Raw genomic sequence first — 72089 nt, forward strand, 5'->3', positions numbered from 1 at the left:
ACAGATGTCTCAAGTTTAGGGAATGTGTAATTGTCATGATGACCGCAGGAATGTCCACCAGAGCTGTTGCCAGAGAACTCAATATTTATATCTCTACCATAAGGCACCTCTAACGTCCTTTTAGAGAATTTTTTTTGGGGGGGCTGATTTGCTTATAGCCCCTGCCCATTCATTTGAAATTGCTGTGTTTAGATTTTGGTTCAGTATAATACGACTTGTATCGTATGTTACAAATGACAATTTGTATGTTATTTTACGCATTGCTATTCATACAATATGTTACGAATTCCAATTTGTTGTTGCTAAAGTTAGCTAGGTTAGGGGTGAGGGCTTTAAGGTAGAGTTAAATGGGTTTAGGGGAAAGGTTAGTTAACATGCTAAGTAGTTGCATGCTAAGCTAACATGCTAAGTAATAGCTAAAAAGTAGTAAGTAGTTGCTAATTAGCTAAAATGCTAAAGTCCTCCGTGATGAGATTCAAACACGCAGCCTTTGGCTAGACGTTTGAGTTACACGCCCACCCTTCCACATAGCAGAAGTAAGGCTTCTCTGCTACGTGTAAATGGTGGTGTGTTTTTAAGCTGCCCAGTTGAAACTCTCCCCACAGACAGAGTCAGACCAGGCTGAGAGGGAAGCAGTACCACCCTGTCAATTGGCAGACTAGTGTTTGTTTTCAAAATGAGAAGCCTCACAGAGGGTATTCAACACTAAGGGCAAATCTTTACAGTCGAAGCTAACAAAACAAAACACACTAAAACTGACAAGGTGCACACTGATCAGTAAAGAGAGGCTAACATTCTATAACGCTTCCTTTCCTCTGTACAGTTCTCTCACAGTGAGAAACAATAGGATTACAGTGTTCTACGCTTTCTTCATTTGATCCAATTCAACTTTAAAACGTATTTTATGAGATGAGAATTAAGTGATGGAGTGACTTTATTCTTAGCTGGTCAGAGAACCAATGAGGCTTTTTTCCTTAACTTGTTCGGTCTAGGGGGCAGTATTCGGAAGTTTGGATGAATGAGGTGCCCAAAGTAAACTGCCTGTTACTCAGGCCCAGAAGCAAGGATATGCATATAATTGGATTGGATAGAAAACATTCTAAAGTTTCTAAAACTGTTAAAATAATGTCTGTGAGTATAACAGAACTGATATGGCAGGCAAAAACCCTAGGAAAACCCTAGGATTTTTTTTTTATGTGAGTGGTTTTCCATTGACAGCCAATCGTCTATGTAATGGGTTAGGGCCCAGATTGCAGTTCCTATGGCTTCCACTGTCAAGTCTATAGACATGGTTTCAGGCTTGTTTTCTGAAAAATGAAGAAGAATGAGATCTTTCTGTCAGGGGACTGGGAAGTCATGCAGTACTGGTTTACGCGCGTGACTATGCGCGCTCTTTGTTCTTTTTCCTTTCTATTGAAAACACTTTTGTCCAGTTGAAATATTAGCGATTATTTAGATAATTGACACCCTGAGGATTAGTTATAAACATCGTTTGACATGTTTTGACGAACTTTACCGCTACTATTAGCATGTATTCGTCTGAGATTTTTTTATATAAAGAGGGACTTTATCGAACAAAACGACCATTTATTGTGTAGCTGGGAGTCTTGTGATTGCAACCAGATGAAGATCTTCAAAGGTAAGTGATTAATTTTATCGCTATTTCTGACTTTCGTGACTCCTCTACTTGGTTGGAAAATGTTTATATGCTTTTGTAAGCAGGGCGCTGTCCTCAGATAGTCGCATGGTATGCTTTCGCCGTAAAGCCTTTTTGAAATCTGACAAAGCGACTGGATTAACAAGAAGTTAATCTTTAAGCCGATATATAACACTTGTATTTTCATGAAAGTTTATTATGACTATTTCTGACATTTGTATTTCGCGCTCTGCAATTTCACCGGATGTTGGCCAGATGGGACGCTAGGGTCCCACTTAGAGCAGAGAGGTTAATGTATACGTTGGTGTGTTTTTAAGTTGCTCTGGTGAGAGAAACCCTTCCCACACTCAGAGCAGAAGTAAGGCTTCTCTCCTGTGTGTGTTCTCTGATGAAGTATTAGCTCAGTTGATGTTTTAAAACATTTTCCACAGTCAGAGCAGAAGTAAGGCTTCTCTCCTGTGTGTGTTCTCTGGTGAAGTTTTAGCTCAGTTGATGTTTTGAAGCATTTTACACAGTCAGAACAGGAGTAAGGCTTTTCTCCTGTATGAGTCCTCTGATGAACGTTTAGCTCAGTTGATGTTTTGAAACATTTTACACAATCAGAGCAGAAGTAAGGCTTCTCTCCCGTATGTATACGGTGTGTTTTTAAGGTATCTAATCGAGAGAACCTCTTCCCACAGTCAGAGCAGAAGTAAGGCTTCTCTCCTGTGTGTGTTTTCTGATGATGTTTTAGCACCGTTGACGTTTTGAAGCATTTTACACAGTCAGAACAGGAGTAAGGCTTTTCTCTTGTATGTGTTCTCTGATGAACTTTTAGCCCAGTTGATGTTTTGAAGCACTTTCCACAGTCAGAGCAGGAGTATGGAATCTCTCCTGTATGTATACGTTCATGTGATTTTAAGTTATCCGATCGGGAGAAACTTTTTCCACATTCAGAGCAGGAGTAACGCTTCCCTCCTGTATGTATTTGTTGGTGTGCTTTTAAGTTGGTCTTTTGAGAGAATCTCGCCCCACAGTCAGGGCAGTAGTAAGGCTTCTCTCCTGTGTGTATACGTTCATGTGATTTTAAGGTATCCAATCGGGAGAACCTCTTCCCACAGTCAGAGCAGTAGTAAGGCTTCTCAGCCTGTGTGTATACGGACATGTGATTTTAAGGTATCCAATCGGGAGAAACTCTTCCCACAGTCAGAACAGGAGTAAGGCTTCTCTCCTGTGTGTGTTTTTAGGTGTATTTTTAGCTTTGATAGAAATGGGAAAATCTCTTCACAATGCGGGCAGTTGTGAGACCTCTTAGCTCCATGATCTTTCTGCTGTTGTTCTCTGGATGTAGAGAATGTCTCAACATGATATTCTGTGTGAACAACAGAAGAACCGTCAGTTGGTGTGAAATACATGTCAATGAAATGTATTTTATGAAGCCCTTTTTACATCAGTAGTTGTCACAAAGTGCTTAACCTCTCTAGGGTCGGCGGGACGAAATCGTCCCACCTACATAACAGCCAGTGGAATCCTGTGGCGTGTTATTCAAATACCTTAGAAATGCTATTACTTCAATTTTTCAAACATATGACTATTTTACACCATTTTAAAGACAAGACTCTCGTTAATCTAACCACACTGTCCGATTTCAAAAAGGCTTTACAACGAAAGCAAAACATTAGATTATGTCAGCAGAGTACCCAGCCAGAAATAATCAGACACCCATTTTTCAAGCTAGCATATAATGTCACATAAATCCAAACCACAGCTAAATGCAGCACTAACCTTTGATGATCTTCATCAGATGACACACCTAGGACATTATGTTATACAATACATGCATGTTTTGTTCAATCAAGTTCATATTTATATCAAAAACCAGCTTTTTACATTAGCATGTGACGTTCAGAACTAGCATACCCACCCGCAAACTTCCGGTGAATTTACAAAATATTTACTAAATTACTCACGATAAACGTTCACAAAAAGCATAACAATTATTTTAAGAATTATAGATACAGAACTCCTCTATGCACTCGATATGTCCGATTTTAAAATAGCTTTTCGGTGAAAGCACATTTTGCAATATTCTCAGTAGATAGCCCGGCATCACAGGGCTAGCTATTTAGACACCCAGCAAGTTTAGCACTCGCCAAAGTCAGATTTACTATAAGAAAAATGTTATTACCTTTGGTGTTCTTCGTCAGAATGCACTCCCAGGACTTCTACTTCAATAACAAATGTTGGTTTGGTTCAAAATAATCCATAGTTATATCCAAACAGCGGTGTTTTGTTCGTGCGTTCAAGACACTATCCGAATGGTAAAGAAGGGTGACGAGCACGACGCATTTCGTGACAAAAAATTCTAAATATTCCATTACCGTACTTCGAAGCATGTCAACCGCTGTTTAAAATCAATTTTTATGCCATTTTTCTCGTAAAAAAGTGATAATATTCCGACCGGGAATCTGCGTTTAGGTAAAAAGACGAAAGAAAATAAAGCATGGGGTCGACTCGTGCACGCGCCTAAGCCCATTGTCCTCTGATCGGCCACTTGCCAAAAGCGCAAATGTGTTTCAGCCTGGGGCTGCCTCGATATCATTCAGCTTTTTCCCGGGTTCTGAGAGCCTATGGGAGCCGTAGGAAGTGTCACGTTACAGCAAAGATCCTCAGTCTTCAATAAAAAGAGCCAAGATGAACAAGAACTTGTCAGACAGGCCACTTCCTGTTCAGAATCTTCTCAGGTTTTTGCCTGCCATATGAGTTCTGTTATACTCACAGACACGATTCAAACAGTTTTAGAAACTTTAGGGTGTTTTCTATCCAAAGCCAATAATTATATGCATATTCTAGTTTCTGGGCAGTAGTAATAACCAGATTAAATCGGGTACGTTTTTTATCCGGCCGTGTAAATACTGCCCCCTACCCCCAACAGGTTAACAGAAACCCAGCCTAAAATCCCCAAAGATCAAGCAATGCAGATGTAGAAGCACAGTGGCCACAAAAAAACCCTAGAAAGCAGTAACCTAGGAAGAAACCTAGAGAGGAACCAGGCTCAGAGCGGTGACCAGTCCTCTTCTGGCCATACCGGGTGACATGTAGCCTAGTGGTTAGAGCAACCGAAAGGTTGCAAGATCGAATCCCCGAGCTGACAAGGTAAACATCTGTCATTCTTCCCCTGAATAAGGCAGTTAACCCAGTGCTCCTAGGCCGTCATTGAAAATAAGAATTTGTTCTTAACTGACTTGCCGAGTTAACCTGTTTGGGCGCATGTCCAAACGCTTGCGGGACACCTACGACAACATCCGGTGATATTACAGAGCGCGAAATTCAAAATACAAAAATCGTAATATTAAACATTCATGAAAATACAACTGTCTTACATCATTTAAAACCTTGTTAATCCAACTGCGTTGTCAGATTTCAAAAAGGCTTTACGGAGAAAGCATGCCATTCGATTATCTGAGGACAGCGCCCCACGTCAATATACTTTTTCAACCAGCACAGGCGTCACAAAATCACATACAGCAATTAAATAAATCACTTACCTTTGAAGATCTTCCTCTGATTGCAATCCCAAGGGTCCCAGCTACACAACGAATAGTCATTTGTTTTCGATAATGTCCTTCAATATATCCCAAAAATGTCAGTTTAGTTGGCGCACTTGATTCCGTAATTCACTCGTTCAACATGCACACAAACGAATCCAAAAAGTTACCGGTAAAGTTCGTCCAAACAAGTCAAATGATGTTTCTAATTAATCCTCAGGAATTCTAATATATAATAATATAATAAAGAAACAATAATATTTAAGATGGCGAATAGTGTGTTCAATAGCGAAGATAAATAACGAAGAGCGCACTCTCGTTGATGCGCGCAACATGACTACTTTTCTAAATGGGGGACACCTTGGAAAACCTACAAATACTTGTTAATTTTTCAAAAAACGAGCCAGAAACCCTTTCTAAAGACTGTTGACATCTAGTGGAAGCCACAGGAACTGCAATCTGGGTACTATCTATTTGTGTATCCCATAGGCAAGCACTGAAAAAACCTGTGACCTCAAAAAAGAATAATTCCGGATGGATTTTCCTCAGTTATTCACCTGCCATATCAGTTCTGTTACACTCACAGACATTATTTTAACAGTTTTAGAAAGTTCAGAGTGTTTTCTATCCAGCTATCAAGTATATGCATATCCTAGCTTCTGGGCAGTTTACAGGCAGTTTACTTGGGCATGTCAGTCATCCGAAATTCCGGACAATAACCAGAAGTTAAATAAAGGTTAAAAAAATTAAAGTAAATAAATACACTACCATTAGTGGTGAAATAAATGAATAAATTCTAAAGATTGGGGTCACTTACAAATGTCCTTGTTCGTGAAAGAAAAGCAATTTTTTTTGTCCATTCAAATAATGTCAAATTGATCAGAAATACAGTGTAAACATTGTTAATGTTGTAAATGACAATTGTAGCTGGAAACGGCTGAAGATCTCGTACAATGCTGTGTACTACTCCCTTCACAGAACAGCGCAAACTGGCTCTAACCAGAATAGTGTCAAGAAGGCCAGCATCCCGGAGTCGCCTCTTCACTGTTGACATTGAGACTGGTGTTTTGCGGGTACTATTTAATGAAGCTGCCAGTTGAGGACTTGTGAGACGACTGTTTCTCAAACTAGACAATATAATGTACTTGTCCTCTTGCCCAGTTGTGCACCGGGGCCTCCCACTCCTCTTTCTATTCTGGTTAAAGCCAGTTTGCACTGTTCTGTGAAGGGAGTAGTACACAGCGTTGTACGAGATCTTCAGTTTCTTCGCAATTTCTCACATGGAATAGACTTCATTTCTCAGAACAAGAATAGACTGATGAGTTTCAGAAGAAAGGTCTTTGTTTCTGGCCATTTTGAGCCAGTAATCGAACCAACAAATGACCCAGATACTCAACTAGTCTAAAGAAGGACAGTTTTATTGCATCTTTAATCAGAACCACAGATCTCAGCTGTGCTAACAAAATTGCAAAAGGGTTTTGTAATGATCAATTAACCTGTTAAAATGATAAACTTGGATTAGCTAACACAACATGCCATTGGATCACAGGAGTGATGGTTGCTGATAATGGGCTTCTGCACACCTATGTAGATATTCCATTTAAAAAAATCATCAGTTTCCAGTTACAATAGTCATTTACAACATTAACAACGTCTACACTGTCTACACTATGGACAAAAAAAATGTACTTTTCTTTCAAAAACAAGGACATTTCTAAGTGACCCTAAATTTTTCAACGGTGGTGTATGTATTAATTTCAGTAGGCTGTATGGGAATAAAACTATTCTAAAACTGGGTAGGAGTCAAAAACTACAAAGAGGCAAAGGTCGTGAAAATGATGAGCTATATCATCCTCCACTCACTATCACAAGGGTTAGAAACTACACAGACTAATTTCATAGAACTTCAAAACACTGTCAGTTTGTCTACTCCACTTCCTTAGTCTACACTCTGAGCACTCCAGATAACCCAGTGAATAAAACAAATGCTGGCAATACTGGTGTCATCCATACAAGTCTCAGTAGAATGAAAGAAGATCTACAATGCATTCGAAAAGTATTCAGACCCCTTGATCTTTTCTACGTTTTGTTACATTACAGCCTTATTCTAAAATTGATTAAATAGTTTTGTTTTCTTCTCATCAATCTACAAACAATACCCCATAATGGCATCACAATACCCCATAATGACATCACAATACCCCATAATGACAAGGGCAAAAACAGGTTCTTAGAATTAACTGAAATAATACATTTACGTAAGTATTGACCCTTTACACAATAGTTAGTTGAAACACCTTTGGCAGCGATTATAGCCTTGAGTCTTGTTGGGTATGAAGTTATAAGCTTGGCACACTTGTATTTGGGGAGTTTCTCCCATTCTTCTCTGCAGATCCTCTCAAGCTCTGCCAGGTTGGATGGGGAGCGTCTCTGCAAAGCTATTTTCAGGTCTATCCAGAGATGTTTGATCGGGTTCAAGTCCGGGCTCTGGCTGGGTCACTCAATGACATTCAGAGACTTGTACCGAAGCCACTTTACGTAGTCTTGGCTGTGTGCTTAGGGTCGGTGTCCTGTTGGAAGGTGAACCTTCACCCCAGTCGGAGGTCCCTAAAATTTCTAAACCTGTTTTCGCTTTGTCATTATGGGGTAGTGTGTGTAGATTGACGAGGAAAAACATGTCATCAATTTTAGAATAAGGCTGTAACGTACCAAAACGGGAAAAATGGGAAGGGGTCTGACAGTTCCCTCAGAAAGTATTCAGACCCCTTGATTTTTTCCACATTTTGTTATGTTACAGCCTTATTCTAAAATTAAATAAATAAATATCCTCAGCAATCTACACACAATACCCCATAATGACAAAGCAAAAACAGGTTTAGAAATGTTTGCTAATTTATAAAAAAAAAATTTAAAACAGAGAAACAAGAGACTCAAAATTGAGTTCAGATGTATCCTGTTTCCATTGACCATCCTTGAGATGTTTCTACAACTTGATATATAAAAAATATTAAATATACACTACTGTTCAAAAGTTTAGGGTCACTTAGAAATGTCCTTGTTTTTGAAAGAAAATAACATTTTTTGTCCATTAAAATAACATCAAATTGATCAGAAATACAGTGTAGACATTGTTAATGTTGTAAATGACTATTGTAGCTGGAAATGGCAGATTTTTTATGGAATATCTACTGAGGAGAACAGAGGCCCATTATCAGCAACCATCACTCCTGTGATCCAATGGCATGTTGTGTTAGCTAATCCAAGTTCATCATTTTAAAAGGCTAATTGATCATTAGAAAACCATTTTGCAATTATGTTAGCACAGCTGAAAACTGGGGTGCTCATTAAAGAAGCAATAAAACTGGCCTTTGCAACTCTGCCTAGAAGGCCAGCATCCCGGAGTAGTCTCTTCACTTTTGACGTTGAGACTGGTGTTAAGTGACCCCAAACTTTTGAATTGAGCTCAGGTGCATCCTGTTTCCATTGATCATCCTTGAGATGTTTCTACAACTTCATATATAAAAATATTAAATATCTTTGTATCAGATATAAATCATCAGGATGTGGTAGTCTACTGGTTATGTTCAACACTTCTCCAATCATTGTTGAGATCTGATATTCTGTGCAGCGCAAAACGAGACGTAGGCCTATATCACATTTCTCAAATCCTTTACAGGCTAAATTCCAGCCGAACATGGAGAGAACAGTAATGTCTAACTACACTGAAAAATATATAAATGCAACATGTAAAGTGTTGGCCCCATGTTTCATGAGCTGGAATAAAAAAAATCTCTGAAGTTTTCCTACACACACAAAAAGCTTATTTCTCTCAAATGTTGTGCACAAATATGTTTACAATCCCTGTTAGTGAGCATTTCTCCTTTGCCAAGATAATCCATTAACAGTGGGCAGAACGACAGATTTTTACCTTGTCAGCTCAGGGATTCGATCCAGCAACCTTTCGGTTACTGGCCCAACGCTCTAACCACTAGGCTACCTGCCGCCCATTATATGAACTATAACTCAAAAAAAGTTGAAATTGTTGCATGTTACAAAAGGAAGTAAATAGCCCTATTAGACTGAAAGATAATGGAATTTCATCAAACTTATGAGCTCCCAAGTAGCGCAGCGGTCTGAGGCCCTGCATCTCAGTGCTAGAGGCGTCACTACAGACACCCTGGTTAGATTCCAGGCTGTATCACAACTGGTTGGGAGTCCCATAAGGCGGCAAACAATTGGCCAAGTGTTGTCCGGGTTTGGCCGGTGTAGGCCATCATTGTAAAAAATAATTTGTTCTTATTAACTGAGTTGCCTAGTTATATAAAGGTTAATAATAATAATAATTGTTAGGCTCTCCATGAGCATTAGCTGCTACTTCATTCAATCCTGTTTTAAAAAGTCTCCCTGTGTGACATTCCTTGAGACCAACCAGAAATGTTTCCTTGGCCAAATATTCCCAGATTTTCATAAAAACAGCCAAACATGTTCTCTCGTTACCAAATGTTGCGCAAGGCAAAAGAGTAGGCCAGGTGAGCATCAATCGCTAGTTCGGTGCCGCAGACTGCAGGGCTGTAGTGTTGCAGGAGCAATGAGCCGCCACAATGGTGTTTGTTTAGTAAATGTCTTAGACGATCACCTAATGATTAATTAGTAGTCCACATAACCAAATATCATAGCATAACATTACTGTTACAACAAAAACAACACCTCATTTCTTACGAGATTTTAGGATGGTTTGCTGAATCGTCCCAAACTCAACAGCGCCATTAGGCAGAATGTGCTTTGATTAAAACAAAATACAGGAAGTCTATATAATTTAACACCATCTGCTCTAATTTGCTAACCAAACAGTAATTCAAAAAGATTTAAATGCATATTCCCATGAAATTGATTGAGATCAAACGATTGGCCTGCAGACGCAGCTTGGTCATTTCATTGGTAAAACATTAAGAATTATAATTCAATATTGACAGTGATGATGTCATGGCCTATTTTGAAATGAGGTATGCCTAACTTGGTGATTGAGGGTATTAAACATTGTCAACGTTCTTGAGACAATGTGTGGGCATAGGCAGGCGTTACAAGTTTAAAAAAATGTTGCTTCGCTGTGAAGTCTTGAGTTGTTCAGGGATGTGTGATGTCAGAATTACAGAATTCAACCTAGCAATAGACTGGGTCATAACTTATGGAGGTCTAATTTATGAAGATAACTTATAGATAGAACCAGCTCTTACCATGATTAACAGTTGTCCTAATCTTCTCCTCCTCTTCTTCATCTTTAATGTTGACATTCAGCTGCAGTGTTTGACTGCAGTCTTCCAGCTTCACTGATGCCATCTCTGGATCCTGCAGTACAAACTGGGCTCCACTGTCACAATCAGGACCCAGTGACTGAAGGTTTCTACTCAGTGTGGAAGGAGAGTGGAAGGCTGGGTTTGTCCTCACTGTTGATGTTACCGGCCTCAGACTTAATCCGAGTCAGCCTGTAGTAATAAAGACAAACGGAGACAAAAGATATTTCCTTGACAGTTCTGGCACTTTATTTTGTAAGAATATTCCATTTTTTCTTGATCAGGTAGCTAATCCTTGACAAAACATTAATTCACATTAGACACAAAGTACACATTTTAAATTTCACAACATAAGTGCACTTAATCTATAGTAGATTTCCTAAAATCACATAAATGCATAAATGACTCAAAAACCATTTAGTACAAGGTTTGCAGTATGTTGTAGGCAGTACTATGTAAAAAAATGTATGAAAAACCTTGTCTTCACTGTATTATTTCACTCACAAAAAACTATTGTATTTCCCATTCACACCATAGTAAGAATTATCAGGGTTAGTAGAGTGGCAAGTCAAATTCAAGGACTTAGTAAGTACTTTTTCAAGCACTAATATTTATTTACTTGAAGCCCCGTGAGAAAAACCTGAATTACAGATAAATATAGAAACAACTGAATGTGTCTGAATATTAGTACACATGTAAAGAATTGATAATCATTACATTCACCTTAAAAACTGTAGTGCAACTGAAATGTTCTCTCTCTGATGAGGCACTACCTGCACTGAAGTCCGTTGATGCAGACCTCCTATGGTATCATGGAGGTCCGCAAACAAACGTTTAAGGTCCATGTCTGTCTAATTCTGTACTAACAAAATAAACCAAGAAATCCCTATTAACTTCTACCATACACCCCCCTTCCCCAAGAACCCTCCCACACCCCTAATAAACTTTATCAATAGATCCCTTTCTGTGTTTGCAAACATTGGGGTTTATATCATGCTGAGACAATCCACCCTTAGGTTATCCAGCTTATCAAAAACCATGCCAACAGTAACATCTGTTACCACCAACAACTCTGCTGAAGTTTACAAGATAACTTTAAACCTGGTATTTCTGCTATATACAATCCAAGTTGTTGATAACCTTACCAATGAAAGCTATGAAGTACATTTTATTCAATATTAAAGTATCCTTTGTCACAGCGCAATTATGGGCACAAGAATTCTGAACAGGCCTCGAAACCATGTCAGGACTAGTAGGAAGACCAGTTCTGACAGAAGGTCCTCTTACTACAGGACCAAACATGGAAGCTCCATCAGTCTGACAGTAGGTCCTCTGACTACAGGACCAACCATGGAAGCTCCATCAGTCTGACAGTAGGTCCTCTTACTACAGGACCAGCCATGGAAGCTCCATCAGTCTGACAGTAGGTCCTCTTACTACAGTACCAACCATGGAAGCTCCATCAGTCTGACAGTATGTCCTCTTACTACGGGACCAACCATGGAAGCTCCATCGGTCTGACAGTAGGTCCTCTTACTATGGGACCAACCATGGAAGCTCCATCAGTCTGACAGTAGGTCCTCTTACTATGGGACCAACCATGGAAGCTCCATCAGTCTGACAGTAGGTCTTCTTACTACGGGACCAACCATGGAAGCTCCATCAGTCTGACAGTAGGTCCTCTTACTACAGTACCAACCATGGAAGCTCCATCAGTCTGACAGTATGTCCTCTTACTACGGGACCAACCATGGAAGCTCCATCGGTCTGACAGTAGGTCCTCTTACTATGGGACCAACCATGGAAGCTCCATCAGTCTGACAGTAGGTCCTCTTACTATGGGACCAACCATGGAAGCTCCATCAGTCTGACAGTAGGTCTTCTTACTACGGGACCAACCATGGAAGCTCCATCAGTCTGACAGTAGGTCCTCTTACTACAGTACCAACCATGGAAGCTCCATCAGTCTGACAGTAGGTCCTCTTACTACGGGACCAACCATGGAAGCTCCATCGGTCTGACAGTAGGTCCTCTTACTATGGGACCAACCATGGAAGCTCCATCAGTCTGACAGTAGGTCCTCTTACTATGGGACCAACCATGGAAGCTCCATCAGTCTGACAGTAGGTCTTCTTACTACGGGACCAACCATGGAAGCTCCATCAGTCTGACAGTAGGTCCTCTTACTATGGGACCAACCATGGAAGCTTCATCAGTCTGACAGTAGATCTTCTTACTACGGGACCAACCATGGAAGCTCCATCAGTCTGACAGTAGGTCCTCTTACTACAGGACCAACCATGGAAGCTCCATCAGTCTGACAGTAGGTCCTCTTACTACGGGAATGATAAGAGAATCATCTAATAAAGGTAAATGAATCAATAAACGATGATGAATTATTAGTCATACAGCATGGTTAATGAATAATCAATGTAATGATCAATGTAGGGATCGATTGGTCTGATTAGTTCCAGAAAGTCCAGGAACCACTGGAGATGGAAAGAAATGTGTGTATGCAATTAGTATAGAGAGCTACAGAAACAGATGGTAAAGGGAGTAAAACTTCAAAGAGTTCCTAACCTTGAAGGAAAGGAACAGGCTGAGCTAGAATGTGTTAAACAGCGTCAGAAGTCAAAGGGGGTTGCAGGTCACCAACAGATTGTGTGTAAATGCATGTGCGTAAGTAAGCAAGAACTATAAAATGACTGTTTTGTTATCCTGACCTCAGAACGTTCTCTGAATAAAGCTACAGAAACCTTTTGCAGAAAGCTGAGTCCTTGCCTAATTATTTTAACCCATTGTCTTACAAACCTTGGGCATTAGTCAAGGCGAATTGATTATTGATTATTATCATCAAGATATAAAATTCCTTTAACCTCTCTAGGGTCGGCGGGACGAAATCGTCCCACCTACATAACAGCCAGTGGAATCCTGTGGCGCGTTATTCAAGTACCTTAGAAATGCTATTACTTTTGACTATTTTACACCATTTTAAAGACAAGACTCTCGTTAATCTAACCACACTGTCCGATTTCAAAAAGGCTTTACAACGAAAGCAAAACATTAGATTATGTCAGCAGAGTACCCAGCCAGAAATAATCAGACACCCATTTTTCAAGCTAGCATATAATGTCACATAAATCCAAACCACAGCTAAATGCAGCACTAACCTTTGATGATTTTCATCAGATGACACACCTAGGACATTATGTTATACAATACATGCATGTTTTGTTCAATCAAGTTCATATTTATATCAAAAACCAGCTTTTTACATTAGCATGTGACGTTCAGAACTAGCATACCCCCCGCAAACTTCCGGTGAATTTACTAAAAATGTACTAAATTACTCACGATAAACGTTCACAAAAAGCATAACAATTATTTTAAGAATTATAGGTACAGAACGCCTCTATGCACTCGATATGTCCGACTTTAAAATAGCTTTTCGGTGAAAGCACATTTTGCAATATTCTCAGTAGATAGCCCGGCATCACAGGGCTAGCTATTTAGACACCCAGCAAGTTTAGCACTCACCAAAGTCAGATTTACTATAAGAAAAATGTTATTACCTTTGGTGTTCTTCGTCAGAATGCACTCCCAGGACTTCTACTTCAATAACAAATGTTTGTTTGGTTCAAAATAATCCATAGTTATATCCAAACAGCGGCGTTTTGTTCGTGCGTTCAAGACACTATCCGAATGGTAAAGAAGGGTGACGAGCACGACGCATTTCGTGACAAAACATTTCTAAATATTCCATTACCGTACTTCGAAGCATGTCAACCGCTGTTTAAAATCAATTTTTATGCTATTTTTCTCGTAAAAAAGCGATAATATTCCGACCGGGAATCTGCGTTTAGGTAAAAAGACGAAAGAAAATAAAGCATGGGGTTGACTCGTGCACGCGCCTAACCCCATTGTCCTCTGATCGGCCACTTGCCAAAAGCGCAAATGCGTTTCAGCCTGGGGCTGCCTCGATATCATTCAGCTTTTTCCCGCCTTCTGAGAGCCTATGGGAGCCGTAGGAAGTGTGACGTTACAGCAAAGATCCTCAGTCTTCAATAAAAAGAGCCAAGATGAACAAGAACTTGTCAGACAGGCCACTTCCTGTTCAGAATCTTCTCAGGTTTTTGCCTGCCATATGAGTTCTGTTATACTCACAGACACGATTCAAACAGTTTTAGAAACTTTAGGGTGTTTTCTATCCAAAGCCAATAATTATATGCATATTCTAGTTTCTGGGCAGTAGTAATAACCAGATTAAATCGGGTACGTTTTTTATCCGGCTGTGTAAATACTGCCCCCTACCCCCAACAGGATACCAGCACAGTCTTGTCGTTTTCTACCCGGAACTTCCTGTTCCCCACAACGACAATACAACAGCGTCATCTTCTTCTCTGGTATACTGACATTTACACAAATATAACGTGTCTGCCGCCACCTACTGAACGGTTAGTAAACTGTAGAAAGAAATACATGTCCATTGTGGATAAAGGGAGAGGGGACAACGACATCAAAACAAAATACAAAAATAGATAAATAACACCTCACTACACAGTCCTATTCAAATCAAATCCCTACACAGTCTCATGAGCCTCGTCGGGAGGAACATCTTCAGTCACAGTCCTATTCAAATCACATCCCTACACAGTCTCATGGGCCTCGTAGGGAGGAACATCTTCAGTCACAGTCCTATTCAAATCACATCCCTACACAGTCTCATGGGCCTCGTAGGGAGGAACATCTTCAGTCACAGTCCTATTCAAATCACATCCCTACAGTCTCATGGGCCTCGTAGGGAGGAACATCTTCAGTCACAGTCCTATTCAAATCACATCCCTACACAGTCTCATGGCCTCGTAGGGAAGAACATCTTCAGTCACAGTCCTATTCAAATCACATCCCTACACAGTCTCATGGCCTCGTAGGGTAGAACATCTTCAGTCAGTATTCCCTGCAATCAGTGGTGTAAAGTACTTAAGTATATTTTTGACAACTTGTACTTTAACTCCACTACATTGCTAAAGAAAATATTGTACTTTCTACTCCATACATTTACCTGACACCCAAAAGTACTCGTTACATTTTGAATGATTAGCGGGACAGGAAAATTGTTCCATTCACGCATCCCTACTGGTCATCCATACTGCATCTGATCTGGCGGACTCACTAAACACAAATGCTTTGTTTGTAAATTATGGATGTGATCTTAAATGTAATCTGGAGTGCCAGAGTGCGCTTGGGCGTTCGTAAATTCAGAGCGTTGTCAGATTGTCAGTTCGTATCGGTCTCGGAGCGTTCAGAACCACACTGGATGCTATGGCGGAGGAGTAGGGTTGATTCAAGCTTTCTGACCTCACAACGGCAGTCAAGCATCCAAGCTAACTGGTTAACATTGGCTAGTTTGCTAGCTACTTCCAGTACAAATGAGAGAACTCTGACCATTTTACTCGCCTTAGCAGAGCTGGTTAGGTTGTGTTAATGTTATCCAGAGCATTGGTGACTTCAACTGTGCTACAGGCAACAATTTAATTACGCGATTTTTTTGCCTACGTTTACTGACACCGGCTGTATTCAAGGATGTGGAGCGTTCGTTTTTCATCAATTATTCTTCCCTCTGGCAGCCTCAGACCAGAGTGCTCTGAAATCAGAGTATATAGTCAGAGCGAATTTAGGAACGCACCCTGAGAGTTGGTGTGAGCTCCTGACTATCCGTACATTTAAACACAAGAAAATTGTGCCGTCTGGTTTGCTTAATATAATGAAGTTGAAATGATTTGTACTTTTACTTTTGCTACTTAAGTATATTTTAACAATTACATTTACGTTTGATACATGTTAAACTAAATACTTTTAGACTTTTACTCAAGTAGTATTTTACTGGGTGGCTTTCACTTTTACCTTGATAGGAAAGGACTCAAGTATCTTTACTTTTACTCAAGTATGACAATTGGGTACTTTTTCCACCACTGCCTGCAATGCTTCCAATGTTAATTCCTGAACTCCCAAAAACCTTTCAGCTGCACGTACAATTAATCTTTACCATCGGTATCATTCAACTGGTAAATGACATTATGAATCTCAACCGGCTGCGGGACATCCACTGCCATAGCTTCCTCAGCACCAATCGCTCTTTCAACTATTTCCTGCGCCCCCCAGTAGGATAACTGCTGTACAGTTTGTTGATGTGGATGTTCCCTGATATAATAAAAAATTATACATGCCATTGGTCAGTTCCGGTGTTATGAAACTGATGGAGACTATTATTTAACTAGGCACATAGCATACATAACAGGTTAGGATTATTAAAGTGGCAGGTTAGGATAATTAAAGTGGTAGGTTAGGATAATTAACGTGGCAGGTTAGGATAATTAAAGTGGTAGGTTAGGATAATTAACGTGGCAGGTAGGAGACTGAGGTTAAGGTTAGGAGGGTTAGGGATTTGTTTACCATGCAGGTTTGGATAACTAACGTGGCAGGTTATGATAACTAACGTGGCAGGTAGGAGACTGAGATTAAGGTTAGGAAAATGGTTAGGGTTAGGCTTAGCTACAATGCTACAGTTGTCAACAACTGTTGTCCCCAACGCAAAAGAAAAGGCCACGGACCAATGGGGAGCATCAATTAGTGTAAACTTGATATCATGAAACACCCGATATCAGAGAACGCCCCTAATTGCGGTCTGCAATTACACCCTTTTCGGATCAAGGGGCCAGGCTTCCAGTCTATAAGCATGCTTTCCACTGTGCTCAGAGGGCATTTTCGGTACTTCAGTTCAGCTGAAGCACGGCCCAATTCCCATTGACGGCCCCATAGCGAAGTCACATTTGTTTTTAAATAAGACAATTTACTCATCAACTTTGTAAACAAAACATCCATTGAATTATTAAAGTAATTGCCTTAGTATGATTTTTTCCCATCACTCACAGCCAGAGGCGGAAATCCCGGGGGACACGGGGGGGACACGACCCCCCCATCCTGGGAAAAATATGATTTGTCCCCCCCAATATATCACTGAAACATAACTATGTAATTTAAATAATATTAATAATACGCAATGAAAGCAAGTGTGCTGATTATAGACACTTAATAGCGCGTTTATAAGTTTCAAAAGATTGCGACCCCCCCACCCTTTGCCTCACAATGGTTTGATCCACTGCCAGTTCCTTTGTTGGCAAGGTAACAGAGGGGTGGTATCCACTGTCTGAAAGGCACTCAATGAACGTAACTGACGTGAGGTTAATCCAGTCAATCACGCACACACACTAGTTGAATATGCAGAGCTAGCGCGCAAATATTAATTATTAAGCTAGCTAGTACCTATTCCATTTATGTGGCGTCGTCAAAGATGGAATCTTTGCTATCGTCAATTTATTCCAAGATCAGCATGCAGATGATGTAAGTTAGTGCTTCAAAGTCCCTGTGATAAGGTCAGCGATAAACTGAAGTCCAAACTGAACAGAACTACACTCTCTTCTACCATTGTCTTAAATATATTTAATGGTCTCGTTGCAAAAGCTAAATTGTCGCAAGGGAACTTTTATTTATTTATTTATTTTATTTCACCTTTATTTAACCCGGGTAGCAAAGATTATAGCAAACACCACTGAAACGGAATTGGTGCTCGCTAGCTTTGCAAATTCAGCTATTGTTGGAAGCCAGCCAATATGAAAAAAACTATTAAAATTACAAAAGGTTGCAGCATATGTTGTGTAAATGGTGAACTCATACAGCTGTCAACTCTTGTCATTTTAATCCGTTTCACATTTGCTAGCTACCTTTTAGATCGAAGCCCAAATAGAATGATAAAAGATAAGATGATAGAAGCCCATCTCCTACTGTAAATAACCTACACACTGTGTGTGTGTGTAGCCAGCCAGCCAGGTAGAAAAATGGCAGAAAAATAAAAGACGGACATCAGAGTATTTTTCAGTACACCAAAACGCAAAGTAAGAACCCTAGTAGCCTAATATCTCAAAGACTAGTTGATAAAATGTTCATAAGAAAGAAATGAAATTCTAATGGAAATGTTTCACAATGATGTCATTAGGCAGAGCAGGCAACAGATGGCACACAGACAGCAGAGTTGGGGACAGATATGCAGGGACAGACTGGCAGAGACAGGGAGTCTCAGGTAAGTTTGTTGAGTCTTTGTTTGGCAACATTATGAAAGGTTCTCAATTTTTTTGACTTGTAAAATAGGAACATAATTGGAAAATGCCATGGATACCCCCACTCTCAACTTAAACTGGTGACTGAACTAAGATTTGTTAAAGGCAATGGTATTGCTGTTGTGATTAGTTGTGTAGTTTTGGGTACCGGTAGTTAGGAGTACGGCAAACACCTTATTTCTTTGGTTCCTCAATATTTACATTTACATTTAAGTCATTTAGCAGACGCTCTTATCCAGAGCGACTTACAAATTGGTGCATTCACCTTATGATATCTAGTGGAACAACCACTTTACAATAGTGCATCAAATCTTTTAAGGGGGGGGGGGGGTTAGAAGGATTACTTTATCCTATCCTAGGTATTCCTTAAAGAGGTGGGGTTTCAGGTGTCTCCGGAAGGTGGTGACTGACTCCGCTGTCCTGGCGTCGTGAGGGAGCTTGTTCCACCATTGGGGTGCCAGAGCAGCGAACAGTTTTGACTGGGCTGAGCGGGAACTGTGCTTCCTCAGAGGTAGGGGGGCCAGCAGGCCAGAGGTGGATGAACGCAGTGCCCTTGTTTGGGTGTAGGGCCTGATCAGAGCCTGAAGGTATGGAGGTGCCGTTCCCTTCACAGCTCCGTAGGCAATCACCATGGTCTTGTAGCGGATGCGAGCTTCAACTGGAAGCCAGTGGAGAAAGCGGAGGAGCGGGGTGACGTGAGAGAACTTGGGAAGGTTGAACACCAGACGGGCTGCGGCGTTCTGAATGAGTTGTAGGGGTTTAATGGCACAGGCAGGGAGCCCAGCCAACAGCGAGTTGCAGTAATCCAGACGGGAGATGACAAGTGCCTGGATTAGGACCTGCGCCGCTTCCTGTGTGAGGCAGGGTCGTACTCTGCGAATGTTGTAGAGCATGAACCTACAGGATCGGGTCACCGCCTTGATGTTAGTGGAGAATGACAGGGTGTTGTCCAGGATCACGCCAAGGTTCTTAGCACTCTGGGAGGAGGACACAAGGGAGTTGTCAACCGTGATGGCGAGATCATGGAACGGGCAGTCCTTCCCCGGGAGGAAGAGCAGCTCCGTCTTGCCGAGGTTTAGCTTGAGCTGGTGATCTGTCATCCACACTGATATGTCTGACAGACATGCAGAGATGCGATTCGCCGCCTGGTTATCAGAAGGGGGAAAGGAGAAGATTAATTGTGTGTCGTCTGCATAGCAATGATAGGAGAGACCATGTGAAGATATGACAGAGCCAAGTGACTTGGTGTATAGCGAGAATAGGAGAGGGCCTTGAACAGAGCCCTGGGGGACACCAGTGGTGAGAGCGCATGGTGCGGAGACAGATTCTCGCCACGCCACCTGGTAGGAGCGACCTGTCAGGTAGGACGCAATCCAAGCGTGGGCCGCGCCGGAGATGCCCAACTCGGAGAGGGTGGAGAGGAGGATCTGATGGTTCACAGTATCAAAGGCAGCAGATAGGTCTAGAAGGATGAGAGCAGAGGAGAGAGAGTTAGCTTTAGCAGTGCGGAGAGCCTCCGTGACACAGAGAAGAGCAGTCTCAGTTGAATGCCCAGTCTTGAAACCTGACTGATTAGGATCAAGAAGGTCATTCTGAATATACATATATACAATATACATTTACCATATTACAATGTAGGCTATGTGTTACAGCACTACTTTTGGTGTCCCCCTCAGGAATTGCTCTTGAGAAAATTTCATGTAATTGTCCCCTCCAAAGTTGATATCAGATTTTTGCCCCTGCTCACAGCCAAAGTCAACCATTTTAGATTCATGCTGTGAGGTGGGTGAGTTTATGCCACATGCAGATGCAGAAGGGAAAGCGCACCTCTTGACCTGCATGTGCATAATGTAGGTAAAGGTGCAGCCTCGTCTCATAGACTAGAGGTAGCATAGTAAATATAAATCCGGGACTCAAAATAGTGTGATATGTTACGCTAACATCAAGTCGGTGACCCGATCCTGTAGGTTCATGCTCTACAACATTCGCAGAGTACGACCCTGCCTCACACAGGAAGCGGCGCAGGTCCTAATCCAGGCACTTGTCATCTCCCGTCTGGATTACTGCAACTCGCTGTTGGCGGGGCTCCCTGCCTGTGCCATCAAACCCCTACAACTCATCCAGAACACCGCAGCCCGTCTGGTGTTCAACCTTCCCAAGTTCTCTCACGTCACCCCGCTCCTCCGCACACTCCACTGGCTTCCAGTTGAAGCTCGCATCTGCTACAAGACCATGGTGCTTGCCTACAGAGCTGTGAGGGGAACGGCACCTCCGTACCTTCAGGCTCTGATCAGTCCCTACACCCAAAGAAGGGCACTGCGTTCATCCACCTCCGGCCTGCTCGCTTCCCTACCTCTGCGGAAGCACAGTTCCCGCTCAGCCCAGTCAAAACTGTTCGCTGCTCTGGCACCCCAATGGTGGAACAAGCTCCCTCACGACGCCAGGACAGCGGAGTCAATCACCACCTTCCGGAGACACCTGAAACCCCACCTCTTTAAGGAATACCTGGGATAGGATTAAGTAATCCTTCTAACCCCCCCCCCCCCCCCAAAAAAAAATATAGATGTACTATTGTAAAGTGGTTGTTCCACTGGATATCATAAGGTGAATGCACCAATTTGTAAGTCGCTCTGGATAAGAGCGTCTGCTAAATGACGTAAATGTAAATGTTACGGTTTTATGGTTACATAAAACAGATGGTTACTTAATAAATGGAATATGGTGGTGCTGTACTGTAACAGTGAGCTGAGCCAGTTGAAAGTAAAATAACATGGCTGACTTACTTAAACAAATGTGCTTTCTACTGACAATTGAGATGTACAACCTATGGCATAAGGGGACGACAAGCGGATAAGAGGCAATCCGTAATTTCGATTAAGACATTAATGAGTGAGCTAGGACGGACGTTGTCAATATAACTGTTTGTTCAGCACTTTTCAAATGTACAGCGACAGAATTCAGAACATGGGCCCGTACGCCAAGTCAGAACCATAGGATAAATAAAAGGGCACATAAGCAGACAATGAAAATTCTTACAATATTCAATGAATACATTTCTCAAAAAGAGGTTATAGGCTACATGTGAACCACAAAGTCAGAACAGTAGTCAAAATTAAGAGGTGAAAATAGACCAAATGATTAGGGTGAGGCACATGGCTACTAACATCTTACTACACAACATACACTGAGTATTACTTTCTTAGCTACAGTATACATATCTCCCTGGCATACTACATCATTTATGCGTAAAGCATACAAGACATTTTTGGACTCACCTTGTTGTGCTGTACTCACTTGAACAGGAAGGTGGAGCAGTGGTCCTTCGTGGTAATATTTTGCCATCAAACTTTGTCATCAGTCTGGCATTCTCTGGATTTATGATGCTTTCAAGACAACTGGGAACTCTAGTGATTGCTTTGCAATAGTTGCAGTTAGCAACTGGTTCCTTCCAAACCACTCATTGTTGAATTTGCAATTTCCAACTTGTTGTGTAATGTTTATGTCAAATGGCCGATGAGCACCGATACATTTTATCTATAATTTCTCATTATTTCTCTTCATATGACAAAGATTAAAAACGATTTCCCAGTATAGTCGACTTGATTAATGATGATGACCGCCATATATATATGCTAAATAATAATAATAATAATGTGACACTTGTCCTACTAACACTGACTAATTGAGGAGAAATGTATTTACTGTGATATGTGGTTGTCTCACCTGGCTATGTTAAGATGAATGTACTTAATGTGCTGGTGACATCACAGGGTCAGAGAGAACTCCTGACTGTAATCATACAAAAACACTACAGGCACTCAGCCCATAAGAACCATTCATACAATCAGATCTAATATGAAGAACTGAATACAACCATAAGAACCATTCATACTGTCAGATCTAATATGAAGAACTGAATACAACCATAAGAACCATTCATACTGTCAGATCTAATATGAAGAACTGAATACAACCATAAGAACCATTCATACTGTCAGATCTAATATGAAGAACTGAATACAACCATAAGAACCATTCATACTGTCAGATCTAATATGAAGAACTGAATACAACCATAAGAACCATTCATACTGTCAGATCTAATATGAAGAACTGAATACAACCATAAGAACCATTCATACTGTCAGATCTAATATGAAGAACTGAATACAACCATAAGAACCATTCATACTGTCAGATCTAATATGAAGAACTGAATACAACCATAAGAACCATTCATACTGTCAGATCTAATATGAAGAACTGAATACAACCATAAGAACCATTCATACTGTCAGATCTAATATGAAGAACTGAATAAAACCATAAGAACCATTCATACTGTCAGATCTAATATGAAGAACTGAATACAACCATAAGAACCATTCATACTGTCAGATCTAATATGAAGAACTGAATACAACCATAAGAACCATTCATACTGTCAGATCTAATATGAAGAACTGAATACAACCATAAGAACCATTCATACTGTCAGATCTAATATGAAGAACTGAATACAACCATAAGAACCATTCATACTGTCAGATCTAATATGAAGAACTGAATACAACCATAAGAACCATTCATACTGTCAGATCTAATATGAAGAACTGAATACAACCATAAGAACCATTCATACTGTCAGATCTAATATGAAGAACTGAATACAACCATAAGAACCATTCATACTGTCAGATCTAATATGAAGAACTGAATACAACCATAAGAACCATTCATACTGTCAGATCTAATATGAAGAACTGAATACAACCATAAGAACCATTCATGCTGTCAGATCTAATATGAAGAACTGAATACTAAAGAGAAGAGGTTGACCAGTACATATTCATGTAACTTTATTTTTCATTGGCAGATCAATAAAGTTTGCTTCAATGCAGTTATCCAAACACATTCATGATCAGTAACTAAAATAACTAATCTAGTTTTAAAGACAATTAATAAATACATGTATTCATTGCATAAGCTGTGTATCATTAAATAAAGTAAAATAATCCCCCCAAACTAGTGGTGAAAAGTGATCATCATACCATCTCTATCTGATACATGTTAGGGGTGGAAGGTAGCCTAGTGGTTAGAGCGTTGGGCCAGTAACCAAGAGGTTACTAAATCGAATCCCTGAGCTGACAAGGTAAAAATCTGTCGTTTTGCCTCTGGACAAGGCAGTTAATCCACTGTTCCTTGGCCATCATTGTAAATAAGAATTTGTTCTTAACTGACTTGCCTCATTAAATAAAGGTTCAATAAAAAAATGTGTCTACTAGCTCATTCCCACAGAACACTGCAGACGGACAACCTGGTCTCAGAGAAAAACGTATTATATATTACAAACACATCCGTGCCACTCCATTTAGTATGTCAGGTTTCATTACATTGGCCTACCAATATAAACTGAACTAAAAAATAAACAAAACATGCAAAGTGTTGGTTTCATGAGCTGAAATAAAAGATTCCAGAAATGTTCCATATGCACAAAAAGCTTATTTCTCTCAAATGTTGTGCACAAGTTTGTTTATATCCCTGTTAGTGAGCATTTCAGCCTTTGTCAATATAATCCATCCACCTGACAGGTGTGGCGAATCAAGAAGCTGATAAAACAGCATGATCATTACATAGGTGCACCTTGTGCTGGGGACAATAGAAGGCCACACAACACAATGTCACAGATGTCTCAAGTTTAGGGAATGTGTAATTGTCATGATGACTGCAGGAATGTCCACCAGAGCTGTTGCCAGAGAATTCAATATTTATCTCTACCATAAGCCACCTCCAATGTCTTTTTAGAGAATTTGGCAGTACATCCAACCGGCCTCACAACTGCAGATCACATGTAACCATGGCAGCCCAGGACCTCTTCACCTGCAAGATTGTCTGAGGAGGGGGGGGGGGGCTGAGTAGTATTTATGTCTGTAATATAGACCTTTTGTGGGGAAAAACTCATTCTGATTGGCTGGGCCTGTCTCCCAAGTGGGCCTATGCCCTCCCAAGTCCCACCCATTGCTGAGCCCCTGCATGTGAAATCCATAGATTTGGGCCTCATTTATTTATTTCAATTGATCGATTTCCTTATACGAACTGTAAATCTTTGAAATTGTTGCGTTTAGATTGTTGTTCAATATAATATGACTTGTAGGATGTATGGTATGTTATGAATTACAATTCGTATATTATTTTACGCATTGCTATTTATACAATATGTTACCAACTCGTATAATGTATGATATGTTACGAAATCCAAGTTGTTGTTGCTAACATTAGCTAGGTTAGGGGTGAGGGGTTTAAGGTAGAGTTAAATGGGTTTAGGGGAAAGGTTAGCTAACATGCTAAGTAGTTGCATGCTAAGCTAACATGCTAAGTAATAGCTAAAAAGTAGTAAGTAGTTGCAAAGTTGCTAATTAGCTAAAATCCTCCTTGATGAGATTCAAGCACACAACCTTTGGCTAGACGTTTGAGTTACACGCCCACCCTTCTACAGAGCAGGAGTAAGGTGTGTTTTACGTTGGTGTGTTAAGTTGCTCTGGTGAGAGAAACTCACCCCACAGTCAGAGCAGAGGTAAGGCTTCTCTCATGCGTGTGTTCTCTGATGAACTTTTAGCTCAGTTGATGTTTTGAAGCATTTTACACAGTCAGAGCAGGAGTATGGCTTCTCTCCTGTATGTATGTTCATGTGATTTTAAGTGGGAAAGTTGAGTGAAACTAATTCCACAGTCAGGGCAGAAGAAAGGCTACTCTCCTGTGTGTGTTCTCTGATTAACTTTTAGCTCTGTTGATGTTTTAAAACATTTTCCACATTCAGAGCAGGCATAAGGCTTCTCTCCTGTGCGTGTTCTCTGATGAATTCTTAGCTCATTTGATGTTTTAAAACATTTTCCACATTCAGAGCAGGCATAAGGCTTCTCTCCTGTGTGTGTTCTCTGATGAACTTTTAGCTCAGTTGATGTTTTGAAATCTTTTACACAGTCAGAGCAGGAGTAAGGCTTCTCTCCTGTATGTATAAGTTTATGTGTTTTTAAGGTATACAATTGGGAGAAACTCTTCCCACAGTCAGAGCAGACGTAAGGCTTCTCTCCTGTGTGTGTTCTCTGGTGAACTTTTAGATCAGTTGACGTTGTGAAGCATTTTCCACAGTCAGAGCAGGAGTAAGGCTTCTCTCCTGTATGTATAAGTTTGTGTGTTTTTAAGGTATACAATTGGGAGAAACTCTTCCCACAGTCAGAGCAGACGTAAGGCTTCTCTCCTGTGTGTGTTCTCTGATGAACTTTTAGCTCATTTGATGTTTTAAAACGTTTTCCACAGTCAGAGCAGTAATAAGGCTTCTCTCCTGTGTGTGTTCTCTGATGTACTTTTAGCTCAGTTGATGTTTTGAAGCTTTTTACACAGTCAGAGCAGGAATAAGGCTTCTCTCCTGTGTGTGTTCTCTGGTGAACTTTTAGATCAGTTGACGTTGTGAAGCATTTTCCACAGTCAGAGCAGACATAAGGCTTCTCTCCTGTGTGTGTTCTCTGATGAACTTTTAGCTCATTTGATGTTTTAAAACATTTTCCACAGTCAAAGCAGAAATAAGGCTTCTCTCCTGTGTGTGTTCTCTGATGAACTTTTAGATCAGTTGATGTTGTGAAGCATTTTCCACAGTCAGAGCAAGAGTAAGGCTTCTCTCCTGTGTGTATACGTTGGTGGGTTGTTAAGGTACCCAGATGAGAGAAACTCACCCCACAGTCAGCACAGACGAAAGGCTTCTCTCCTGTATGTATACGTTCATGTGTTTTTAACGTATGCAATTGGGAGAAACTCTTCCCACAGTCAGAGCAGGAGTATGGCTTCTCTCCTGTATGTATACGTTCATGTGATTTTAAGTTACCCAATTGGGAGAAACGGTTTCCACAGTCAAAGCAAGAGTAAGGCTTCTCTCCTGTATGTATTTGTTGGTGTGATTTTAAGTTGGTCTTTTGAGAGAAACTCTCCCCACAGTCAGAGCAGAAGTAAGGCTTCTCTCCTGTGTGTGTTCTCTGATGAACTTTTAGATCAGTTGATGTTGTGAAGCATTTTCCACAGTCAGAGCAGACATAAGGCTTCTCTCCTGTGTGTGTTCTCTGATGAACTTTTAGCTCATTTGATGTTTTAAAACATTTTCCACAGTCAGAGCAGTAATAAGGCTTCTCTCCTGTATGTATGCGTTCATGTGTTTTTAAGTGGGAAAGTTGAGAGAAACTAGTTCCACAGTCAGAGCAGAAGAAAGGCTTCTCTCCTGTGTGTGTTCTCTGATGAACTTTTAGCTGAGTTGATGTTATAAAACGTTTTCCACAGTCAGAGCAGTAATAAGGCTTCTCTCCTGTGTGTCTTCTCTGATGAAGTTTTAGCACCGTTGATGTCTTGAAGCTTTTTCCACAGTCAGAACAGGAGTAAGGCTTTTCTCCTGTGTGTATTTTTAGGTGTATTTTTAGCTTTGATAGAAATGGGAAAATCTCTTCACAATGTGGGCAGTGATGAGACCTCTTAGCTCTGTGATCTTCCTGCTGTTGCTCTCTGGATGTAGAGAATGTCTCAACATGGTGTCCTGTGTGAACATCAGAAGAACCAGTCAGTTGAGCCCTTTTAACATCAGTAGTTTTCAAAGTGCTTAACAGAAACCCAGCCTAAAATCTCCAAAGAGCAAGCAATGCAGATGTAGAAGCACAGTGGCCACAAAAAAATTCCCTAGAAAGCAGGAACCTAGGAAGAAACCTAGAGAGGAACCAGGCTCAGAGCGGTGACCAGTCCTCTTCTGGCCATAACGGGTGACAGGTAGCCTAGTGTTTAGAGCAACCGAAAGGTTGCAAGATCGAATCCCCGAGCTGACAAGGTAAAAATCTGTCATTCTTCCCCTGAACAAGGCAGTTAACCCACTGTTCCTAGGCCGTCATTGAAAATAAGAATTTGTTCTTATTTGCCTAGTTAACCTGTTTGGGCGCATGTCCAAATGCTAGCGGGACACGGACGACAACATCCGGTGGAATTACAGAGCGCGAAATTCAAAATACAAAAATCGTAATATTAAATATTCATGAAAATACAAGTGTCTTACATCATTTAAAACCTTGTTAATCCAACTGTGTTGTCAGATTTCCAAAAGGCTTTACGGAGAAAGCATACTATGCGATTATCTGAGGACAGCGCCTCACGTCAATATACTTTTTCAACCGGCACAGGCGTCACAAAATCACAGACAGCAATTAAATAAATCACTTACCTTTGAAGATCTTCCTCTGTTTGCAATCCAAAGGGTCCCAGCTACACAATGAATGTTTTTTTCGTTCGATAAAGTCCTTCTTTATATCCCAAAAATGGCAGTTTAGTTGGCTTGATTCAGTAATTCACTCGTTCAACATGCACACAAACGAATCCAAAAAGTTGCCAGTAAAGTTTGTCCAAACAAGTCAAACGATGTTTCTAATTAATCCTCAGGTATTCTAATATATAAATAAACAATAATATTTAAGACGGAGAATAGTGTGTTCAATAGCGAAGATAAATAATGTAGAGCGCGCTCTCGTTGATACACGCAACATGACTACTTTTCTAATGGGGGACACCTTGGAAAAACTACAAATAGTTATTCATTTTTCAAAAAACAAGCCTGAAACCCTTTCTAAAGACTGTTGACATCTAGTGGAAGCCACAGGAACTGCAATCTGGGTCCAATCTATTTGTAAATGCCATAGGCAAGCATTGAAAAAACCTGTGACCTCAAAAAATAAAAATTCCGGATGGATTTTCCTCGAGGTTTTCGCCTGCCATATCAGTTCTGTTATACTCACAGACATTAGAAACTTCAGAGTGATTTCTATCCAATGCTATCAAGTATATCACGGGTGATAGTTAAAAAACTCATCACTGTATCCTATATCAACGTGGGTTGGGCCTCTCTATCTGTGAGGCGAGAGCAACATGCTCTCTTGTTTATTTATAAAGCACTTCTTTTAAAACTACCTCCATATATATCATCATTAATTTCCACTAGATATACTAATTTTAAAACCAGATCACAGATGTGGATTACATTAGAGACTCCTGCGGTCTCCACAGAGTTGGGTAGGACTGCCTTTAGTTCCTTTGCACCTTATTTATGGAACAAACTGCAGATCCAACTTAAGTTAGACACTCTGGTGTCCCTTGCCCATTTAAAAAATGTTATGGAACATCAATATGATGTTGTCTGTGATTGTTTCTGTTGAATTGTGTCTTTGTTTTGCATGTTTGAAATGTTCTTGTCTGTATGCCTAAAACTGTACATGTCAACATGTTTACACAGGGCACAGCCGTAAAAGAGATCCAGGTCTCAGTCTGTTTTCCCTGTTAAAATAAAGATTAAAAAAAAAATATATATATATATATATTTTTATATATATATATATGCATATCCTAGCTTCTGGGCCTGACATACAGGCAGTTTACTTTGGGCACATCAGTCATCCGAAATTCCGGACAATAACCAGACAATAAGGAAGTTAAATAAAAGGTTAAAAAATATATATAAAAAACACTACCATTAGTGCTGAAATAAATAAATTCAAAAGTTTGGGGTCACTTGCAAATGTCCTTGTTTTTGAAAGAAAATAAAAATTTTGTCCATTCAAATAATGTCAAATTGATCAGAAATACAGTGTAGACATTGTTAATGTTGTAAATGACTATTGTAGCTGGAAACTGCTGAAGATCTCGCTACTCCCTTCACAGAACAGAGCAAACTGGCTACAATCGTAGACCACGTGTAACAACGTCAGCCCAGGACCTGAGGTGGGTCTGGCTGCCGAGTGGGTGGGCCTATGCCTTCCAAGGCCCACCCATGGCTGCATCCCTGCCCAGTCATGTGAAATCTACAGGTTTGGGCCTAATTCATTTCAATTGACTGATGTCCTTATTATACATATATTTATTACATTTAACCTTTATTTAACTAGGCAAGTCAGTTAAGAACAATTCTTATTTACAATGAAGGCCTTCCGGGTAACAGTGGGTTAACTGCCTTGATCAGGGGCAGAACGACAGATTTTTACCTTGTCAGCTCAGGGATTCGATCCAGCAACCTTTCGGTTACTGGCCCAACGCTCTAACCACTAGGCTACTTAATGTTTCCTTGGGCAAATATTCCCAGATTTTCATAAAAACAGCCAAACACGTTCTCTCGTTTCTGCGTCACCAAATGTTGCACGAGGCAAAAGAGTAGGCCAGGTGAGCATCAATCACTAGTTCGGTGCAGCAGACTGCAGGGGTGTAGTGCTGCAGGAGCGATGCGCCGCCACAATGGTGTTTGTTTAGTAAAGCTAGATCAATGTCTTGGACGATCACCTAATGATTAATTAGTAGTCCACATAACCAAATATTATAGCATAACATTACTGTTACAACAAAAACAACACCTCATTTCTTACGAGATTTTAGAATGGTTTGCTGAATCGTCCCAAACTCAACAGCGCGCGCCATTAGGCAGAATGTGCTTTGATTAAAAGAAAATACAGGAAGTCTATATAATTTAATACCATCTTCTCTAATTTGCTAACCAAACAGTAATTCAAGAAGATGTAAATGCATATTCCCATGAAATTGATTGAGATCAAACGATTGGCATGCAGACGCAGCTTGGTCATTTCACTGGTAAAACATTAAGAATTATAATTCAATATTGACAGTGATGATGTCATGGCCTATTTTGAAATGAGGTATGCCTAACTTGGTGATCGAGGGTATTAAACATTTCCAACGTTCTTGAGACAATGTGTGGGCATAGGCAGGCGTTACAAGTTTTTAAAAATGTTGCTTCGCTGTGAAGTCTTGAGTGGTTCAGGGATGTGTGATGTCAGAATTACAGAATTCAACCTAGCAATAGACTGGGTCATAACTTATGGAGGTATAATTTATGAAGATAACTTATAGATAGAACCAGCTGTTTACCATGATTAACAGTTGTCCTAATCTTCTCCTCGGCTTCTTCATCTTTAATGTTGACATTCAGCTCCAGTGTTTGACTGCAGTCTTCCAGCTTCACTGATGCCATCTCTGGATCCTGCAGTGCAAACTGGGCTCCACTGTCACAATCAGGACCCAGTGACTGTAGGTTTGGACTCAGTGTGGAAGGAGAGAGGCAGGCTGGGTTTGTCCTCACTGTTGATGTTACCGGCCTAAGACTTAATCTGAGTCAGCCTGTAGTAATAAAGACAAACGGACACAAAAGTTATTGTCTCGACAGTTCTGGCACTTTAATCTGTAAAAATATATTCTCTTTTTTGTTGTTCAATTTACTCATTTCAGTAGATCAGGTAGCTAATCCTTGACAAAACATTCATTCACAGACACAAAGTACACATTTTAAATTGCACAACATAAGTGCACTTAATCTATAGTAGATTTCCTCAACTCACATAAATGACTCAAAAACCATTTAGTACAAGGTTGCAGTATGTTTTAGGCAGCACTATGTACTATTTTCCTGAATAACCTTGTCTTACCTGTATTATTTCACTCACATAAAACAATTGTATTTCCCATTCACACCATAGTAAGATAAATAGATAGATAAATATAGAAACAACTGAATGTGTCTGAATATTAGTACACATGTAAAGAACTGATAATCATTACATTCAGCTTCAAAACTGTAGTGCAACTGAAATGTTTTCTCTCTGATGAGGCACTACCTGCACTGAAGTCCGTTGATGCAGACCTCCTATGGTATCATGGTGGACCTCAAACAAACGTTTAAGGTTCATGTCTGTCTAATTCTGTACTAATAAAATAAACTAAGAAATCCCTATTAACTTCTACCACACCCCCCTTCCCCAAAAACCCTCACACACCCCTAATAAACTTTATCAATAGATCCCTTTCTGTGTTTGCAAACATTGGGGGTTATATCATGCTGAGACAATCCACCCTTAGGTTATCCAGCTTATCAAAAACCATGCCAACAGTAACATCTGTTACCACCAACAACTCTGCTGAAGTTTACAAGATAACTTTAAACCTGGTATTTCTGCTATATACAATCCAAGTTTTGATAAGCTTACCAATGAAATCTATGAAGTACATTTTATTAAATATTAAAGTATCCTTTGTCACAGCGCATTTATGGGCGCAAGATTTCTGAACAGGCCTCGAAACCATGTCAGGACTAGTAGGAAGACCAGTTCTGACAGAAGGTCCTCTTACTACAGGACCAACCATGGAAGCTCCATCAGTCTGACAGTAGGTCCTCTTACTACGGGACCAACCATGGAAGCTCCATCAGTCTGACAGAAGGTCCTCTTACTACAGGACCAACCATGAAAGCTCCATCAGTCTGACAGAAGGTCCTCTTACTACAGGACCAACCATGGAAGCTCCATCAGTCTGACACTAGGTCCTCTTACTACAGGACCAACCATGGAAGCTCCATCAGTCTGACACTAGGTCCTCTTACTACAGGACCAACCATGGAAGCTCCATCAGTCTGATAGTAGGTCCTCTTACTACAGGACCAACCATGGAAGCTCCATCAGTCTGACAGTAGGTCCTCTTACTACAGGACCAACCATGGAAGCTCCATCAGTCTGACAGTAGGTCCTCTTACTACAGGACCAACCATGGAAGCTCCATCAGTCTGACAGTAGGTCCTCTTAGTACAGGACCAACCATGGAAGCTCCATCAGTCTGACAGTAGGTCCTCTTACTACAGGACCAACCATGGAAGCTCCATCAGTCTGACAGTAGGTCCTCTTACTACAGGACCAACCATGGAAGCTCCATCAGTCTGACAGAAGGTCCTCTTACTACAGGACCAACCATGGAAGCTCCATCAGTCTGACAGAAGGTCCTCTTACTACAGGACCAACCATGGAAGCTCCATCAGTCTGACACTAGGTCCTCTTACTACAGGACCAACCATGGAAGCTCCATCAGTCTGACACTAGGTCCTCTTACTACAGGACCAACCATGGAAGCTCCATCAGTCTGATAGTAGGTCCTCTTACTACAGGACCAACCATGGAAGCTCCATCAGTCTGACAGTAGGTCCTCTTACTACAGGACCAACCATGGAAGCTCCATCAGTCTGACAGTAGGTCCTCTTACTACAGGACCAACCATGGAAGCTCCATCAGTCTGACAGTAGGTCCTCTTAGTACAGGACCAACCATGGAAGCTCCATCAGTCTGACAGTAGGTCCTCTTACTACAGGACCAACCATGGAAGCTCCATCAGTCTGACAGTAGGTCCTCTTACTACAGGACCAACCATGGAAGCTCCATCAGTCTGACAGTAGGTCCTCTTACTACAGGACCAACCATGGAAGCTCCATCAGTCTGACAGTAGGTCCTCTTACTGTGGGGCAGTGCCCCTGTGACAACAATTTTGGAACCCCTTGTGGCCCCCCTAAATGTGGCGTATGAAATACTTTCTACATAACAAATTTTTGCTATCGTTCTTTTTTTACATCCGTTATTAGACAGTGGGAACGCAGAACACTAATGATTATGAACATGGTCTTTTGCCTGCTAATGCCTGCAATGCAGTGAAGAAAACGATATGATACCAATAACGTCTAATGTAACTGGCCCCTCTAACAGTACAACTGGCCCCAGCTTCGCCCCCCCAGTTGAAATGGTCTAGAACCGCCACTGCTTACAGTCTCTGCATATGATACATCATGACGGATTCTATCTCTGAGCATCTCTCTGCACCTGGCATCCACAAAATGCTGCTCTGTGTCCTAATCACAATTGAAACACTTAACCGTCACATTGCTCCAACATTCACCAGCTACATGTCCCACTCTTTGGTATTTAAAAACACTGTGATGATTCACCGTTGCTGCTCCAGTTTCAACTGTTCTGCTATGGAACCCTGACCTGTTCACCGGACGTGCTACCTGTCCCAGACCTGCTGTTTTCAACTCTCTAGAGACAGCAGGAGCGGTAGAGATACTCTGAATGATCGGCTATGAAAAGCCAACTGACATTTACTCCTGAGGTGCTGACTCCTGAGGTGCTCACCCTCGACAACCACTGTGATTATTATTATCTGACCCTGTCGGTCATCTATGAACATTTGAACATCTTGGCCATGTTCTGTTATAATCTCCACCCAGCACAGCCAGAAGAGGACTGGCCACCCATCATAGCCTGGTTCCTCTCAAGGTTTCTTCCTAGGTTCTGGCCTTTCTAGGGAGTTTTTCCTAGCCACTGTGCTTCAACACCTGCATTGCTTGCTGTTTGGGGTTTTAGGCTGGGTTTCTGTACAGCACTTTGTGACATCAGCTGATGTAAGAAGGGCTTTATAAATACATTTGATTGGCTGATTGATGAGGCTGGGTCAAATTCTCTGACATTGAAGCTAAGGAATCCTATTCTGTACTTTTCCAGACAAAACCTTCTCAAACCTCAACAGCACTGATAAGCTTTCACTTCTTTAACCTTCTTTCCTACTGATCAACCTTTAGGCTTCAACCACTCTGTCTCCCTTCACATGTTCTTTAACAATATCATCCATGGACATTGATATTGGGACCTCAGAGATTACTCCTTTCAATTTAACATGGCTTCTGAGCTTCGTCCCATAATGATTTTCCAATAGAAGAATCTTCCCTTGCTGAACCTGACTAGCACAAGATATTAACAATCTACCATTTTCAATTTTTCATTTCACCTTTATTTAACCAGGTAGGCTAGTTCAGAACAAGTTCTTATTTACACGGATGCGGCCCAGTTTAACTTCACCTCTCTTTATGGCCTTGGTTAATCAGATAGGGTGTAAATGAGGCCCTGTGGTCTCCTCAAACACCATCCCAACTTTCCACTGTGACACATTATTACTATAGCTCCCTACCTTGGGCCTCTTTAGAGTTTCTATACTACATGCGCCACTGCTTCCAGTATCATTATCTCTGTTCTTCCTATGTCTTTCCACTACAGACCATTCACATTCTAGGCCCTCATCCTCCCACTCCATATCATCAGAACTGTTCCCCACATTGATCGCATTCCAGCACAGCTGTTGCTTCTCAAACTCTCTCTCCATTTCCATTGTTTCAGGGGTGTCAAACTCATTCCATTGAGGGCCGAGTCTCCACTGGTTTTATTTTGTCCTTTCAATTAAAACCTAGACAATCAGATGAGGGGAGTTCCTTTCTAATTAGTGACCTTAATTCATTAACCTGTTGGGGATAGGGGGCAGTATTTGCACAGCCGGATAAAAAACGTACTCGATTTAATCTGATTACTACTCCTGCCCAATAACTAGAATATGCATATAATTGTTTGATTTGGATAGAAAACACCCTAAAGTTTCTAAAACTGTTTGAATGGTGTCTGTGAGTATAACAGAACTCATATGGCAGGCCAAAGCCTGAGAAGATTCCAAACAGGAAGCGCCCTCTCTGACCATTTCTTGGCCTTCTTTGTCATCTCTATCCAAAACAAAGGATCTCTGCTGTAACGTGACATTTTCTAAGGCTCCCATAGGCTCTCAGAAGGCGCCAAAATGTTGAATGACTCTGCAGTTACTGGCTGAAAAACAGTAGCGCATTTGGTAAGTGGTCGATCTGAGAACAATGAGACGGGCGCACGCGTGCACGTGAAGAGCCCATTTTACTTTCTCTGTCTTTGAATGAAAACAACGACTCCCGGTCGGAATATTATCGCTTTTTTACGAGAAAAATCGCATAAAAATTGATTTTAAACAGCATTTGACATGCTTCGAAGTACGGTAATGGAATATTTAGAAATGTTTTGTCACGAAACGCGCCGGGCGCGTCACTCTTCTTTACCCTTCGGATAGTGTATTGAACGCATGAACAAAAACGCCGCTATTTGGATATAACTATGGATTATTTGGAACCAAACCAACATTTGTTGTTTAACCTCTCTAGGGTCGGCGGGACGAAATCGTCCCACCTACGTAACAGCCAGTGGAATCCTGTGGCGCGTTATTCAAATACCTTAGAAATGCTATTACTTCAATTTCTCAAACATATGACTATTTTACACCATTTTAAAGACAAGACTCTCGTTAATCTAACCACACTGTCCGATTTCAAAAAGGCTTTACAACGAAAGCAAAACATTAGATTATGTCAGCAGAGTACCCAGCCAGAAATAATCAGACACCCATTTTTCAAGCTAGCATATAATGTCACAAAAACCCAGAAGACAGCTAAATGCAGCACTAACCTTTGATGATCTTAATCAGATGACACTCCTAGGACATTATGTTATACAATACATGCATGTTTTGTTCAATCAAGTTCATATTTATATCAAAAACCAGCTTTTTACATTAGCATGTGACGTTCAGAACTAGCATACCCCCCCGCAAACTTCCGGCGAATTTACATTTTTTTTTTACTAAATTACTCACGATAAACGTTCACAAAAAGCATAACAATTATTTTAAGAATTATAGATACAGAACTCCTCTATGCACTCGATATGTCCGATTTTAAAATAGCTTTTCGGTGAAAGCACATTTTGCAATATTCTCAGTAGATAGCCCGGCATCACAGGGCTAGCTATTTAGACACCCAGCAAGTTTAGCACTCACCAAAGTCAGATTTACTATAAGAAAAATGTTATTACCTTTGGTGTTCTTCGTCAGAATGCACTCCCAGGACTTCTACTTCAATAACAAATGTTGGTTTGGTCCCAAATAATCCATAGTTATATCCAAACAGCGGCGTTTTGTTCGTGCGTTCAAGACACTATCCGAAAGGGTAAAGAAGGGTGACGAGCACGACGCATTTCGTGACAAAAAAATTCTAAATATTCCATTACCGTACTTCGAAGCATGTCAACCGCTGTTTAAAATCAATTTTTATGCCATTTTTCTCGTAAAAAAGCGATAATATTCCAACCGGGAATCTGCATTTAGGTAAAAAGACGAAAGAAAATAAAACATGGGGTCGACTCGTACACGCGCCTAAGCCCATTGTCCTCTGATCGGCCACTTGCCAAAAGCGCAAATGTGTTTCAGCCTGGGGCTGCCTCGATATCATTCAGCTTTTTCCCGGGCTCTGAGAGCCTATGGGAGCCGTAGGAAGTGTCACGTTACAGCAAAGATCCTCAGTCTTCAATAAACAGAGACAAGAACAACAAGATCTTGTCAGAGAGGGCACTTCCTGTAAGGAATCTTCTCAGGTTTTTGCCTGCCATATGAGTTCTGTTATACTCACAGACACCATTCAAACAGTTTTAGAAACTTTATGGTGTTTTCTATCCAAAGCCAATAATTATATGCATATTCTAGTTACTGGGCAGGAGTAGTAACCAAATTAAATCGGGTACGTTTTTTATCCGGCCGTATCAATACTGCCCCCTACCCCCAACAGGTTAAGTAGAAGTCCTGGGAGTGCATTCTGACGAAGAACAGCAAAGGTAATCCAATTTTTCTTATAGTAAATCTGACTTTGGTGAGTTCCAAACTTGGTGGGTGTCAAAATAGCTAGCCTGTGATGGCCGGGCTATCTACTCAGAATATTGCAAAATGTGCTTTCACCGAAAAGCTATTTTAAAATCGGACACCTTGATTGCAACGTTTATCATGAGTAATTTAGTCAATTCACCGGAAGTGTTCGGTGGGAATGCTAGTTACATGCTAGTCACATGCTAATGTAAAAAAGCTGGTTTTTGATATAAATATGAACTTGATTGAACAAAACATGCATGTATTGTATAACATAATGTCCTAGGAGTGTCATCTGATGAAGATCATCAAAGGTTAGTGCTGCATTTAGCTGTCTTCTGGGTTTTTGTGACATTATATGCTAGCTTGAAAAATGGGTGTCTGATTATTTCTGGCTGGGTACTCTGCTGACATAATCTAATGTTTTGCTTTCGTTGTAAAGCCTTTTTGAAATCGGACAGTGTGGTTAGATTAACGAGAGTCTTGTCTTTAAAATGGTGTAAAATAGTCATATGTTTGAGAAATTGAAGTAATAGCATTTCTAAGGTATTTGAATATCGCGCCAGAGGTTAATCAAGTACAAAGGTGGAGAGAAAACCCGCAGACACTTGGTCCTCCATGGAATGAGTTTGACACGTGCTCTGATTCATCTGCATTAATCGATGCCATTCCATGCAATTGGTCTCTCTCTCCAAATGGTGAAGGATAACTTCAGTTAGCTTCCCTCTACTTTGACACTCCATCACACAGCCTCATGTCGCCATTTCACCACGAGCAAACTCCTAGAAAGACGACCGAAACCGTTGAAGCCGCCATTTGACTAGCCTCCTCCATACCATCCTGATCTCGCGAGCTTACATTAACGAAACAGTGTATGTAAACTCGCGAGATCAGGATGGTTCGGACGAGGCTATTTACCAGCTCATAAACATTTTACACAAAACCAAGAACAAGTAAAAACGAACTCAAATAAGTGGAATCTTTAGCAAATTACTTTATGTTCAGACAAACCCAAAGTCTAGCTATGTGACTTGTAAAATCGTTTCTAATCACGTTCTTCACTCCCTCGGTTTGACCCCAAAACAACACATACAATTAAAACCTTTACCAAACTTGATAATACCTTGACGGATTTGTTACCTAGCATATTATATATTATTTCGACATTAGAAAGTTTAAACGTGCTATTACATACCCGTAATAATACATTCGAAACGGACACAACCCCTATCGAAATACAAGCACAGTTCTGTCGTTAACTACCCGGAACTTCCTGTTCCCCACAACGACAATACAACAGCGTCATCTTCTTTTTACATTTTTTTTTTTTTTTTACATTTTAGTCATTTAGCAGACGCTCTTATCCAGAGCGACTTATAGTAGTGAATGCATACATTTCATACATTTTTTTTTTCTTCTGTGCTGGCCCCCCATGGGAATCGAACCCACAACCCTGGTGTTGCAAACACCATGCTCTACCAACTGAGCTACAGGAAGGTATACTGACATTTACACAAATATAACGTGTCTGCCGCCACCTACTGTACGGTTAGTAAACTGTAGAAAGAAATACATGTCCATTGCGGATAAAGGGAGGGGGGACAACGATATCAAAACAAAATACAAAAATAGATAAATAACATCCCACTACTTCAGTCACAGTCCTATTCAAATCACATCCCTACACAGTCTCATGAGCCTCGTAGGGAGGAATATCTTCAGTCACAGTCCTATTCAAATCACATCCCTACACAGTCTCATGAGCCTCGTAGGGAGGAACATCTTCAGTCACAGTCCTATTCAAATCACATCCCTACACAGTCTCATGGCCTCGTAGGGAGGAACATCTTCAGTCACAGTCCTATTCAAATCACATCCCTACACAGTCTCATGGGCCTCATAGGGAGGAACATCTTCAGTCACAGTCCTATTCAAATCACATCCCTACACAGTCTCATGGCCTCGTAGGGAGGAACATCTTCAGTCACAGTCCTATTCAAATCACATCCCTACACAGTCTCATGGGCCTCGTAGGGAGGAACATCTTCAGTCACAGTCCTATTCAAATCACATCCCTACACAGTCTCATGGCCTCGTAGGGAGGAACATCTTCAGTCACAGTGCTATTCAAATCACATCCCTACACAGTCTCATGGGCCTCGTAGGGAGGAACATCTTCAGTCAGTATTCCCTAAGATTGTTACGCCCCTGAAAAAGGGGAGAAATAATCACGAGTGTGATACGGTATTGTTTCCTCACTGAGAACTTTTACTGCAATCATTTTACAAAAGTAACACATTTTACAGAACAACAGATCTACAGGAAAGAGCTAGTGTTGTAGGGTACAAGGCTTATTCAAGTCACAACAGTATACACTGTAATTCACTGAAACATACACTAATTTCAATATAACTGTCAAGCACAAAGCTTTAACTCAGTAAACCATAACTCAATTTATCAACAGTCAATAAAGTGTTTGAAAAACCATTATATAAATAACACCGCAAAATATCTTATTAACAACGCACATGTTCGTTCACGATCGACATAAAATGGCAGCTACTCTCAGTACGAAGCAAGCCTTCGCTGCAACCGAGCAGGGCTCATATTACTCTCTGCAAACTTAACTCTAACTTCCTCAAGATGTTACTAAGACACACCTTAAACACTCTTGACATGTTAGCGAGTTATTACATTTAAATGACTCTGTTTTATCATCAATAACGTACCTGAAAAAGGGGAGAAATAATCATGAGAGTGATACGGTATTGTTTCCTCACTGAGAACTTTTACTGCAATAAGGAAAAGACCGCGATATCCCCGCGAACTTGGGTGGAGACCAGAGCAATCGATCTCAGGCTCATAGATTAAGAGCATTTAATAGATCACAGATGAACACTTTTCCTCTTCAATTAGGCACCACAAAATAAAGTAATCAATATAACGTTTACACATTCCTTTTACAATTCTTACCCTTTGTACGCTTGATGGATTTTAACTTTTTAACACAATTATATGAATGTTATCAATCTCTATCAACTAATACAGAATGCATGATCTTTTTAACCTTAGATGTTTTTTAAGATCCTCACATACTATGAACTTACTAATACTTTTTAATGTATAACAGCCTATGTGTATTTCCTTTAACGGTTAAAGTTTAACCTGTCACACGATCAGTGATGTAAAGTATATTTTTGACAACTTCTACTTTCACTCCACTACATTCCCAAAGAAAATATTGTACTTTCTACTCCATACATTTACCTGACACCCAAAAGTACTAGTTACATTTTGAATGATTAGCGGGACAGGAAAATTGTTCAATACACGCATCCCTACTGGTCATCCATACTGCATCTGATCTGGCTGACTCACTAAACACAAATGCTTTGTTTGTAAATTATGGGTGAGATCTTAAATGTAATCTGGAGTGCCAGAGTGCGCTTGGGCGTTCGTAAATTCAGAGCGTTGTCAGATTGTCAGTTCGTATCGGTCTCGGAGCGTTCAGAACCACACTGGACGCAGGGGCGGAAATCCCGAGGGGGACGGGGGGGACACGACCCCCCCATCCTTGGAAAAATATGATTTGTCCCCCCCAATATATCACTGAAACATAACTATGTAATTGAAATAATATTAATAATACGCAATGAAAGCAATTGTGCTGATTATAGACACTTAATAGCGCGTTTTTAAGTTTCAAAAGATTGCGACCCCCCCACCCTTTGCCTCACAATGTTTTGATCCACTACCAGTTCCTTAGTTGGCAAGGTAACAGAGGGGTCGTATCTACTGTCTGAAAGGCACTCAATGAACGTAACTGAAGTGAGGTTAATCCAGTCAATCGCACACACACACTAGCTGAATATGCAGAGCTAGCGCGCAAATATTAACTATTAAGCTAGCTAGTACCTATTCCATTTATGTGGCCTCGTCAAAGATGGAATCTTTGCTATCATCAATTTATTCCAAGATCAGCATGCAGATGATGTAAGTTAGTGCTTCAAAGTCCCTGCGATAAGGTTAGCAATAAACTGAAGTCCAAACTGAACAGAACTACACTCTCTTCTACCATTGTCTTAAATATATTTAATGGTCTCGTTGCAAAAGCTAACTTGTCGCAAGGGAACTTTTATTTATTTATTTTATTTCACCTTTATTTCACCAGGGTAGCAAAGATTATAGCAAACACCACTGAAATGGAATTGGTGCTCGCTAGCTTTGCAAATTCAGCTATTGTTGGAAGCCAGCCAATATGAAACAAACTATTAAAATTACAAAAGGTTGCAGCATATGTTGTGTAAATGGTGAACTCATACAGCTATCAACTCTTGTCATTTTAATCCGTTTCATATTTGCTATCTACCTTTTAGATCGAAGCCCAAATAGAATGATAAAAGATAAGATGATAGAAGCCCATCTCCTACTGTAAATAACCTACACACTGTGTGTGTGTGTGTGTGTGTGTGTAGCCAGCCAGCCAGCCAGGTAGAAAAATGGCAGAAAAATAAAAGACGGACATCAGAGTATTTTTCAGTACACCAAAACGCAAAGTAAGAACCCTAGTAGCCTAATATCTCAAAGACTAGTTGATAAAATGTTCATAAGAAAGAAATGAAATTCTAATGGGAAATGTTTCACAATGATGTCATTAGGCAGAGCAGGCAACAGATGGCACACAGACAGCAGAGTTGGGGACAGATATGCAGGGACAGACTGGCAGAGACAGGGAGTCTCAGGTAAGTTTGTTGAGTCTTTGTTTGGCAACATTATGAAAGGTTCTCCATTTTTTTGACTTGTAAAATAGGAACATAATTGGAAAATGCCATGGATACCCCCACTCTCAACTTAAACTGGTGACTGAACTAAGATTTGTTAAAGGCAATGGTATTGCTGTTGTGATTAGTTGTGTAGTTTTGGGTACCGGTAGTTAGGAGTACGGCAAACACCTTATTTCTTTGGTTCCTCAATACATTTACCATATTACAATGTAGGCTATGTGTTACAGCACTACTTTTGGTGTCCCCCTCAGGAATTTCTCTTGAGAAAATTTAATGTAATTGTCCCCTCCAAAGTTTATATCAGATTTTCGCCCCTGACTGGACATTCTGGCGGAGGAGTAGGGTTGATTCAAGCGTTCTGACCTCACAACGGCAGTCAAGCATCCAAGCTAACTGGTTAACATTGGCTAGCTTTCTAGCTACTTCCAGTACAAATGAGAGAATTCTGACCATTTTACTCGCCTTAGCAGAGCTGGTTAGGCTGTGTTCATGTTATCCAGAGCATTGCTGACTTTAACTGTGCTACAGGCAACAATTTAAATACGCGTGTTTTGCCGACGTTTACTGACACCGGCCGTATTCAAGGATGTGGAGCGTTCGTTTTTCATCAATTATTCTTCCCTCTGGCAGCCTCAGACCAGAGTGCTCTGAAATCAGAGTATATAGTCAGAGCGAATTTAGTAAACCACCCTGAGAGTTAGAATGTGCCCCTGACTTTCCGTACATTTAAACTACAAGAAAATCGTTTGCTTAATATAATGGATTTGAAATTATTTTAATCTTTTACTTTTGATACTAAAGTATATTTTAGCAATTACATCTACTTTTGATACTTATGTATATGTTAAACTAAATACTTTTAGACTTTTACTCAAGTAGTATTTTACTGGGTGGCTTTCACTTTTACCTTGATAGGAAAGGACTCAAGTATCTTTACATTTACTGAAATATGACAATTGGGTACTTTTTCCACCACTGCCTGCAATGCTTCCAATGTTAATTCCTGAACTCCAAAAAACCTTTCAACCGCACATACAATTAATCTTTACAATCGGTATCCTTCAACTGGTAAATGACATTATGAATCTCAACTGGCTGTGGGTCATCCACTGCCATAGCTTCCTCAGCACCAATCGCTCTTTCAACTATTTCCCGCACCTCCCAATAGGAAAACTACTGTACAGTTTGTTGAAGTGGATGTTCCCTGATATAATAAAAAATGATACATGCCATTGGTCAGTTCCGGTGTTCTGAAACTGATGGAGACTATTATTTAACTAGGCACATAGCATACATAACAGGTTAGGATTATTAAAGTGGCAGGTTAGGATAATTAAAGTGGTAGGTTAGGATAATTAACGTGGCAGGTTAGGTGAAATAGCGTGGCAGGTTAGGAGACTGAGGTTAAGGTTAGGAAAAGGGTGAGGGTTAGGGATTTGTTTACCATGCAGGTTTGGATAACTAACGTGTAAGGTTATGATAATTTACTTGAGGTTAGGAAACTGAGATTAAGGTTAGGAAAATTGTTAGGGTTAGGCTTAGCTACAATGCTACAGTTGTCAACAACTGTTGTCCCCAACGCAAAAGAAACGGCCACGGACCAATGGGGAGCATCAATTGGTGTAAACTTGAAGTCATTAAACACCCGATATCAGAGAACGCCCCTAATTGCGGTCTGCAATTACACCCTTCTCGGATCAAGGGGCCAGGCTTCCAGTCTATAAGCATGTTTTCCACTGTGCTCAGAGGGCATTTTCGGTACTGCAGTTAAAAAAAATAAAATAATTTCACCTTTATTTAACCAGGTAGGCAAGTTGAGAACAAGTTCTCATTTGCAACTGCGACCTGGCCAAGATAAAGCATAGCAGTTCGACACATACAACACAGAGTTACACATGGAATGAACAAAACATACAGTCAGTAATACAGTAGAAAAAAGAAAACAAAAAGACTATATACAGTGAGTGCAAATGAGGTAAAATAAGGGAATTAAGGCAATAAATAGGCCATAGTGGCGAAGTAATTACAATATGGCAATTAAACACTGGAATGGTAGATGTGCAAAAGATGGATGTGCAAGTAGAGATACTGGGGTGCAAAAGGAGCAAAATAAATAACTAAATAAATACAGTATGGGGATGAGGTAGGTAGATGGGCTGTATACAGATGGGCTATGAACAGGTGCAGTGATCTGTGAGCTGCTGAGCTGGTGCTTAAAGCTAGTGAGGGAGATTGGAATCTCCAGCTTCAGTGATTTTTGCAGTTCGTTCCAGTCAGTGGCAGCAGAGAACTGGAAGGAAAGGCGACCAAAGAAGCAAATGGCTTTGGGGGTGACCAGTGAGATTTACCTGCTGAAGCGCGTGCTACGAGTGGGTGGTGCTATGGTGACCAGTGAGCTGAGATAAGGCGGGGCTTTACCTAGCAGAGACTTGTAGATGACCTGGAGCCAGTGTGTTTGGCGACGAGTATGAAGTGAGGGCCAGCCAACGGGAGCGTATAGGTCGCAGTGGTGAGTAGTATATGGGGCTTTGGTGACAAAACGGATGGCACTGTGATAGACTGCATCCAGTTTGTTGAGTAGAGTGTTGGAGGCTATTTTATAGATGACATCGCCGAAGTCGAGGATCGGTAGGATGGTCAGTTTTACGAGGGTATGTTTGGCAGCATGAGTGAAGGATGCTTTGTTGCGAAATAGGAAGCCGATTCTAGATTTAATTTTGGATTGGCGATGCTTAATGTGAATCTGGAAGGAGAGTTTACAGTCTAGCCGGACACCTACAGTGGGGGAAAAAAGTATTTGATCCCCTGCTGATTTTGTACTTTTGCCCACTGACACAGAAAGGATCCGTCTATAATTTTAATGGTATGTTTACTTGAACAGTGAGAGACAGAATAACAACAAAAATATCAAGAAAAATGCATGTCAAAAATGTTATAAATTGATTTGCATTTTAATGAGGGATATAAGTATTTGACACCCTCTCAATCAGAAAGATTTCTGGCTCCCAGGTGTCTTTTATACAGGTAACGAGCTGAGATTAGGAGCACACTCTTAAAGGGTGCTCCAAACCGCAGCTTGTTACCTGTAAAAAAGACACCTGTCCACAGAAGCAATCAATCAATCAGATTCCAAACTCTCCACCATGGCCAAGACCAAAGAGCTCTCCAAGGATGTCAGGGACAAGATTGTACACCTACACAAGGCTGGAATGGGCTACAAGACCATCGCCAAGCAGCTTGGTGAGAAGGAGAAAACATTTGGTGCGATTATTCGCAAATGGAAGAAACACAAAAGAACTGTCAATATCCCTCGGCCTGGGCTCCATGTAAGATCTCACCTCATGGAGTTGCAATGATCATGAGAACGGTGAGGAATCAGTCCAGAACTATACGGGAGGATCTTGTCAATGATCTCAAGGCAGTTCGGACCATAGTCACCAAGAAAACAATTGGTAACACACTACGCCGTGAAGGACTGAAATCCTGCAGCGCCCGCAAGGTCCCCCTGCTCAAGAATACATATACATTCCCGTCTGAAGTTTGCCAATGAACATCTGAATGACTCAGAGGACAACTGGTGAAAGTGTTGTGGTCAGATGAGACCAAAATGGAGCTCTTTGGCATCAACTCAACTCGCCGTGTTTGGAGGAGGAGGAATGCTGCCTATGACCCCAAGAACACCATCTCCACCGTCAAACATGGAGGTGGAAACATTATGCTTTGGGGGTGTTTTTCTGCTAAGGGTACAGGACAACTTCACCACATCAAAGGGACAATGGACGGGGCCATGTGCCGTCAAATCTTGGGTGAGAACCTCCTTCCCTCAGCCAGGGCATTGAAAATGGGTCATGGATGGGTATTCCAGCATGACAATGACCCAAAATACACAGCCAAGGCAACAAAGGAGTGGCTCAAGAAGAAGCACATTAAGGTCCTGGAGTGGCCTAGCCAGTCTCCAGACCTTAATCCCTTAGAAAATCTGTGGAGAGAGCTGAAGGTTCGAGTTGCCAAACGTCAGCCTCGAAACCTTAATGACTTGGAGAAGATCTGCAAAGAGGAGTGGGACAAAATCCCTCCTTAGATGTGTGCAAACCTGGTGGCCAACTACAAGAAACGTCTGACCTCTGTGATTGCCAACAAGGGTTTTTCCACCAAGTACTAAGTCATGTTTTGCAGAGGGGTCAAATACTTATTTCCCTCATTAAAATGCAAATCATTTTATAACATTTTTGACATGTGTTTTTCTGGATTTTTGTTGTTGTTATTCTGTCTCTCACTGTTCAAATAAACCTACCATTAAAATTATAGACTGATTATTTCTTTGTAAGTGGGCAAACATACAAAATCAGCAGGGGATCAAATACTTTTTTCCCCCACTGTAGGTATTTGTCAGAGCTGTCCAGAGTAGTGATGCTGGATGGGCGAGCAGGTGCAGGCAATGATCGGTTGAATAGCATGCATTTAGTTTTATTTGCGTTTAAGAGCAGTTGGAGGCCATGGAAGGAGAGTTGTATGGCAATGAAGCTCGTATGGAGGTTAGTTAACACAGTGTCCAAAGAAGGGCCAGAAGTATACAGAATGGTGTCGTCTGCGTAGAGGTGGATCAGAGAATCACCAGCAGCAAGAGCGACATCATTGATGAATACAGAGAAGAGAGTCGCCCGAGAATTGAACCCTGTGGCACCCCCATAGAGACTGCCAGAGGTCCGGACAACAGGCCCTCCGATTTGACACACTGAACTCTATCAGAGAAGTAGTTGGTGATCCAGGCGAGGCAATCATTTGAGAAACCAAGGCTGTTGAGTCTGCCAATAAGAATGTGGTGATTGACAGAGTCGAAAGCCTTGGCCAGGTCGATGAATACAGCTGCACAGTAATGTCTCTTATCGATGGCGGTTATGATATCGTTAAGGACCTTGAGCGTGGCTGAGGTGCACCCATGACCGGCTCTGAAACCAGATTGCATAGCGGAGAAGGTACGGTGTGATTCAAAATGGTCGGTAATCTGTTTGTTAACTTGGCTTTCAAAGATCTTAGAGATGCAGGGTAGGATAGATATAGGTCTGTAGCAGTTTGGGTCTAGAGTGTCTCCCCCTTTGAAGAGGGGGATGACCGTGGCAGCTTTCCAATCTTTGGGAATGTCAGATGATACGAAAGAGAGGTTGAACAGGCTAGTAATAGAGGTTGCAACAATTTCGGCAGATAATTTTAAAAAGAGAGGGTCCAGATTGTCTAGCCCGGCTGATTTGTAGGGGTCCAGATTTTGAAGCTCTTTCAGAACATCAGCTATCTGGATATGGGTGAAGGAGAAATGGTGGGGGCTTGGGCGGGTTGCTGTGGAGGGTGCCGGCAGTTGACCGGGTTAGGGGTAGCCAGGTGGAAAGCATGGCCAGCCGTAGAGAAATGCTTATTGAAATTCTCAATTATAGTGGATTTATCGGTTGTAACAGTGTTTCCTAGCCTCAGAGCAGTGGGTAGCTGGGAGGAGGTGCTCTTATTCTCCATGGACTTTACAGTGTCCCAGAACTTTTTTGAGTTTGTACTGCAGGATGCAAATTTCTGTTAAAAAAGCTAGCCTTAGCTTTCCTAACTGCCTGTGTATATTGGTTCCTAACTTCCCTGAAAAGTTGCATATCACGGGGGCTATTCGATGCTAATGCAGAACGCCACAGGATGTTTTTGTGGTGGTCAAGGGCAGACAGGTCTGGAGTGAACCAAGGGCTATATCTATTCCTGGTTCTACATTTTTTGAATGGGGCATGCTTATTTAAGATGGTGAGGAAGGCACTTTTTGTAACGGCTGTTGAAGGGAGTAGACCAAGGCGCAGAGTGGTTAGTGCTCATCATTAATTTATTTTACCGAGAACACAGAAACCGACAGCCAAACAGTTCTGTCAGGTAAGCAATACAAAACAGAAATTAACCACCCACAAAACCCAAAGGCAAACAGGCTACCTAAGTATGGCTCCCAATCATCGACAACGATGTACAGCTGTCCCTGATTGAGAGCCATACCAGGCCAAAACAAAGAAATACAAAACATAGAAAAAAGGACATAGAATGCCCACCCTAGTCACACCCTGGCCTAAGCAAAATAGAGAATAAAACCCTCTCTATGGCCAGGGCGTGCCACTTTTAAAGAATAACCAGGCATCCTCTACTGTCGGGATGAGGTCAATGTCATTCCAGGATACCCCGGCCAGGTCGATTAGAAAGGCCTGCTGGCAGAAGTGTTTTAGGGAGCGTTTGACAGTGATTAGGGGCGGTCGTTTGACCTCAGACCCATTACGGATGCAGGCAATGAGGCAGTGATCGCTGAGATCTTGGTTGAAAACAGCAGTGGTGTATTTGGAGGGCGAGTTAGTTAGGATGATATCTATGAGAGTGCCCGTGTTTACGGATTTGGGGTTATATCTGGTAGGTTCATTGATAGGTTTTGTGAGATTGAGGGCATCAAGCTTAGATTGTAGGATGAAAAATAAATAAATAAATACAATTATATATATATATATATATATATATATATATATATATATATATAAAAAATAATTTAAAAAATAGGTTCAGAGCTTGAGGTAGGAATCCGGAGATATGGAGAAGAATAAGTCCGACTAGCTCTGGTTTGAGTTGCGCTGTACAGACTGGTGAGAGTTATCCGGGATAAAGGTAGCTGATGACCGCTAGCAAAGGATAGCTGACTGTTAGCTAGTAGCTTCGGAATGTATTCGATGGGCCTCGTAAGGTAACAGTCCGTTGTGCTCTAGACAGCTAGCATTCAGGGGACGTTAGCTGTGAAGGTCGGAAGGTGAGAAGGTTCAGAGCTTCCGGTAGGAATCCGGGGGTATGGAGAGAAAAATAGGTCCGGTATGCTCTGGTTGAATCGCGTTGTACAAACTGGCGAGAGCTTTCTGAGCTAAAGGTTAGCTGATGACCGTTAGCTGGCTAGTTAGCTGGCTAGCTTATGTTGGAGAGATTCCAGTAATAGAGGTAAAGAAAAATACTTTAGAGAAAAAGCAGGTCCACACCACATTGGGTGAGGCGGGTTGCAGGAGAGTATTTTGAAGTAACGGGTTAGAAAAATATGAAAAAAGGTATGCGAAGAAAAATATCAAAAAATATATATACATGGGACACGACAATACGAAGGACAAAGAGGTCTGACTGCTACGCCATCTTGGATTGGAAGTTCAGCTGAAGCACGTCCCAATTCCCATTGACGGCCCCATAGCGAAGTCACCTTTAAAAAAACATGATTTTTTTATCATCAAGTTTGTAAACAAAACATCTATTGAATTATTCAAGTAATTGCCTTAGAGTCTGATTTTTTTCCCATCACTCACAGCCAAAGTTAACCATTTTAGATTCATGCTGTGAGGTGGGTGAGCTTATGCCACATGCAGATGCTGAAGGGAAAACACACCTCTTGACCTGCATGTGCATAATGTAGGTCAAGGAGCAGCCTCGTCTCATAGACAAGATGTAACATAGTAAATATAAATCCGGGACTCTCAAAATAGTATGATATGTTACGTTTTTATGGTTACATAAGACAGATGGTTACTTAATAAATGGAAATGGATGGTGCTGTACTGTAACAGTGAGCTGAGCCAGTTGAAAGTATTGACACCAGGGATATATTGTTGGTGACTGTGTGCTCCTTCATTAGTTTAGTGTTTTTTATTCATTTATTTCTGGTACCCTCCTACCTGAGAGGCATGAGGCCTGTGTGGCGTTGCACTGTTAAAATCATCCCAGTGTGGAGATGAAACATCTGTGTGTTGCAAAGCCACATGCTCTGTCCTCTGTTCTACCTAGGTGTTTTAATGTGGGTAATACAGAGATAATACTAATACAGAGATAACCACTGATCTACCTAGGTGTCTTAATGTTGGTAATACAGAGATAATACTAATACAGAGATAACCACTGTTCTACCTAGGTGTTTTAATGTGGGTAATACAGAGATAATACTAATACAGAGATAACCACTGTTCTACCTAGGTGTTTTAATGTGGGTAATACAGAGATAATACTAATACAGAGATAACCACTGCTCTACCTAGGTGTTTTAATGTTGGTAATACAGAGATAATACTAATACAGAGATAACCACTGATCTACCTAGGTGTTTTAATGTTGATAATACTAATACAGAGATAACCACTGATCTACCTAGGTGTTTTAATGTTGGTAATACAGAGATAACCACTGATCTACCTAGGTGTTTTAATGTTGGTAATACAGAGATAATACTAATACAGAGATAACCACTGATCTACCTAGGTGTTTTAATGTTGGTAAAACAGAGATAATACTAATACAGTGATAACCATTACTCAACGTAGGTGTTTTAATGTGGGTAATACAGAGATAACCACTACTCAACGTAGGTGTTTTAAAGTGGATAATACTAATACAGAGATAATACTAATACAGAGATAACCACTGCTCTACCTAGGTGTTTTAATGTGGGTAATACAGAGATAATACTAATACAGAGATAACCACTGCTCTACCTAGTTGTTTTAATGTGGATAATACTAATACAGAGATAACCACTACTCTACCTAGGTGTTTTAATGTGGGTAATACAGAGATAATACTAATACAGAGATAACCACTGATCTACCTAGGTGTTTTAATGTGGGTAATACAGAGATAATACTAATAGAGATAACCACTGCTCTACCTAGGTGTTTTAATGTGGATAATTCTAATACAGAGATAACCATTGGACATGCATTTTCCATTATGCCATTGTGTTTACCACTTCAGTTCCTTAAATGTGTAATTTAAAGCATATACAGGGCATTATACAAGACCCCTTGACTTTTTCCACATTTGTTACGTTACAGCGTTATACAAAAATTGATTAATTGCATTTTTTACCCCTCATCAATATACACACAATACCCCATAACGACGAAGCGAAAACAGGTTTTTAGACATTTTTGCAAATTCATAAAAATGAATACCTTATATGCATAAATATTCAGACCCTTTGCTCTGAGACTCGAAAGTGAGCTCAAGTGCACCCTGTTTCCATTGATCGTCCTTGAGATGTTTATACAACTTGACTGGAGTCCACATGTGGTAAATTCAAATGATTGGACATGATTGGAAACGGAACACACCTGTCTGTATAAGGTCCCACAGTTGACAGTGCATGACAGTGCAAAAACCAAGCAATGAGGTCGAAGAAATTGTCCGTGGAGCTCCGAGACAGGTTTGTGGAGAGGAACAGATGTGGGGAAGAGTACCAAAACATTTCTCAAATCTGTGTTGGCTGAGCTCCCCGCTTGTGCCGTCAAACTCCTGCCCCACGTTGGGCGCAAACCTTTTAAGGGCTCCCGAGTGGCACAGCGGTCTAAGGCACTGCATCTCAGTGCAAGAGGCATAACTACAGTCCCTGGTTCGAATCCAGGCTAAATCACATCCGACCATGATTGGGAGTGCCATAGAGAAGTGCACAATTGGCCCAGCATTGTCCAGGTTTGGCCGGGGTAGGTCGTCATTGTAAATAATAATTGGTTCTTAACTGACTTGACTAGTGATTAAATGAAAAAATAAAAAGAGTGCGATGCATGCCAGCAAAGCCACTACACAATATTAAACAATACATTAATTGCACTATAACGGTGAGAAACGGTGCCCACAAACTGTTACATAAAGCTGACCCAACAGCATAGTCCCAACAATTTACCACTGCTACACCTGGCTATCAGTGGAGCCTTGTCTGGCAACGAAACAGTTCATTCAATCTCATTTACTGTCTTTTAAAATAACATGGCTGACTTACTTAAACAAATGTGGTTTCTACTGACAATTGAGATGTACAAACTATGGCATAAGGGGACAACAAGCGGATTAGAGGCAATCTGTAATTTCGAATAAGACATTAATGAGCGAGCTAGGACGAACGTAGTCAATATAACTATTTGTTCAGCACTTTTGAAATGTACAGAGACAGAATTCAGAACATGGGCCGTTCTTACAATGTTCTCCCTGTACGCCAAGTCAGAACCGTAGGATAAATAAAGGGGCATAAAAGCAGACAAAGAAAATTCTTACAATATTCGATGATTACATTTCTCAAAAACAGGTTATAGGCTACATGTGAACCACCAAGTCAGAACAGTAGGCAAAATTAAGAGTTGAAAATAGACCAAATTATTATGGCTACTAACATCTTACTACACAACATACACTTAGTATTACTTTCTTAGCTACAGTATACATATCTCCCTGGCATATTACATAATTTATGCAGCAGCATACAAGACATTTTTGGACTCACCTTGTTGTGCTGTGCTCACTTGAACAGGAAGGTGGCACGGCAGTCCTTCGTGGGCATATTTTGTCATCAAACTTTGTCATCAAAGTCTGGCATTCTCTGGATTTATGGTGCTTTCAAGACAACTGGGAACTCAAAGAAAAAAAATGATGACGTCAGTGATCTTCAGGTCGTAGCTGTAGAAAGAGGCCTGAGGTCCCAATTTACAATTCCGAGTTGGATGAAAGTTCAAAATGTATTTTCCCAGTCGTTGCTTATTTTTCCCCCGAGTTCCCAGTTGTCTTGAACTTACTCAAGTCAGATTTTGCAGTACCGAGTGAAGTTGTTTTGAGCGCGGCACAAATCAAGCTCCATTGACAGCATGGCCCATGTTGAATGTTTACAATTTTAAACTAGGAAAAGAGCCCCTTCATCTTAGACTTGCGACCACACAGCCACTCCACTAAATAGCAGGCTAATGATTGCTTTGCAATGCTTGCAGTTAGCCACTGATTCGTTCCAAACCACACATTGTTGAATTTGCAATGTACAACTTGTTGTGTAATGTTTATGTCAAATGGCCGATGAGCACCGATACTTTTTATCTATAATTTCTCTTCAGATGACAAAGATTAAAAAGGATTTGCCAGTAGATTTTCAACTTGAGCATAATGATGACTGCTAGCTCAGATTTTGAAAGTATGATGTTGACATGATCAGTCCAATCAAAGCGACTGTAGATATAACATGATTTGAAGTTATTTTATCTGTGGACAATGACCTTGAGCCTTCTTGGATGGGCACTTCGAATGTAACTCTATGGCAGCACCCAAGGGGCTTGAATTCTCAAGTTCTACCCTTAGACTTGGAAGTGAAGTATTGTCCCCATGAATGACAGAACACTGAGCCAATCACGGCGCAACACTCTGTATTTTCTGCTGGCTTGCCCCACCTCCACAGAAAGTACTGAACTAGGCTGAAACACCTGCATTTTGGAGCCGCCTTACTCAAGAAAACCAAAAAAGAGACCACGTATGTATGCAGCTTTATTAATAACTCAATTGTATATGTTTTTTTACATTGTTTGCAAACAGATAATTATTTTTCTCACTGGCCCACCTGCCCTGAATGATGGGTCGCCACTGAACTTATCTTGAACACTGCAGTCCGTCTGGGTGTTTAACCTTCCCAAGTTCCCCCATGTCACCCTGCTCCTCCGTACATTCCACTGGATTCCAGTCGAAGCTCAAATCCACTACAAGACAATGGTGTTCACTTACGGTGCAGCAAGAGGAACTGCCCCATCTCTACATTCAGGCTATGCTCAAACCTTATATCCCAACCTGAGCACTCAGTTCTGCCACCTCTGGTCTCATGGCCGTCCCACTGCTACAGGAGGTCAAGCTCCCTCTCAGCCCAGTCAAAGCACTTCTCTGTCCTGGTACCCCAATGGTGTCACCAGCTTCCCTCTGATGCTAGGACAGCAGAGTCCCTGCCCATCTGCCCGAAAAGGTCTGAAACCCTACGTCTTTAAAGTGTATCCCCCACAAAATACAAATAATAATACAAATAATAATAATACAAATAATACAAACAATAATAATAATAATAATACAAATAATAATACAAACACAATTAATAATAATAATAATAATACAAAAAATAATACAACTAATAATACAAACAATAATAATACAAATAATAATACAAACAATAATAATACAAATAATAATAACAATAATAATGTGACACTTGTCGTACTAACACTGACTAATTGAGGAGAAATGTATTTACTGTGATATGTGGTTGTCTCACCTGGCTATCTTAAGATGAATGTACTTAATGTGCTGGTGACATCACAGGGTCAGAGAGAACTCCTGACTGTAGTCATACAAAAACACTACAGGCACTCAGCCCATAAGAACCATTCATACAATCAGATCTAATATGAAGAACTGAATACAACCATAAGAACCATTCATACTGTCAGATCTAATATGAAGAACTGAATACAACCATAAGAACCATTCATACTGTCAGATCTAATATGAAGAACTGAATACAACCATAAGAACCATTCATACTGTCAGATCTAATATGAAGTACTGAATACAACCATAAGAACCATTCATACTGTCAGATCTAATATGAAGAACTGAATACAACCACAAGAACCATTCATACTGTCAGATCTAATATGAAGAACTGAATACAACCATAAGAACCATTCATACTGTCAGATCTAATATGAAGAACTGAATACTACCATAAGAACCATTCATACTGTCAGATCTAATATGAAGAACTGAATACTAAAGAGAAGAAGAGGTTGACCAGTACATATTCATGTAACTTTATTTTTCATTGGCAGATCAATAAAGTTTGCTTCAATGCAGTTATCCAAACACATTCATGATCAGTAACTAAAATAACTCATCTAGTTTTTTAAAGACAATTAATAAACACATGTATTCATTTCATAAGCTGTGTATCATTAAATAAAGTTGTAAAATAATCCCCCCCAAACTAGTGGTGAAAAGTGATCATCACACCATCTCTATCTGATACATGTTAGGGATGGAAGGTAGCCTAGTGGTTAGAGCGTTGGACCAGTAACCAAAAGGTTGCTAGATTGAATCCCTGAGCTGACAAGGTAAACATTTGTCCTTCTGCCTCTGACCAAGGCAGATATACCACTGTTCCTAGGCCGTCATTGTAAATAAGAATTTGTTCTTATTACATGTGATCTCCTAGTTAAATAAAGGTTCAATAAAAAAAGTGTCTACTAGCTCATTCCCACAGAATACTGCAGAGGAACAACCTCGTCTCAGAGCAAAACTTATTATATATTACAAACACATCCGTGCCACTCCATTTAGTATGTTAGGTTACATTACATTGGCCTACCAATAAAAACTGAACTAAAATATAAACTAAACATGTAAAGTGTTGGTTTCATGAGCTGAAATAAAAAATTGCAGCAATGTTCCATATGCACAAAAAGCTTATTTCTCTCAAATGTTGTGGACAAATTTGTTTATATCCCTGTTAGTGAGCATTTCAGCCTTTGTCAAGATAATCCATCCACCTGACAGGTGTGGCATATCAAGATGCTGATAAAACAGCATTATCATTACACAGGTGCACCTTGTGCTGGGGGACAATAAAAGGCCACACAACACAATGTCACAGATGTCTCAAGTTTAGGGAATGTGTAATTGTCATGATGACCGCAGGAATGTCCACCATAGCTGTTGCCAGAGAACTCAATATTTATATCTCTACCATAAGGCACCTCTAACGTCCTTTTAGAGAATTTGGCATTACATCCAACCGGCCTCACAACTGCAGACCACATGTAACCACGGCAGCCCAGGTCCTCTTCACCTGCAGGATTGTCTGGGGGGGGGGGGGGGGGGGGGGGGGCTGAGTAGTATTTCTGTCTGTAATAAAACTCATGCTGATTGGCTGGGCCTGGCTCCCAAGTGGGCCTATGCCCTCCCAAGTCCCACCCATGGCTGAGCCCCCCCTATTTCAATTGACTGATTTCCTTATGCGAACTGTAAGTCTTTGAAATTGTTTAATTTAGATTGTTGTTCAGTATAATACGACTTGTAGGACGTATGGTATTAAATGAATTACAATTCGTATGTTATTTTACGCATTGCTATTCATACATTATCTTACGAACTTGTAATATGTATGATATGTTACGAATTCCAACATGCTAAGTAATAGCTAAAAAGTAGTAAGTAGTTGCAAAGTTGCTAATTAGCTAAAATGCAAAAGTCCACCTTGATGAGATTCAAACACGCAGTCTTTGGCTAGACGTTTGACTTACACGCCCACCCCTCCACAGAGCAGGAGTAAGGCTTCTCCCGTGTGTATACATTGGTGTGTTACGTTGCTATGGTGAGAGAAACTCACCCCACAGTGAGAGCAGACGTAAGGCTTCTCTCGTGCGTGTGTTCTCTGATGAACTTTTAGCTCATTTGAAGTTTTAAAACATTTTCCACATTCAGAGCAGACATAAGGCTTCTCTCCTGTATGTATACGTTGATGTGTTTTTAAGGTATCCAGTCGGGAGAAACTCACCACACAGTCAGAACAGGAGTAAGACTTTTCTCCTGTATGTGTTCTCTTATGAACTTTTAGATGAGTTGATGTTTTAAAGCATTTTCCACAGTCAGGGCAGAAGAAAGGCTTCTCTCCTGTGTGTGTTCTCTGATGAACTTTTAGCTCATTTGATGTTTTAAAACATTTTCCACAGTCAGAGCAGGAATAAGGCTTCTCTCCTGTGTGTGTTCTCTGATGAACTTTTAGATGAGTTGATGTTGTGAAACATTTTCTACAGTCAGAGCAGACGTAAGGTGTCTCTCCTGTGTGTGTTCTCTGATGAACTTTTAGCTCATTTGATGTTTTTAAACATCTTCCACAGTCAGAGCAGGAATAAGGCTTCTCTCCTGTGTGTGTTCTCTGATGAACTTTTAGCTCAGATGATGTTTTGAAGCATTTTACACAGTCAGAGCAGATGTAAGGCTTCTCTCCTGTGTGTGTTCTCTGATGGACTTTTAGCTCATTTAATGCTTTAAAACATCTTCCACAGTCAGAGCAGGAATAAGGCTTCTCTCCTGTGTGTGTTCTCTGATGACCTTTTAGCTCATTTGATGTTTTAAAACATTTTCCACAGTCAGAGCAGGAGTAAGGCTTCTCTCCTGTATGTATACGTTCATGTGATTTTAAGTTGGAAAGTTGAGAGAAACTAGTTCCACAGTCAGAGCAGACGTAAGGCTTCTCTCCTGTGTGTGTTCTCTGATGAACTTTTAGCTCATTTGATGTTTTAAAACATTTTCCACAGTCAGAGCAGTAATAAGGCTTCTCTCCTGTGTGTGTTCTCTGATGAACTTTTAGCTCATTTGATGTTTTAAAACATTTTCCACAGTCAGAGCAGGAGTATGGCTTCTCCCCTGTATGTATACGTTCATGTGATTTTAAGTTGGAAAGTTGAGAGAAACTAGTTCCACAGTCAGAGCAGACGTAAGGCTTCTCTCCTGTGTGTGTTCTCTGATGAACTTTTAGCTCATTTGATGTTTTAAAACATTTTCCACAGTCAGAGCAGGGGTATGGCTTCTCCCCTGTATGTATTCGTTCATGTGATTTTAAGTGGTCAAGTTTAGAGAAACTAGTTCCACAGTCAGGGCAGAAGAAAGGCTTCTCTCCTGTGTGTGTTCTCTGATGAACTTTTAGCTCATTTGATGTTTTAAAACATTTTCCACAGTCAGAGCAGGAGTATGGCTTCTCTCCTGTGTGTGTTCTCTGATGAACTTTTAGATCAGTTGATGTTTTAAAACATTTTCCACAGTCAGAGCAGGAGCATAGCTTCTCCCCTGTATGTATACGTTCATGTCTTTTTAAGTTGGAAAGTTGAGAGAAACTAGTTCCACAGTCAGAGCAGGAGTATGGCTTCTCCCCTGTATGTATACGTTCATGTGATTTTAAGCGGGAAAGTTGAGAGAAACTAGTACCACAGTCAGGGCAGAAGAAAGGCTTCTCTCCTGTGTGAGTCTTCTGATGAACTTTTAGCACCGTTGATGTTTTGAAGCATTTTCCACAATCAGAGCAGGAGTAAGGCTTCTCTCCTGTGTGTATTATTAGGTGTATTTTTAGCTTTGACAGAAATGGGAAAATCTCTTCACAATGTGGGCAGTGATGAGACCTCTTAGCTCTGTGATCTTCCTGCTGTTGCTCTCTGGATGTAGAGAATGTCTCAACATGGTATCCTGTGTGAACATCAGAAGAACCAGTCAGTTGGTGTGATATATATGTCAATGAAATGTATTTTATGAAGCCCTTTTTACATCAGTAGTTGTCACAAAGTCCTTAACAGAAACCCTGCATAAAATCGCCAATGAGCAAGCAATGCAAATGTAGAAGCACAGTGGACACAAAAACAATCCCTAGAAAGAAGGAACCTAGGAAGAAACCTAGAGGAACCAGGCTCAGAGCGGTGACCAGTCCTCTTCTGGCCATACCGGGTGACAGGTAGCCTAGTGGTTAGAGCAACCGAAAGGTTGCAAGATCGAATCCCCGAGCTGACAAGGTAAACATCTGTCATTATTCTCCTGAATAAGGCAGTTAACCCACTGCTCCTAGGCCGTCATTGAAAATAAGAATTTGTTCTTAACTGACTTGCCTTGTTAACCTGTTTGAGCGCATGTTCAAACGCTAGCGGGACACCTACGACAACATCCGGTGAAATTACAGAGCGCGAAATCCAAAATCCAAAAATCGTAATATTAAACATTCATGAAAATACAACTGTCTTACATCATTTAAAACCTTGTTAATCCAACTGCGTTGTCAGATTTCAAAAAGGCTTTACGGAGAAAGCATACCATGCGATTATCTGAGGACAGCGCCCCACGTCAATATACTTTTTCAACCAGCACAGGCGTCACAAAATCACAGACAGCAATTAAATAAATCACTTACCTTTGAATATCTTCCTCTGATTGCAATCCCAAGGGTCCCAGCTACACAATGAATAGTTGTTTTGTTCGATAATGTCCTTCATTATATCCCAAAAATGTCAGTTTAGTTGGCATGCTTGATTCCGTAATTCACTCGTTCAACATGCACACAAACGAATCCAAAAAGTTACCAGTAAAGTTCATCCAAACAAGTCAAACGATGTTTCTAATTAACCCTCAGGTATTCTAAAATCTAAATAAACAATAATATTTAAGACGGAGAATAGTGTGTTCAATAGCGAAGATAAATAACGAAGAGCGCACTCTCGTTGATGCGCGCAACATGACTATTTTTCTAAATGGGGGACACCTTGGAAAAACTACAAATACTACAAACTACAAAAAACAAGCCTGAAACCCTTTCTAAAGACTTGACATCTAGTGGAAGCCATAGGACCTGCAATCTGGGTCCTATCTATTTGTATATCCCATAGGCAAGCATTGAAAAAACCTGTGACCTCAAAAAATAAAAATTGCGGAAAGATTTTCCTCAGGTTTTCGCCTGCCATATCAGTTCTGTTACACTCACAGACATTATTTTAACAGTGTTAGAAACTTCAGAATGTTTTCTATCCAATGCTATCAAGTATATGCATATCCTAGCTTGTGGGCAGTTTACAGGCAGTTTACTTTGGGCACGTCAGTCATCCGAAATTCCGGACAATAACCAGTATGCTAAGGAAGTTAATAAATAAATACACTACCATTAGTGGTGAAATAAATAAATAAATACACTACCATAAGTGGTGAAATAAATAAATAAATACACTACCATTAGTGGTGAAATAAATAAATACACTACCATTAGTGGTGAAATAAATAACTAAATACACTACCATTAGTGGTGAAATAAATAAATAAATAAATACACTACCATTAGTGGTGAAATAAATGAATCAATTCTCAAGTTTGGTGTCACTTACAAATGTCCTTGTTCTTGAAAGAAAAGCACAGAACAGCGCAAACTGGCTCTAACCAGAATAGTGTCTAGAAGGCCAGCATCCCGGAGTCACCTCTTCATAGTTGACGTCGAGACTGTTGTTTTGCGTGTACTATTTAACTTCTTTGGGGTAAATAGTGAAAAGCGTGCCCAGAGTAAACTGCCTGCTACTCAGACCCAGAAGCTAGGATATACATATTATTAGTAGATTTGGATAGAAATCACTCTGAAGTTTCTAAAACTGTTTGAATGATGTCTGTGAGTATAACAGAACACATATGGCAGGCGAAAACCTGAGAAAAATCCAACCAGGAAGTGGGAAATCTGAGGTTTGTAGTTTTTCAAGTGATTGCCTATCCAATATACAGTGCCTGTGGGGTCATATTGCACTTCCTAAGATGTCAACAGTCTTTAGAACATTGTTCCAGGCTTCTACTGTGAAAGGGGAGAGAATGAGAGCTGTTTCAACCAGGTGTCTGGGAAAATGCCATGAGCTCAGTCTCGCGCGCAGCCGTGAGCGCAAGCCACGTTCCCTTTCCTTTCTGAAGACAAAGGAGTTGTCCGGTTGGAATATTATTGAAGATTTATTATAAAAACATCCTAAAGATTGATTCTATACATCGTTTGACATGTTTCTACAAACTATAATAAAACTTTTTTGACTTTTCATCTGGACTTAGTGCGCACGCCTTTTGCATTTGGAATAGTGAACCTAACACGCGAACAAAATGGAGGTATTTGGACATAAAGATTAACTTTATCGAACAAAACAAACATTTATTGTGGAACTGGGATTCCTGGGAGTGCATTCCGATGAAGATCATCAAAGGTAAGTGAATATTTATAACACTATTTCTGACTTTTGTTGACTCCACAACATGGCGGGTATCTGTATGGCTTGTTTTGGTGGCTGAGCGCTGTACTCAGATTATCGCATGGTGTGCTTTCACCGTAAATCTTTTTTGAAATCTGACACAGCGGTTGCATTAAGGAGAAGTGTATCTATAATCCTATGCATAACACTTGTATCTTTTATCAATGTTTATGATGTGTATTTCTGTAAATTGATGTGGCTCTCTGCAAAATCACCGGATGTTTTTTAGAGGCAAAACATTACTGAACATAAAGCGCCAATGTAAACTGAGATTTTTGGATATAAATATGAACTTTATCGAACAAAACATACATGTATTGTGTAACATGAAGTCCTATGAGTGCCATCTGATGAAGATCATCAAAGGTTAGTGATTCATTTTATCTCTATTTCTGCTTTTTGTGACTCCTCTCTTTGGCTGGAAAATGGCTGTATGTTTTTGGTGACTAGGTGCTGTCCTAACATAATCGCATGGTGTGCTTTCGCCGTAAAGCCTTTTTGAAATCGGAGACTGTGGTTGGATTAACAAGATGTTTATCTTTAAAATCGTGCATAATACTTGTATGTTTGAGACATTTTAATAATGAGATTTCTGTTGTTTTGAATTTGGCATCCTGCAATTTCACTGGCTGTTGTCGAGTGAGACGTTAGCGTCCCACATACCCCAGAGAGGGTAATGAAGCTGCCAGTTGAGGACTTGTGAGATGTCTGTTTCTCAAACTAGACACTCTAATGTACTTGTCCTCTTGCCCAGTTGTTCATCAAGGATCTCTCATACTTTGCTACGTTCATCTTTCCCTTGATCCTATCTAGTCACCCAGTCCCTGCCGCTGAAAAACATCCCCACAGCATGCTGCTGCCACCACCATGCTTCACCGTAGGGATGGTGCCAGGTTTGCTCCAGACATGACGCTTGGCATTCAGGCCAAAGAGTTCAATCTTGGTTTCATCAGACCAGAGAATCTTGTTTCTCATGGTCAGAGTCCTTTAGGTGCCTTTTGGCAAACTCCAAGCGGACTGTCATGTGCCTTTTACTGAGGGGTGGCTTCCGTCTAGGAACTCCACCATAAAGGCCTGATTAGTGGAGTGCTGCAGAGATGGAAGATTCTCTCATCTCCATAGAGGAACTCTGGAGCTCTGTCAGAGTGACCATCGGGTTCTTGGCCACCTCCCCAAACAAGGCCCTTCTCCCCCGATTGCTCAGTTTGGCCGGGTGGCCAGCTCTAGTATGAGTCTTGGTGGTTCCAAACTTCTTCCATTGAAGACTGATGGAGGCCTCTGTGTTCTTGGGGACCTTTAATGCTGCAGAAATGTTTTGGTACCGGTCCCCAGATCAATGGCCGACACAATCCTGTCTCGGAGCTCTACGAACAAATCCTTCGACCTCATGGCTTGGTTTTTGCTCTGACATGCACTGTCATCTGTGGGACCTTATATAAACAGGCCTGTCCAAATCATGTCCAATCAATTGAATTTACCACAGGTGGACTCCAATCAAGTTGTAGAAACATCTCAAGGACCATCTCATAGCAAAGGGTCTGAAAACTTAAAAAAAACGTAAATAAGCAATTATTATATATTTTTTTACATTTGCAAGAATGTCTAAAAACCTGTTTTCGCTTTGTCATTATGGGGTAGTGTGTGTAGATTGACGAGGAAAAACATGTAATCAATTTTAGAATAAGGCTGTAACGTACCAAAATGGGAAAAATGGGAAGGGGTCTGACAGTTCCCTCGGAAAGTATTCAGACCCCTTGATTTTTTTCACATTTTGTTATTATTTTGTTAGCCTTATTCTAAAATTAAATAAAAAAATATCCTCAGCAATCTACACACAATACCCCATAATGACAAATCTAAAACAGGTTTAGAAATGTTTGCAAATTTATAAAAATAAAAAAAAACTTGAACATTTTTTTGAGTCTCAAAATTGAGACTCAAAATTGAGTTCAGATGCATCCTGTTTCCATTGACCATCCTTGAGATGTTTCTACAACTTGATATATAAAAAATATTAAATATACACTACTGTTCAAAAGTTTGGGGTCACTTAGAAATGTCCTTGTTTTGAAAGTAAAGCACATTTTTTGTCCATTAAAATAACATCAAATTGATCAGAAATACAGTGTAGACATTGTTATTGTTGTAAATGACTATTGTAGCTGGAAACGGCAGATTTTTTTATGGAATATCTACATAGGTGTACAGAGGCCCATTATCAGCAACCATCACTCCTGTGATCCAATGGCATGTTGTGTTAGCTAATCCAAGTTTATCATTAGAAAACCCTTTTGCAATTATGTTAGCACAGCTGAAAACTGTGGTGCTCACTAAAGAAGCAATAAAACTGGCCTTTGCAACTCTGCCTAGAAGGCCAGCATCCCGGAGTCGCCTCTTCACTGTTGACGTTGAGACTGGTGTTAAGTGACCCCAAACTTTTGAATTGAGCTCAGGTGCATCCTGTTTCCATTGATCATCCTTGAGATGTTTCTACAACTTGATATATAAAATATCTATGTATCAGATATAAATCATCAGGATGTGGTAGTCTACTGGTTATGTTCAACACTTCTCCAATCGTTGTTGAGATCTGATATTCTATGCAGCGCAAAACGAGACGTAGGCCTATATCACATTTCTCAAATCCTTTTCAGGCTAAATTCCAGCCGAACATGGAGAGGACAGTAATGCCTAACTACACTGAAAAATATATAAATGCAACATGTAAAGTGTTGGTCCCATGTTTCATGAGCTGAAAAAAAAACAATTCACACACAAAAAGCTTATTTCTCTCAAATTGTGTGAAAAAATATGTCTACAATCCCTGTTAGTGAGCATTTCTCCTTTGCCAAGATAATCCATCCACCTGACAGGTGTATCAAGTACCAAGAAGCTGATTAAACGGCATAATCATTACACAATTGCACCTTGTGCTGGGGGGGCAATAAAAGGACACTTTAAAATGTATAGTTTTGTCACACAACACCACAGATGTCTCAAGTTGATGGAGCGTGCAATTGGCATGCTGACTACAGGAATGTCAACCAGAGCTGTTGCCAGAGAATTTAATGTTAATTCCTCTACCATAAACTGCCTCCAACGTCGTATTAGAGTATTTGGCTGTACGTCCAACCGGCCTCACAATCGTAGACTACGTGTAACAACTTCAGCCCAGGACCTGAGGTGGGTCTGGCTGCCAAGTGGGTGGGCCTATGCCTTCCAAGTCCCACCATTGCTGCATCCCTGCCCAGTCATGTGAAATCTACAGGTTAGGGCCTAATTCATTTCAATTGACTGATGTCCGTATTATATAAAGGTTAATAATAATAATAATTGTTAGGCTCTCCATGAGCATTAGCTGCTACTTCATTCAATCCTGTTTTAAAAAGTCTTCCTGTGTGACATTCCTTGAGACCAACCAGAAATGTTTCCTTGGACAAATATTCCCAGATTTTCATAAAATCAGCCAAACACGTTCTCTCGTTTCTGCGTCACCAAATGTTGCGCAAGGCAAAAGAGTAGGCCAGGTGAGCATCAATCGCTAGTTCGGTGCAGCAGACTGCAGGGGTGTAGTGCTGCAGGAGCGATGCGCCGCCACAATGGTGTTTGTTTAGTAAAGTTAGATCAATGTCTTGGACGATCACCTAATGATTAATTAGTAGTCCACATAACCAAATATTATAGCATAACATTACTGTTACAACAAAAACAACACCTAATTTCTTACGAGATTTTAGGATGGTTTGCTGAATCGTCCCAAACTCAACAGCGCGCGCCATTAGGCAGAATGTGCTTTGATTAAAACAAAATACAGGAAGTCTATATAATTTAATACCATCTTCTCTAATTTGCTAACCAAACAGTAATTTAAGAAGATTTAAATGCATATTCCCATGAAATTGATTGAGATCAAACGATTGGCATGCAGACGCAGCTTGGTCATTTCACTGGTAAAACGTGAAGAATTATAATTCAATATTGACAGTGATGATGTCATGGCCTATTTTGAAATGAGGTATGCCTAACTAACTGATTGAGGGTATGAAACATTTCCAACGTTCTTGAGACAATGTGTGGGCATAGGCAGGCGTTACAAGTTTTAAAAAATGTTGCCGAGCTGTGAAGTCTTGAGTTGTTCAGGGATGTGTGATGTCAGAATTACAGAATTCAACCTAGCAGTAGACTGGGTCATAACTTATGGAGGTCTAACTTATGAAGATAACTTATAGATAGAACCAGCTGTTTACCATGATTAACAGTTGTCCTAATCTTCTCCTCCTCTTCTTCATCTTTAATGTTGACATTCAGCTCCAGTGTTTGACTGCAGTCTTCCAGCTTCACTGATGCCATCTCTGGATCCTGCAGTGCAAACTGGGCTCCACTGTCACAATCAGGACCCAGTGACTATAGGTTTGGACTCAGTGTGGAAGGAGAGTGGCAGGCTGGGTTTGTCCTCACTGTTGATGTTACCGGTCTCAGAATTAATCTGAGTCGTCCTGTAGTAATAAAGACAAACGGACACAAAAGTTATTGTCTTGACAGTTCTGGCGATTTCTTTATTCTCTAAAAATATATATTATTAATGATCTAATTTCAATAGATCAGGTAGCTAAGCATTGACAAAACATTAAATAATTTCCCATTAGACAAAGTGCACACTTGAAATTACACGTAACCTATAGATTTCCTGAATTAAAATAAATGTCTCAAAAAACATTTAGTACCAGGTTGCAGTATGTCGTAGGCAGCACTATGTACTATTTTCCTGAATAACCTTGTCTTCAATGTATTATTTCAATCAAAAACCAATTGTATTTCCCATTCACACCATAGAACATTTATAGATAGATACATCTGAATGTGTCTGAATATTAGTACACATGTAGACAACTGATACATTCAGCACCAAGTAAAGTCTGGGACCAAAAGGCTCCTGAACAGCTTCAACCCCCAAGACATAACACTGCTGAACAGTTAATCAAATGGCTACCCAGACTACTTGCATTGACCCTGTTTATTACTTATCTGTTTGCACTGGCTATATGGACACTCACATATTCTACACTGACACACACACACACACACACACACACACACACACACACACACACACACACACACAGTAGTGCAACAGTGAAATTGTCTCCCTCTCTCATGCACCCGCACTACTTGCACTGAAGTCCGTTGACACCAATGACGTGTATACACATCACAAAACCAATAACACGTCAAACGAACTCAGAAATCTCAAATAAATGTTGTTTATTTAGTTATCTTGACAAGATATCGTACATTCTCTCAGACAAACCAAAAGTATCTAGCTAACTTATGTGACGTGTAAAATAGTTTTTAATCACGTTCTTCACTCACTCAGTTTGACAGAAAAACAACACACAAATAAAACCTTGACCAAACGTGATGATACCGATTAATTACCTAGCATGTTATGACATGTTCTTTTTAAAGTTTGAACAGGCTATTACATACCTGCAGCCATACATTTAATACGGAGACAAAAGTTATCATATTAACATCAGAGTCCTGGCGCTTTCTTTAATCTGAAGAATGGCGTGCGCCTGCCCGGAAGTTCCTGTTTCGTTCACACAAATTGAATGTGTATGTTGCCACCTACTGTACAGTTAGTGAACTGGGGGGAAATAAAGTAATGCCCATTCCAGAAAAGCGGGGAAAACGACATCAGACAAAATACGAAAATAGATCAATCAAAAAACTATCCCACTCCTTCTGTCACAGTCCAATCTAAATCACATCCCTACACAGGCTCAGGGGCCTGGGAGTGGGGAAAGTCTTCAGTCAGTATTCCCTGCAATGCTTCAGCTGTAAATTCCTGGTTTGTGGAAGAACTTGACAGGCCTGCACAGAGCCCTGTCCTCAACTCCATCAAACACAATTGGGATGAATTGGAACGCCGACTGTGAGCCAGCCCTGCAATGTTTCGGCTGTTAATTACAAAAACCTTTCAGCCTCACATACAATTACATCCAGTTTCTTAAATGTATTGTTCTTTTGGGCAGTACTGTTAATCATCTGCGTAATAAATGCCACAAAATCCAACTTCGTTACAATCTGTGTATCCCTCAACTGGTGAACGACATTGCGAATCTCTACAGGCTGCGGGGCATCCACTGCCATAGCTTCCACAACTCCCCTTGCTCCTTCAACTACTTCCCGCCCTGTAGGAGACCAGCTGTACAGCACAGATCCTTGCTCCTTCAACTACTTCCCGCCCTGTAGGAGACCAGCTGTACAGCACAGATCCTTGCTCCTTCAACTACTTCCCGCCCTGTAGGAGACCAGCTGTACAGCACAGATCCTTGCTCCTTCAACTACTTCCCGCCCTGTAGGAGACCAGCTGTACAGCACAGATCCTTGCTCCTTCAACTACTTCCCGCCCTGTAGGAGACCAGCTGTACAGCACAGATCCTTGCTCCTTCAACTACTTCCCGCCCTGTAGGAGACCAGCTGTACAGCACAGATCCTTGCTCCTTCAACTACTTCCCGCCCTGTAGGAGACCTGCTGTACAGCCCACATTCTTGTTACTTCAAACTCCTTCACCTTAGCAGGGCACTCTGGGAATTCGTCAACGTGCATTCTACCTCAATTGCTACACCGTACATCATCAGATTCTTCAATTACACACACTTGGCCATTCATGACCATGCTTTTCTCAATGTTGTCACGGTAACGGCGTATTCACTAAGGTCTCACTGCGTATCTTACGTATCTCAGCTTCACATGAGTAGCAGTAGCGGTGCGTAGGTCAAATCACTGAGGAAGTATATTACAACCTTTGTTAGACATAATGATTCATAGATTATGACCAGATAATGATTCTAATTCGATCTGTACTATATTTTCTAGAGTATAGTTAGGTATGCGATAAAATGTATCATGCGAGAAATGGCGATGGAAACGGCTTTATGTACAAATATTGACATAATAACCATCACATGGAAGTAAATTTGGAGTCACGCGATGATACGGTGTTTGGTCCTCCCGGGAAACCATGCAGTTTATTACAGATTAAATGACATGATTAACTTCACAGCTTGGTGAAAGTGCAAGGTTATCTTGATTCTCCTTTCCAATAAATATCGAGGGCCTTATTCTGGTGACGTGGTGATCGATGCTTGACTGCCGTTTGACAAATAAAAATATTCTCTTGTCCATAATAACCAAACAAAAACATCATTACTTTTACGATACGTGTTTGTGCCGACATGTGCATTAGTAGCACAAGTCCCAATTTAAAGTGCATTAGGAAAGTATTCAAACCCCTTTACTTTTTCCACACGATACAGCCTTATTCAGCAGCAGTAAAATAACAAAGGTGAGACTATATACAGGGGCTACCGGTACAAAGTCAATGTGCGGGGGCGCCGGTTAGTCGAGGTAATTGAGGTAATATGTACATGCAGGTAGAGTTATTAAAGTGACTATGCATAGATAATAACAGAGAGTTATTATCTAGCCAGAGCCCGGACTTGAACCCGATCGAACATCTCTGGAGAGACCTGAAAATAGCTGTGCAGCGATGCTCCTCATCCAACTTGACAGAGCTTGAGAGGATCTGCAAAGAATGTGAGAAACTCCCCAGATACAGGTGTGCCAGGCTTGTAGCTTCATACCCAAGAAGACTCGAGGCTGTAATTGTTGCCAGAAGTGCTTCAACTAAGTACTGAGTAAAGGGTCTGAATACTGTAAATGTGATATTTTTTTTTACATTTGAAAAACATTCTAAAAACCTGTTTTTGGTTTGTCATTATGGGGTATTATGTGTAGATTGATGAGGGAAAAAAAATATGACATTTAATCAAAACGTGTAAAAAGTCAAGGGGTCTGAATACTTTCCAAATGCACTGTATTTACATTTGTTTTTTGTCAAGAGAATTTTCAATCCCAATGATAATAACTAACAATCAATAAGCTTTGACTAATCCCCAAGGTTTGTAAGACACTGGGTTAATAATAATTAGTCAAAGACTCAGCTTATGCAAAAGGTTCGTACAGTTTATTCAGAGAACGTTCTGAAGTCCATTATACAAAGACATTCATTTTATGCTCACTCCCTACTTACGCACATACCTCCACACAAACAGTAGATATCCTACGCACATACATACACACGAACAGTAGGTGAGTTGTAACCCTCCCCAGAGTTCTCACCACTGTTAATCACTACCCAGCGCTGTCAGTTCCATTCCCCCAAGATTAGAGAAACCTTGAGAAGTACTCCCTGTACGATCATAGGTTTCTCAGTTCTAGCCAGGTCGAGTCAAACACAGTCTAATTGTTCTCGGTATTTTCTTAGGCACACACATACACACATACATTTCTCTTCCTCCCGGGTCTCTACTAAACCTTATGGGACTTATGTTTAGTACTTTAATTATTACAGTTTATTCATTATACATGCTGCATAAACTACTAATTTCTAATTAGTTACGTTTCAGGGTGGGATTCTTTAATCATTACCTTTAAACATATAATTCCCTTATAATTTTTACTTACACTTGTATGTTGTGTTCTCCATATTGATGTTGGTTTTAAGTTTTATGAGACTTTTCTTAGCGGATGTACAATCATTGTGAATTGAATTATGGGTGGTTTCAGGCCCCGGAGTGAACAGGCCCTGGTGTGAACACACTCGATCACAAACAAGGGATGAGGGTCTTACGTTGCCAACTTCCCTTGATTGGCTAATTGTTTGGAACGACTGAAAAGATGGCCGTGGGGATTCCCCCTAAGGGCATAAGGCGAGGGTAAATGGAGGAGGCTGTGTGTTTTACGTGTTGTAACCCAGCCATAGATAAGGGTGTGAAGTGGACAGGGCTGTTTATCTAAACTAACATGTGACGACATGAACACTACGTCTACATCACGTGTCACGTGTCCTGAACGTGACCTGAACGTGACCTGAACGTGACCTGAACGCTTCGGCAGTTTGGCGCCTTTTACAAAAAAAATAACTTGTCTCCATTGACAGTCCATGATGGGAAGTGGGCAGGAGGGCATGAGACAGAGGATTGTGTCGTTTCGGTGTATAAAGTTGGGTGTCAACTGTAAGGGGTGATCATGTTGCGGGGGACCGGAAGTGTCCGGTGCAAGAGAGGTAGGTTGAGGCGGCCAGAGTCAGAGTATGGGATGTGATTTGGACATTACATTTTGTGTGAACGTCATTTTACCAGAGAAGAAGAAGTTAGTGCATCAGTCCAGGGTCAGAGTAGTGCAGAAGGTGTCATATGCTGAGACAGTGAATAAAGTAGAGGAGGGTGGATCAAGGATGAGGGATTCTGACAGGATCCCTGTGAGTCGTAGATCTGTGCCAGCACAGAGGGATACTGTAGGCCAATGAGTGATATATGCTTCAGTAAGGTTGGCTTCTTAGCGTTCATAGCAATGGTTATCAACTGTACAGCAGAAATGGAATGTAAATCACAGAAAATAAATGTTGTGGTGGCAGCTGCAGAGAAGTACTTGGGTGTACGAGATTGGACTTCAGAAGAGTTACAGGGTGTGTTGAGGGGTGGTGTCCTGTTCTCCCAGGTCATTGGCATGATGCAGGAGCAGATAGGGTCACGGTAGCATGGAGCAGATAGGGTCCGGTAGCATGGTTCTGATAGGGTCACGGTAGCATGGAGCAGATAGGGTCACGGTAGCATGGAGCAGATAGGGTCACGGTAGCATGGAGCAGATAGGGTCACGGTAGCATGGAGCAGATAGGGTCAGGGTAGCATGGTGCAGATAGGGTCACGGTAGCATGGTGCAGGAACAGATAGGGTCACAGTAGCATGGAGCAGATAGGGTCACAGAAGCATGGAGCAGATAGGTTCACAGTAGCATGGAGCAGATAGGGTCACGGTAGCATGGAGCAGATAGGGTCACGGTAGCATGGTGCAGGAACAGATAGGGTCACGGTAGCATGGAGCAGGAACAGATAGGGTCACAGTAGCATGGCGCAGATAGGGTCACAGTAGCATGGAGCAGATAGGGTCACAGTAGCATGGAGCAGATAGGGTCACGGTAGCATGGAGCAGATAGGGTCACGGTAGCATGGTGCAGGAACAGATAGGGTCACGGTAGCATGGAGCAGATAGGGTCACGGTAGCATGGTGCAGGAACAGATAGGGTCACGGTAGCATGGTGCAGGAACAGATAGGGTCACAGTAGCATGGAGCAGATAGGGTCACAGTAGCATGGAGCAGATAGGGTCACGGTAGCATGGAGCAGGAACAGATAGGGTCACGGTAGCATGGAGCAGGAACAGATAGGGTCACAGTAGCATGGAGCAGATAGGGACACAGTAGCATGGAGCAGATCAGGTCACAGTAGCATGGGACAGGAGAAGATATGGTCACAGTAGTATGATGCAGGACCAGATAGGGTCACAGTAGCATGGTGCAGGAGAAGATATGGTCACAGTAGTATGATGCAGGACCAGATAGGGTCACAGTAGTATGATGAAGGACCAGATAGGGTCACAGTAGTATGATGCAGGACCAGATAGGGTCACAGTAGAATGATGCAGGACCAGATAGGTTCACAGTAGTATGATGCAGGACCAGATAGGGTCACAGTAGCATGATGCAGGACCAGATAGGGTCACAGTAGTGTGATGCAGGACCAGATAGGGTCAAAGTAGCATGATGCAGGACCAGATAGGGTCACAGTAGTATGATGCAGGACCAGATAGGGTCAAAGTTGCATGATGCAGGACCAGATAGGGTCACAGTAGTATGATGCAGGACCATATAGGGTCACAGTAGCATGGGACAGGAGAGATAGGGGCACAGTAGTATGGTACAGGAGTAGATAGGGGCACAGTAGCATGATACAGGAGTAGATAGGGGCACGTTAGCATGGTACAGGAGTAGATAGGGGCACAGTAGCATGATGCAGGAGTAGATAGAGGCACAGTAGTATGATGCAGGAGTAGAAAGGGGCACAGTAGCATGATGCAGGAGGAGATGAGGGCACAGTAGCATGGGACAGGAGAGATAGGGGCACAGTAGCATGGTACAGGAGTAGATAGGGGCACAGTAGTATGATGCAGGAGTAGATAGGGGCACAGTAGTATGATGCAGGAGTAGATATGGGCACAGTATCATGGTACAGGAAAGATAGGGGCACAGTAGCATGGTACAGCAGAGATAGGGGCACAGTAGCATGATGCAGGAGTAGATAGGGGCACAGTAGCATGATGCAGGAGTAGATAGGGGCACAGTAGCATGATGACAGAGTAGATAGGGGCACAGTAGCATGATGCAGAAGTAGATAGGGGCACAGTAGTATGATGCAGGAGTAGATAGGGGCACAGTAGTATGATGCAGGAGTAGATAGGGGCACGTTAGCAATGGACAGGAGTAGATAGGGGCACAGTAGCTTGATGCAGGTGTAGATATGGGCACAGTAGCATGATGCAGGAGTAGATAGGGGCACAGTAGCATGATGCAGGAGTAGATAGGGTCACAGTAGTATGATGCAGGAGTAGATAGGATCACAGTAGTATGATGCAGGAGTAGATAGGGGCACAGTAGCATGATGCAGGAGTAGATAGGGGCACAGTAGCATGATGCAGGAGTAGATAGGGT

General features: G+C 41.0%; 3 protein-coding genes across 4 annotated transcripts; all 3 read right to left on the bottom strand.

Moving 5' to 3' along the window:
* Positions 1-1719: 1719 nt before the first annotated feature.
* On the bottom strand, positions 1720-2933 carry LOC123728051 (uncharacterized). Its single transcript, XM_082964432.1, has one exon. It carries the CDS (start codon positions 2799-2801, stop codon positions 1947-1949), a length of 855 nt encoding a protein of 284 aa, XP_082820558.1. The 5' UTR covers positions 2802-2933; the 3' UTR covers positions 1720-1946.
* Positions 2934-9970: 7037 nt separating this feature from the next.
* LOC106594300 (uncharacterized) lies at positions 9971-39892 on the bottom strand. 2 transcript variants are annotated; one of them, XM_045698524.2, is made up of 3 exons: positions 39805-39868; positions 30599-30847; positions 23492-27224 (listed from the first exon to the last, which is right to left on the bottom strand). In XM_045698524.2, the coding sequence occupies exons 2-3, from the start codon at positions 30699-30701 to the stop codon at positions 25396-25398; spliced, it is 1932 nt and encodes a 643-aa protein (XP_045554480.1). In that variant the 5' UTR covers positions 30702-30847; positions 39805-39868; the 3' UTR covers positions 23492-25395. The 2 variants fall into 2 exon arrangements, 1 of the variants encoding a protein (XP_045554480.1); XR_014381275.1 differs by lacking the exons at positions 23492-27224; positions 30599-30847 and adding an exon at positions 9971-10667 and having other exon boundaries at positions 39805-39892.
* A 14577-nt stretch (positions 39893-54469) lies between these two features.
* On the bottom strand, positions 54470-66133 carry LOC123728044 (uncharacterized). The gene is made up of 3 exons (XM_045698523.2): positions 65964-66133; positions 64724-64972; positions 54470-57912 (listed from the first exon to the last, which is right to left on the bottom strand). The coding sequence occupies exons 2-3, from the start codon at positions 64824-64826 to the stop codon at positions 55970-55972; spliced, it is 2046 nt and encodes a 681-aa protein (XP_045554479.1). The 5' UTR covers positions 64827-64972; positions 65964-66133; the 3' UTR covers positions 54470-55969.
* Positions 66134-72089: the final 5956 nt, after the last annotated feature.

Source organism: Salmo salar, chromosome 17 (genome assembly GCF_965601325.2).
Source record: "Salmo salar chromosome 17, fSalSal1, whole genome shotgun sequence".
Classification (NCBI taxonomy): domain Eukaryota; kingdom Metazoa; phylum Chordata; class Actinopteri; order Salmoniformes; family Salmonidae; genus Salmo; species Salmo salar.

Coding starts and splice junctions, on each gene's coding strand:
- LOC106594300 (XM_045698524.2), bottom strand. CDS start 30,701: ATGGCATCAGTGAAGCTGGAAGACTGCAGTCAAACACTGGAGCTGAAT. Junction 27,225..30,598: donor TAGGACAACTGTTAATCATG/GTAAACAGCTGG, acceptor ATGTTCACACAG/GACACCATGTTGAGACATTC.
- LOC123728051 (XM_082964432.1), bottom strand. CDS start 2,801: ATGTCCGTATACACACAGGCTGAGAAGCCTTACTACTGCTCTGACTGT.
- LOC123728044 (XM_045698523.2), bottom strand. CDS start 64,826: ATGGCATCAGTGAAGCTGGAAGACTGCAGTCAAACACTGGAGCTGAAT. Junction 57,913..64,723: donor TAGGACAACTGTTAATCATG/GTAAACAGCTGG, acceptor ATGTTCACACAG/GATACCATGTTGAGACATTC.